General features: G+C 57.0%; 7 protein-coding genes across 7 annotated transcripts in view; all 7 read left to right on the top strand.

The window, feature by feature from the left end:
* The window catches only part of HOXA13 (homeobox A13), a 2041-nt gene extending 821 nt beyond the window's left edge, over positions 1-1220 (top strand). The window contains exons 1-2 of the mRNA XM_040965005.1: positions 1-221; positions 930-1220. The exon at positions 1-221 is cut by the window's left edge and continues 821 nt beyond it. Of these exons, the coding sequence (XP_040820939.1) occupies positions 1-221; positions 930-1174 (466 nt within the window). The 3' untranslated portion in view covers positions 1175-1220. The remainder of the gene's footprint in view (positions 222-929) is intronic.
* Positions 1221-13719: 12499 nt separating this feature from the next.
* Positions 13720-16073, top strand: HOXA11 (homeobox A11). The gene is made up of 2 exons (XM_040964992.1): positions 13720-14490; positions 15841-16073. The coding sequence occupies exons 1-2, from the start codon at positions 13779-13781 to the stop codon at positions 16071-16073; spliced, it is 945 nt and encodes a 314-aa protein (XP_040820926.1). The 5' UTR covers positions 13720-13778.
* Positions 16074-24378: 8305 nt separating this feature from the next.
* HOXA10 (homeobox A10) lies at positions 24379-26886 on the top strand. Its single transcript, XM_040964821.1, has 2 exons — positions 24379-25342; positions 26612-26886. The coding sequence occupies exons 1-2, from the start codon at positions 24379-24381 to the stop codon at positions 26884-26886; spliced, it is 1239 nt and encodes a 412-aa protein (XP_040820755.1).
* Positions 26887-33254: 6368 nt separating this feature from the next.
* Positions 33255-35153, top strand: HOXA9 (homeobox A9). Its single transcript, XM_040964784.1, has 2 exons — positions 33255-33876; positions 34909-35153. Exons 1-2 carry the CDS (start codon positions 33282-33284, stop codon positions 35145-35147), a joined length of 834 nt encoding a protein of 277 aa, XP_040820718.1. The 5' UTR covers positions 33255-33281; the 3' UTR covers positions 35148-35153.
* A 6373-nt stretch (positions 35154-41526) lies between these two features.
* Positions 41527-43399, top strand: HOXA7 (homeobox A7). Its single transcript, XM_040964696.1, has 2 exons — positions 41527-42037; positions 42978-43399. Exons 1-2 carry the CDS (start codon positions 41659-41661, stop codon positions 43310-43312), a joined length of 714 nt encoding a protein of 237 aa, XP_040820630.1. The 5' UTR covers positions 41527-41658; the 3' UTR covers positions 43313-43399.
* Positions 43400-50071: 6672 nt separating this feature from the next.
* HOXA6 (homeobox A6) lies at positions 50072-52549 on the top strand. The gene is made up of 2 exons (XM_040964961.1): positions 50072-50620; positions 51990-52549. Exons 1-2 carry the CDS (start codon positions 50170-50172, stop codon positions 52247-52249), a joined length of 711 nt encoding a protein of 236 aa, XP_040820895.1. The 5' UTR covers positions 50072-50169; the 3' UTR covers positions 52250-52549.
* Positions 52550-54128: 1579 nt separating this feature from the next.
* On the top strand, positions 54129-56528 carry HOXA5 (homeobox A5). Its single transcript, XM_040964960.1, has 2 exons — positions 54129-54927; positions 55986-56528. The coding sequence occupies exons 1-2, from the start codon at positions 54366-54368 to the stop codon at positions 56234-56236; spliced, it is 813 nt and encodes a 270-aa protein (XP_040820894.1). The 5' UTR covers positions 54129-54365; the 3' UTR covers positions 56237-56528.
* The last annotated feature ends 10089 nt before the right edge of the window (positions 56529-66617 follow it).

Consider the following 66617-nt stretch of genomic DNA (forward strand, 5'->3'; position numbering starts at 1 on the left):
CTACGCGGCCGGGCCTTACCACCACCACCAGCCCGTGCCTGGCTACCTGGATATGCCGGTGGTACCGGGCCTCGGGGGCCCCGGCGAGTCTCGCCACGAGCCCCTCGGGCTGCCCATGGAAAGCTACCAGCCCTGGGCGCTGCCCAACGGCTGGAACGGCCAAATGTACTGCCCCAAAGAGCAGGCGCAGCCACCCCACCTCTGGAAGTCCACTCTGCCCGGTAAATGGCGCCCCCCCTTCCCAACCCGGGGCTTCCGGCTCCATTCCAGCTGCTTCACTCGCGCCCCCCCGGCTCACCCGGTGGCCCTCTCTGCGCTCTCCCTAGCCACCCTCCCCCACCCCAGCATCTCGGCTCCCCGGGGAGCCTGACTCCCACCCTACCCCACCCCCTGGGCTGGCTGGTGTCTGGCCTTTCTCTAGGTTGAGAGGTGGCTGGGTGGGAATTCGTGTGGGGACCTCTCTCATCAGAGCCTCACCGCGTCTTCCCCTGCGCCCTACCCTGCGCAGCACTTGACAGTGACCTGACGGTGAAGAACGGACCTGAAAGCCAGCTTGCCAAATTGTCCCTGTCCTTTCTGTCCAAAGAACGGCTCCAGCGTAGGGCCAGCGAGTGTTGGGGCTCGGGGCGTCCAAGGACGAGACCGTGTCGTACCCTGAAGTCTGGCGCCGAGGTGTGGGCCGCTGGGCCGCGTGGAGTGGCAAGCGCGCTGCGTACGCAGGCTGAGGCCGCTGCAGACCCCGGGCGCCCGCAGATCTAACCACCCTCCTCACCGACCCTCCACGCTTTGGCAGAAGGCCGGGCTGCCCGTGCTGCGCGTGGCATGGAGCAAACGGGTGCTGCGAGGCGGGCGGCTCAGGCAGAGCGGTGGCCTGCGCTCCGGCGGGGTGCTGACCCCCTGTGTAACTTGCCTTCTCCCGTGTCTTGCAGACGTCGTGTCCCATCCCACGGATGCCAGCTCCTACAGGAGGGGGAGAAAGAAGCGTGTTCCTTACACCAAGGTGCAACTCAAAGAACTGGAACGGGAATATGCCACGAACAAATTCATTACCAAGGACAAACGGAGGCGGATATCAGCCACGACGAACCTCTCCGAACGGCAGGTCACGATCTGGTTCCAGAACAGGAGGGTCAAAGAGAAAAAAGTCATCAACAAACTCAAGACCACTAGTTAATGGATCCAAAGTGGAGTCGTGGGGGGTGGGGGAAGCTTGGAGAAACTTCCGAAGCGGAGGCTTGACCCAGGTGAGGGTCGCGGGGACGCCAGACCATAACTGAAGGATGGAAAAGGGAGACCGCCATGCTGCGCTCACCCAGGGCGACCCCTGGCTCTTCAGTGGAACCTACAGCTCCTTCTGCTGCACCTACTGCTACTTTTTAACAACTTTAAGAGACGGTCAAGAACAAGACCGCCACTTCTTCCGCCAACCCCAACAAGATGCTTAAATGACAAACTCTAAAGGCAGACGCCTGCTCCCCTCCTCCCCAAATATGCAATTTCACCAGAGTTACGTATTTACTGAGATCTTGTAAGTATTTGTGTGGCCGCTATCTTTTAGGGCACTGTCTTAGAGGGTTAGTCATTGGAACGCTGGTTACAAAAAAGCAAGGAAGAAGCTGTTGTGAGCATCTGCGTGTCTGTCTGAGCTGTCATCCCCTTTGCATGTTAAGTGCCTGCTCAGGTAAATCTGTAAAGAACTTCCTATCATGCTATATTCTGCACAGAAAAAAAAAATCCACCTCAAAGCTGTTTCCATGTGCAGATTTAGGGGAGAGGGGAGAACGTACTGAGTAAGTTTGGACTGTTTATTGCAAAAGGAGGAAGGAGAGAGTCTGCTCTTCCAAGGACTGCTTGTCCTGGAATAGACGCTTCGAGCCCCTAAGGCTGAGAGGGAACCCCAAGTTGGCCTGATTCTTCGCAAGTAAGTTCTCATTGCTTCTAACAAGCTGTGTGTGTGTGAAAGGAAAGAGAAAGACTTGGATTCTGTATTCACTGCTGCAACAGCAGCCATTCCTCCCAAGAACTGGGTATTTTAAATATTTCAGTTTTCAGAGAATCCACTGGATCTCTTGATGGCAGTTCTCACGGAGCCATGATGGGCATTGGTTCAGAACACAATTTTTTTTCTCCTTCACTCAAGTTGACATTCTCCAATATTTGCTACACATTTTGCTGGGGGGAAAAAAAAAACATTTTTTCTCTCTTTTAGAAAATTCATCATGAAAACTATTACCCCGAAGTGTCTGCATGTGTAAATGCTCCGTTTAGACCCACAAAGGAATTTGTGGGTTTTTTTTCCCTCTCTCTCCATTTATCATGTCGTGGAGACCACCTTAGAAAGTACAGGGATCCCACTTCATAGCACATTTTCAATCCAACAGTTGTTTTCAACCAGCACATTGGTTTTTGTTCAATATTCACAATTATTGCTATCTTGTAAATACAGATCCTGGGCACACTGTGAACAAGTACCTTTGCACCTGCGTTTAAGTACTTCTAGTAAACATGGAAAAAAAGTTGCCTCTATAGGTAATGATAGAGCGGTATTCCCTATTGCACGGTAGTCACTGCAGTAGAGTCTAAAAGACACACTCGTGACTTTGCTGTGCCGAGTGTGCACCACACGGAAAGAAAAGGAACAGGTTTGTCTTAAACAAACCGTGGACCATTCTTCTCGATTCTTATTTTTTTTAATGCTACCACTTTGTTAAGGAAAGGGAAAAACCCCTCCCAACTAAGGTCCTGAACACTGTAAGTGCATTAAGGTGATTGTAGTGGCATGCATCCTTAAAGGGAGAACGCAGAGATAGGGTGAATTTCCAGGCTCCCTGTGGAAAATGAAAAACAGTTGTTTAGCCTCAGCAACACCCCGGCTGCCGTATTTTAAAAATCTGCCATTGGGTCTGCCTGTGTTTTAGAGGGCAGGTTGTGATATTTGTTGAAATGACAGGACTAAGAAAGGCCTTAAACCTTGACCTTGAGGGGGGAAAAAAAAGACAATTTGTGACCTTGACTTTTGACAGCTCATGAATTGGTCTCGGCTGGATTAGTAGATCAAGGGCGCCACCTGGTGTTGACAAGCCTCCTTGTAATTCTTCAGCTTCAAGGGACTTGAGAGGGAGCGAACTCTTAGCCCCTGGACTTGTTTTTGGAGATTTTAGTACTTATTTCTCTAGCTTCACATGAAGCACATTTGAATATATGTAAATTATACCTGTGCCTGTATATATGTGAATGTATCATCTGTGTGTATACATGTATACATTTGCATCCCAGTGCTTGTGTGTGCTTGTATATAAGTTTGTAGAGTCTGTACAGATATGGTATCATTCATTCATGGCTGATGACATGTTTGTAATTTAACGTGATTTCTAGAGTGGAGGTACAAAATGTACTTGACTGTGAAATCTTGCCCTTTTCTTTCACGTCCACATTTGACGTCTCGCGCCTTGCACAGCATTGTGTTTCTGCAGGTCTGCTTTGAAAGCTGTAGCTTTTCTTGCCACAGCCCAGGAGGGCTCCCTAAGTCACCAGGCTTCCTTGGCGCACCCCCCCAAGGTGGTCCTGCTATCCTAATTAGAGCGATCAGGGAGTCTTTACGGCAAATAAAAGTTGTGGACGTCTCGCTGACTCTAGGGGTTCTAGGGTTACATTTTCAGAAATTGAAAGAGACCCACCCCTCAAGAGGTCAGTAGAAATTTCAGGAGCTCCTGTCCACCGAATGACCTGCAGAGTATGGAGGCGTGGGGAGACTTCCCCTGGAGATGTGAGCGCTGAGTACCGCCTCAGGCAGTATGCCATCTTCTCTGGCTATTTGATTTGTGGCAGGAGTAAATGTGTTTAATATTAACAACCACCATCAAATATAGATTGCTAAGTATTACATCTACCGTTCATTGACAACCCCTCCCTCCGACAACACATCGAGTGCTGTGTTCAGAGCCATAAATAACCTATGTACTTTTTTATACCGAAAATGCCGGGAGCCAGCGTGTTTTCGTCAAACGCTGGTGGAGCCTGTGGCCTTGGGGATGTACAGAATTTCGAGTTGCAGATTCCTCCTTGTGTCTCTCCGGGAGGAGCGTCATCATGAATGCTCATTTTCTTGGAACATAACATCACTTGGTGACAAATGCTGCTGATGGAAAAAGCTGTCTGGCCTTGCCCGAACAGCGACTTGTGGAAAGGAGAGAAGCTCTAACTGCCTCCAAGGAGGATGGTCTCAGGACGCACACACGGAGCCAGCGGCCTGCTAGGAGACAGCCTGCGGAGGCTGCCCCCAAGGACTCCCAGCCCTGAGATGGACACAGAGCTGCAGACTCAACTCCCGGAGTGGAGTCTTCCCCACCTCTCGCACTACACCACAGCACAGGGGCTCTCAAAATGTCTGCAGCCTTGGCACAACCCTCCTCCAAGCACACTGTGTGTTAAAGCAGCTCAGAGCAGCCAGCGGGACGCTCTTCCTCCGAAGAGAAATATTTTGCTTTAGATGTGAGAAAGATTGTGAGCCTCAAGCCCAGGCCCAAGGCAGCAACAGCTCCGCAGCCACCGGACTCGGTTCTCGCCAAGGCGCCACCCTGCACCGCAACCCTGGGTAAAGTAGCAGCCTCTAAATGCACCCCCCCCCATGCTTTCCCTCCTGTTTTTGAACCTTTTATAACAGAAGAAAGAGCTTTCAACCACCCTCCCTCCCACCACAGTCCTAAAATGATGGTGATGGTGATAATCGCGTCTAACTCCACTCTTATTTAAAATGTTCATCCGTCTACCAGATAATGCAAGGCGGTTGTGGGTAGACTCCTTCACGTCCCGGTAGAATCAGTGACAAAACTTTGGGGCGGGGGAGGACCACAAGGTATCCGGGAGGGTGCCACCCTCATCTTGGAAAAATAGGGAGAGTCAGACACAACGCTGACCCGTCACGAACAGTGTTCTGAGAAACCTGCTTGAAAGGTTATTTTTTTTTTCTAAAAAGGAAACTCTGCTTGAATTTTTAAAATTATAAATATGAGACTTTTTAAAAAACTTGCTTTTTCCATCTGCTCTTACTACTGTCAAATTTATGACGTTATTCTAAATGGATGATTGTAAAATGCCATTGTGCATTTCACTACTATTTATACCTGATGCAGACCCGAAACTATCTGTTCAAAAAAAATGTTTGAACAGAAAGGGAAAGGATAAAAAAAAAAAAATGTAAGGGGCGGGGAGGAAATTATTTATTTTTTGAAAAAAAAAATGCAATCTTATTGAAATGGTTTCTTAAGATTCAGCACAAGGGAGCACAGTCTAGCTGGGGGGTGAGACATTCGTGGGAGGGCGGCTCTCAGCATGAACCCGGACCACACTGCCCAATAATGCGGGCATATTGCGCTCTGCTGCCCGCCTTGGTTCACGGGAGTTTGGTGAAGACGCGGCTGTCTCGCTCCCCACCGCACCCTTGTCCTCTCTCTGCGAATCCCGGGTGTAAGAGCTCTGGCTGAGGTCGCCGAGTCAGTGGGTTAGAGGCGCCCTGGTGGACTTGGCGGTCCTCTGGTGGACTTGGCGGTCCTCTGCTGGGGAGACACTGCGAGGGGCTTGTTGATTTACGCACATTCCTCTAAACTTGATCAAATGCGTGTCAGCAGCCCGAGACCTGGAGAATTCAGACAAATGTGCAGCGAGTTGCCCACGTCCCATTTTTCATAAGCAAAGATGGAGCCTTATCCCATAGGCCCCGAGGAGATTTATGCGCAAGTTTTAAGACAGGCATGCTAATTAAGCTTTCCTCCGCTCGGCCGCCGCCGGGTCAGTAACAGCCAGCTTCAGGCTCGGCCAAAATGTCCGCTCAGGCCTCGCGTCCATCAGCGCCGACCCACGCCGGACACCGGCTTGCTTTCTATTTTATTTTATGTTCAAGGGAAGGGCAAAAAGGACGCTGGCGCAGAGTAAGTCCCTCGGTTGAGGCAACCTAGGCCCTTGCCACCCTGAATTTTTTCTGTGCTCAGTTCGCAGCGGCACCCACCGCATCGCGGAAATCGCCCAGCCGCGGTGGGATCGCCGCTCGGTGCCGCGCCCAGGGGCGCGGGGCAAGACACATGCGAGAAGCGCTGCCGGGGAACCCGAAGAGCGCTGGGGGTCGCCACGGAGGCGCGATTCTCCGGTCGGGACTAGGCTTGTGGACCGGTTAGGGGCATGCGGCAGCAAGAACGCTAGCAGAGGCCGAAGCCGGGACCCCGGATGGCGCGCCCGGCGCACGCTGCAGGGCCGGGGCTGCTGCGGGAGGGTCGCCCGCAGCTAAGGCTGACGTCACCGCAGACCGAGCGGGCTTCGTGGCAGCTCTCCCCTGGAGCGCCGGTGATGGAGACTGAGGGTTTTGTGCGGGTGCCCCCTTTTCCGCCCCGCCCCGCCCTCCCCAGGAGAATAATCGGGTATTTAATCTCTCCCGGTCTTAATTCTTGGCAGCGTGGAAGGTGGTTTGCAACGGGAAATAAAACTTGACAGGAGCATTTTCTCTAAAAGGGGTTTTCAGACGGGCTGAAAAGAAACCGTGTTTTTCTCTAGCAAACACTTCCGCCTTCAGCGCCCGGAGCTGAGGGGTGGGATGGGGGCTCCCTGAGCGCCCCAAGCGAATAGGGCACTTAGGGCCTGAGTTGTAGACGCCCGTGGCCGGGGCTGCGCGCCGAGCCTACAACTGCGTTCCGCACTTGGGCTGGGAGCGGCCTTGGAGCTTGCTGCACCCTCGGGCTAGGCTATAGGCCCCAGCGCCGCCGCACCAGCACCCACCGGGCGCAAGGGGAACTTGGCACCGACGAGCACTTGGATGGCACCCGAAGAAAGAACTCAGGCGCTGGCGGGAGGGCAGCGGGGGACGGGCAGGCGAAAGATGGGGGCTTGGGAGAGGGCCTTGCACCGCTGGACCCTGCCTCTGGGCCTGGTCGCTTGGAGCGGGGACTAGAGCTTTCCAGGGAGGCGGCGGGATCAGAACAAGGGGTGGGGGTGGCGGCGGGGGTGCTTTGTTTGCCAGCCGCAGGCCTGCGGCGGGCCGTGCACAAGATGGAGGGGGCATGGGGTGAGCCGCGCAGTGTGCGTGGGTTCTCCGAGCTGCCACTGGGTGGACGAGACAGCCGGAGACAGACGCGTCCCCCTCCGGGCCGCTCAGAGGGCGCTCTCCTCCTGGGTCGGTAGAGGTCAAGTCCTCGGCGCCGCCACCGCCGCCGCCATGGTCAGGGCCGGCCCTGCCGGCCGCAGGAAAGAAAACGCAAACCGCACGACTGTCAGGGACTCGCTCCCGCCGCCCATGGGTTCTGATAGCCTGGACACCCACCGACCCCGGAGGCTGGGATCTTTGCATGACCTCCTCCGATCTTCTTCGCGGTGGCCCTTACTGGACTAGAGGCCCCGCAGCTAGCAACGGCCCAGGCCTTGTCTCCGTCCCGGTAGTGTGGGCTCTGCCCCAGTCTTGGAGATGGAGCCGCCAGAGGCCTATTCGGAGAGAATGGGCTCGCCTGTACATCCTGGACCACGATCCAACCCAGACCGGGTAGGAACCAGGGACCGGGCGGGGCCGGGGGCGGGGAATGGGATAGGATAGGGGTGCAGAGACCCCGCTGGGGCGCATCAGGCCTTCAGAAAGACCGCGGTGTCTGGATTCTATTTGCCTGTCTGAAATCTGCGCTGAGGTGTGAGGTGGACCCCTCAAGGAAACCCTGGATTCACAGGCCTCAGGAATGGCCCACTTCGCTCCCCGAGGAGGGAGTCGCTGGCCTATGGCAAATCTGCGCGCCTCGCCTTGACGAGTCTCTGAGCCTGCGACTGCAGGTGAACCCAAGAGAGGCTCTCTTCCCTCCCCCACTTTCCCCGAGAGAGAGGCTGGACTTTACCCCAGGGGCTGCATAGAGGCTGTGGAGCAGCCGTGGAGGACTTGGCTGGAATGGGTAAGGTCGCAGCAGGGTCTAGCAGGCGGAGCAGCAGGCTGCGGGGGCAGGGCTGGGTGAGGGTGGGCGCTCTTCCTGAGCCGTGGATGTGAGCCACCAAGGGCCCTGAGCGAACCTGAAGCTGCCCTAGTTTGGCCCTTGGTGCAGGGGTCGGGTACCCTGTCAACTCCAGGGCCAGGAAACGGCCATGGTCCACTACTGTCCGTTTCTGTCCCCCCACCCTTCTGTCCGCTACTGTAGACACCGTCTGCCCTCCAGGAAACCCGTTTGCTCCGAAGCTAGGAGGGGATGGGAGGCAGATGGTGGGAAACAACTTCAGCCTTCCGTGTCCCTCCATGCCTCCTCCCTCCCCCGTTTGTTCCCACTCTGTAGGGAAAAAAAAAATGAAATCTTCCCTAATAAGCCCACGAGAATAAAAATAAATAAAAAAGGAAGAGCCTTCACTTCTCCCATCAGTTGGAGACCCACTAAAAACTAAATGATAACCATATTGGCCAGGCACTTAAGCCCTGTGCCCCAGCCTTCCATGGCCAGCAGGATCTAAAAGCATTAGGGGGCCACTGAACTTGCTAGTCTGACCAAGAATCCACCCTGAGGTCAAGTTCAAGGCATTACCTGTCCCCCAGCTTTGAGGAGGAGGTAGGGGAGCTGCCAGGGGAGGATGTCCCCTCCTGGTGCTGCCAAGAGTGGCTCTCCTCTGATGCATCAGTGTTTGGGCAGCACTGAAAATGTGCTGGCTCGGTCATGATTTGCTAATAAACCATTCCCTAAGAACAGATACAATGGAGTCATCTCCTGGGCCATCGCAGGCAACCCATCTCCCTAGATGTACCACAGGACACCCCTCCTACTCGGAAAGGGTTGCCAGCACACCCCTCCCCCCAGCAAAGGCTCTCTGTTGCTACTCCAGGTCCTCCTTCCCCTTGCACCTGTGTGTAATATGGTCGCTAGGGTTGAAATGGTCTTTGGAGTGCCTTTGTCATGAGAATGTCATGTTGGATGACAGAGGTAAGGCAGAGGCAGAATACTGGCTGGGTTTGAAGCAAGCCATGGGGAACAACAACTGCAGACGGGGAGATGAGGTTGGTCATGTGGGCCCAAATCTGCCCAAGCTAGCTCCCGCCTGGGAATACCCAGCCCGAAAATGCACCACCGATGGGTCCCATAGAAGAACAGGAAGACAAGTAGTTGGGTGTGGGATTCCAGGAAACCTCACATATCTACCAGTCCCTTTCCTGGGCCCCCAGTAGGGGCTCTCACTACCTAGGAGACACTAGGAATGGTGAGAGGCCCCAGAGCCCAGAAGGGGGGCCTAGGAGGCCAGCAGCAGGTCAGCAGAGGAGCTGCAGGGGCCTAAGAGTGGTGTGACCTAGCGGGGTGTAGGGGACAGCAGCCTTGGCTGCAGGGACCGGGCGCCAGGCATTCGGAGGACTCCAAGTGCAAGCCCTGAGGTCTTAGGACAAAGAGCACCCATTGCCTCCCAAGGAGAGGAGATGGCGGCCTGGCAGCTTCACCAGCTGAGGCCTGGGAACTAGGAGACCGGCCATGCCCCTCAGCCAGCCGGAGCCACGTCCTTCCTTGGAACGAGGAGCTGTTTAGCTTGAGTGGCTCCATAGACTTCCCTGGAAACGTACCTCCCCACCCCATTCCCCTTGCACAACTGCGCTAGCTAAAGGTATAGCTTGGCGGGGTGGTGGGAGGGATGTGGAGGGGTACACCCAGACTATGCGGAGGTCACCTCCTCCTGGACACAAGGCCGCCTGCCCGCAAGCCCACTGCTGCCGGCATCCCTGGGGCTACAAGAAGAAGCAGAGGCGGCAGACGCGCCTAGACACACTTTATTCCTTGATTCCTCCTGCAACGGCGGCTGAAAGGCCGGTGCACCGATCCTTGCCCTCGCCAGGATGCACACAATCCTGCCCAACCCTTAGGACCAAACCAAACCGAGAAGGTCTGTTGTGCTAACCCAATTTCCTCGTTCGCCGTTTCCGCCTGACAACCGCGGGGGCGCCGGCCGGCCTCTCTCCTTGTGGGCCACCTCCAAAGGCTGCGCGGGGGAGCGACCCGGCCTCGGCGGCCTCGCCGAGGGCGGCCTAGACCTTGAAGTTTGGAAAAACAAGAAGACTGGAACCATCTCCCTCCCTTCTGCGGAGATACACGCGCGCGCACCGTCAGGCCGCCGCCACTTCCTGCCTTTGTTTTTCTTCCTCCAAACATTTTTGGCGTCTTGTATGAGCTGCCGTGGGGTTCCGGGGTGACGGTGGAAGGAAATATGAGCCAGATACTGTTTCGTCTCCTGAGAAAAAACAGCGCATGGGAAAGCAGTCCCCTGGGGGCCAATGTCACAGCCTTGCCAGCCGCGGTCTCTTCAAGAATTGGAACTCGGACTTGGCCTTCTGCGGCGGCTTCAGCCCCAGCCGGGTCTTTCCCAGGAGCCCGGTGAGCTCAGCTTGGCTTCCTGGGCCTCCTGCAAAGCCAAGGAATTAGATTAGGGTCAAAAGCTAGGGAGGAGACGTCTCTGGCGCCCCTTCTTGTCCCAGACTTGATCCGACTCTCAGGGCTGCGCACGCCCTCGCCAGCCCCGGTAGTCCGCCGTGGGGACATTTTCACCTCGCCAGGATCTTAAACGCTAGTGGCGCAGGAGGACCGAATGTTGTGCAGCCTTGAGCATCTAAGCACCCCCCTCCCCTTACGGTTCCTGCTGGGGAACTTGAAGCATCCGGCCTTCTGCTGGCACCGAAAGCCCTTCTCCTTCTGCACTGTCCCCGCAGCGCCCCCACACGTCCTCCGGGCACCCCGTGCTCCCATGCAGCCGGGGCGGCATCACCCTGCCAGCCGCTCCCGGAATGCCTTCCTTCGCGCCAGCGTCTCCTCGGAAATTCGCCTTGTCTTCCACGCACACCCGGTGAAAACTGACCGACCGGCACCCTCTCGCCGGGCCCTACAGGGAAAGGTGGCGGAGAGGGGAGAACACGGGGAGCAACGTTAGGTGAGGATGGCTCACACCCCTTACCAGTCTTTTCCTGCGGGGACCCCCTCTGTCTGGTGCACCGATCTAATTAAGAGAGGGGCTGGGGGAGGCGGCCGGCATCCCCCGCTGGCGGGCCACCGCGGCCAGTCTGCTCAGGCACAAGCTGAAGTTGACTGCCAAAACTGCTATAAAACCGCAGGTCTGTCTAGAGCTGTTTTCGGTTCTCCTAGACGCCCCCGGGCTCAATTATAGTCTTAAAAGCCCTAATACAAGTGCAAGAATTTGTTTGCCTTCATCCAGGGGCGGGGCGAGCCCTGCAGTGGTGGCGCCTTTGTTATGGCAAACTCCTGGAAACCCCTCACGCATTCCTTTTGTTCCTGGGTCGGGGCGGCGGGGACTGGGTGGGCTGCTGAAGGAGAGTTGGGGTGCCCCAAACCCAGCCAGGGGGGCAGCTCAAATACCTCTCTTTGTAACTTCTCCTTGCCCCCTTTCATCATCCCTTCTGCAAAAGATACTGTAGAGAAGCAAATATTTTGCCTCCTTGGCCACCGCTGGGAAGAGAAGTTTTTTTTTCCCCCCTCTGTTTGGCAGTCCTGTAATTGTAATTTCCCAATTTCAAGTGGTCTTTAGCCTACCCTTCCCTAGCCTCCTCCCCACCCACCCACCCACACACACACACACCCAGCTTCTCACTCACTCTGGACAAGTTACGGCGGACAAACACTCAAGCCGAAGATGCACAAATAATTTCAAGTTTAGCTCTGAGGGATTCAAGGGGCCTGGAAGTTCTTGCAGCAAATCCTGAATAAAGAGTTCATTAAACCGATGTATCCGAGTGGCTTGATTTGTAATAAGCTCCCCCTGTTAAGAGCAGAGGGGGAGTGGGGTGAAGAGTAGAGAGAACCGCATAAACATTCACGCTAATAAATTAGTTTACTCCACTGCAGAGTAATTACTCGATATGATGGATATTTATAGCAGGCATTCAAATGCAATGGCGAGCCATTCTTTGGAGAAAATACATAAGAATATTTCCAGGGCAATACATGATTAGATTTGTTATTGAGTCCGTTACAGTCAGCTCAGCAATAAATAAATAAATCGATGCTGACACTTAAATACCCAAGATCTTGGAGTTTATGCTCTAAATCTCCCCAAGATATGTAAATACCTTTGGCTATTTCCTGCACGGGGAAAGGGAAAAGGTTACCCGTGTTCATTTCTGTGACTTTACTAAGCCGACCCGTCTCCCCTCAGCCCCCTCCCCCAACCCCAGCCCTAGATCCTGCCTCGCTGCTCCTCGCCCTCTCCCTGCTTTTTGCTTCCCCCAAAATATGTCTCCTTCCAGCCTACAGCCTTCTTTTCTCTCCTCTGCAAGACAGCTAGACTCCCGCCAGCGCTCTGGTTCAATCTTTAGCGCAGATCTTCCCAAGACACCTTATCATCCAAGGTAGGAGACAGAGAGCACCTCTCTCTCCATCTCTCTCTCTCTCTCTCTCTCTCTCTCTCTCTCTCTCTCTCTCTCTCTCTCGTCGTGTCCCCTCCGTGGAATAAGTGGCGGGAAAGGGAAGGCGCACATCCCTCGCTTTCACTCTCGCGCTTCGCACGGAAGAAGAGGAAGGCGGATTTACGCCCCCCCCCATCAGACTCCTTGGTTATCACAACCCCCTTTTTTTCTCGCCGCCCCCACTTGCCCCTGCAGCTCTGGAGCTGGCGAGCAGCCTGGCGGGCTCCCTCCTCCCTCCCCCAGAAGGTGCAGCATACCCAGGGGAAGCCAACTCGGTTGTCAGCGCCTCGAAAGCCGCGCAGCGCGCGCCTAAAATGCTGGGTTTCCGACGCCTCCGCTCCCCGAAGACCAGGCACGGCGAGTGCCGCGGTGAGCGGCGGCGCGGCCCCGCGCCTCGGCTCTGCCCAGCCGGTCCCCCGAACCCCGGCAGGCGAGGCGGCGAAGGGAAGGGGGTCTTCTCTTTCCGAGGGCAAGGAGGTGGCGTGGGGAGGCAGGCAGGGAGGAGGCAGGCAAAGGTGGATCCCGGATGAGACGAAGGCCCTTTCGGACCCCGCGAGATCCTCCCCAAACCCCGGGGGGAAAGCCGCCCGGCTGTCGGCGGTTTAGGGACGGAAGGTATTAAAGCGCTTCGGAAGTGACCCTGAATGCGAGCGTGTAATCAAGCCACCGTGCAAATCGGACAAGCCACGAGGCGAGCACATCCACGCCAGCAAACCCTGGCCCAGAGCGGGGTCGGCCGCTCTGGGGCCTCCCCAAGCGAGCCTGTGCAGGGGTGAAGGGGGGTTGCGAAGAAGGGGGTGCGAGTGCAAACCTCCCCAGGACCCCAGGCCTCCAGGCTCCCACCTGGGCCACCCCGTCCCAGTCCTCCCGGGGGTGTGGGGAGGTGGGGGGCGGGAGTTGAGGTCTCACCGCCCAAGGCGCGCTGGAGGCCCCGCGCCCCTTGAGGCTGAGCACTGGCTGGCTGCACTGGGGGCTGCACCCCGGCCCCGCTGCGCGCCGGGAGCCCCCCCTCCCTCGCCCCCAGCTAACATGAGTTACACCGGCGATTACGCGCTTTCGGTGAGAACGCGGAGTGACGAGCTGTTGCTTCCCTTGAGGTGGCTACAAAGAAAGGAAGGCGGGGAGGGAGGGGAGGGAAAAGGAAAAAAAAAAAAAAGGAAAGAGGGAGAGTTTAAAAAAAAAAAAAAGGCCGGGACTCGCTAGCTCGCAGCTTGTCAATTTCAACATCGGGTCACATGACCAGCACCTCCCTGCTAAGGATGGGGATAGATTTCCACGTCAGCTTACGTCTCCAAATTTCTACTTCACGGATCCGCTTCAAAGAGGCAGCTGCAGTGGAGAATCATGTTAAGCTCGGCTACTGCGGAGAGCCCGAGGTAGCCCAATGATGGATTTTGATGAGCGTGGTCCCTGCTCCTCTAACATGTATTTGCCAAGTTGTACGTACTACGTCTCGGGTCCAGACTTCTCCAGCCTCCCTTCTTTCTTGCCCCAGACCCCGTCTTCGCGCCCAATGACATATTCCTACTCCTCCAACCTGCCCCAGGTCCAACCCGTGCGCGAGGTGACCTTCCGCGAGTACGCCATTGAGCCGGCCGCTAAGTGGCACCCCCGCGGCAATCTGGCCCACTGCTACTCGGCCGAGGAACTGGTGCACAGGGACTGCTTGCAGGCGCCCAGCGCGCCCGGCGCGCCCGCCGACGTGCTGGCCAAAGGCTCGGCCGGCGTCTACCACCACCCCACCCCCGCCGTCTCCTCCAATTTCTATAGCACCGTGGGCAGGAACGGAGTCCTGCCGCAGGCGTTCGACCAGTTTTTCGACACCGCCTACGGTACCCCGGAAAACCTCGCTTCCTCCGACTACCCCGCGGACAAGAGCGCCGCCGAGAAGGGGCCACCGGCGGCCACGGCGACCTCGGCGGCGGCGGCGGCAGCGGCCACGGGCGCGCCCGCAACTTCAAGTTCGGAGAGCGGCGGCGGTGGCGGCGGCTGCCGGGAGGCGGCGGCGGCGGAGAAGGAGCGGCGGCGGCGCCCCGAGAGCAGCAGCAGCCCGGAGTCTTCTTCCGGCCACACTGAGGACAAGGCCGGCGGCTCCAGTATGTATAACAGGCAGCGCCCTGCGCTTTATGGAAGGGGAGTTGGAGACCGAGCGAGGCACCGCTGTTAAATTTTTATATGCTGTTTTATAAGCATATAAGGTTTATGAAGGGCCTTTAGGTTTCCCCCAACAAAACTTTGTTATAAAAGGCGGGATCACGTGGCGAGTGCTGAAATTGGCCGTGAAATACCCACCGGCCAAAGGCTGCCTTACAAAAAAAAAAAAACCCTCCCCCCTTTTCCCCCTTTTTTTCTTTCCCCCCCCCCCTTTCTCAGCAGCTCCCAAGCCCGGCGGCAGTTCCAGGCCGCCCGGGACCGGCTCCGGGCTGGGGGGAGCCGGAGGTGGGCGACCGTAAACTCCCCCTCGCCAGAGCTCTGGGGCCTTGAAGAGCCAGGTAATCCGAAGGTTTTTATAAAAGCCATGTGTTGCGCCGTCCGGGCCTGCAGCCTGCTGAACGCGCGTTTCACAGCTAAAGTAGCCCGCCATCCTCCAGCAATGCATGAAAAGACACAAAATTAGTGCAAAGTTAACCCCCTCTTTTTTTCTCTCTCTCTAAAGGAAGCCACCTTCCGCTGGCGCGGGGGGCTATTGCGCTCAGCCCGTGGTTCGCTGCGTGGTATTTAAATTTTTCTTGTTCTGTCAGAAGCGAGATTTTTTTTTTTTCCTCATGGAGGGTGGTGGTTGTGCTTTTTAAGAGTGGGGAAGTTAAGCCTACTCGCGGCTTCGGACGTTCCCCTCCCTCCCCATGCGCCCACCCTTCTTAAGCCAGCGCCCCTGCCCTGCGCCAGAGTCAGGGGCGCCGAGCAAGGAGCCCGGGAAGGGGTGGAGGGGTCCCTGCTGGCGGCGGCCAGGATTCAGGCTCCACAAAGACCCGCCGGCCGGCCAGCCTCCCGGGTTGTTAACGAGGGCCCAGTCCCGGTTGCCATCGGGAAATACCGGGGCTGGCGGCCGCCTTTACTGCCTGGGGCGCAGGCGGTCCAGGTGCTGGGAGGTGAAATGTCCCTCGGGCGGCTGTTTGTTTAGTCTGGCGGGGCGGGAGACGCAGCGGCAACCCCCCACTCGGCCGCTTTCAAAGCAGCCTCGGCGGCGCAGACTCGCCTGTTGCTGCGCGGAGCCCTCCTGGGCTGTGCTGGGGCCAGCGCAAGCGACTTTCCCCCCGGGAACCCTCTCTCTGCCTCCAAGCCTCTTCCAGCTCGTCCTAGGTTCTACAGGCGAACAGGGGCCTTGTGGGGGCTCTCCTGGCCCGGGCTTGGGCTGGGGACGTCGATGCCAGATGGCTGGGCTCCCTCCATCTCCCCCTACTCCGGGGCCTGGCTCCTCACGCGCGCCTGTTTTTCTGCTGTCCTAGGTGGTCAACGCACCCGCAAGAAGCGCTGCCCCTACACCAAGTACCAAATTCGGGAGCTGGAGCGCGAGTTCTTCTTTAGCGTCTATATCAACAAAGAGAAGCGCCTGCAGCTGTCTCGCATGCTCAACCTCACCGACCGGCAGGTCAAAATCTGGTTTCAGAATAGAAGGATGAAGGAAAAAAAAATCAACAGGGACCGCTTACAGTACTATTCGGCCAACCCGCTGCTCTAAAGCTGCCGCTGGCTGCGACGAGCTGGGTGGGGGGATTCAGACACAGGAAGTGTGAGATGCGCAGATTTTGCCCTTGACAAGGTCAAGCCACGTGGTGACTTTGGAGGAGAAAAGAAAAAGTGTATCAGAGGGGGAGACCAGCCCAACCAGAGGAGCCTTGAACTGTCCTGGTGAGGCTCTCGGTGGTTTAAGATTTCTGAGTTGGATTCTGAGTTGAGTTGTGCATCAGCTAAGAATGAATGGTTTGGGACCCCCTGGTAGCTATCTGAGCCTGTAGAGCTGGGAGCAGGTGGGGTGTGGTCTCCCTAGGGGACTGGGCCCCCTTGCCAGGGTCCCCTAGAGAGGGACCTCATCCCTTGAGAGCCCCCCCCCCCCCCGGGAAGCCTCCCCATCACCTCCTTCTCTGGACCCATGAGTCAATAAGCTGTGTACTCTGCTAGCCCAGTTGAGCTTGGGGAGAGAGCAGAAGGAAGGCAGGGGTGGGGGGTCCTAGGGACTTGGATTAGCGCTGCTTTCCAAACCCCATGTGAAAGGCAGCTGGACCCAGAGGTGGACCAGGAGAACGAAGGCCACGGAGTCTCCCATTCCAAGTGGCCTCACCAGGGCCTCTCCACCCTCCCAACTGCCCATGGGCGGCTATGTCCTGGGTCTGACCTACTGCCGCCTCCTGCAGCCCACTTGGCTTTGTCTTTCTACCAAACGGGGTCTCTCCATCCCAGCCTCCCTCCAGACCCAGAACCTAGTGGTGGCGGGAACTGGCGGTTCCCAGTGGTGGAAGGCGAAGAAGAGCCGGGAGGCTGCATGCTGGCCCCGCCATTTCTGCAGGAAATGCCTGTGGGCTTCGCCGGTGTGTGGCCAGAGCCTCACCACACTTCAGGAAACCTGGATCGTCTTGGTGGCGGGCAGAAGAGCCCAGGGCCCTGTCCAGCAGGTCCTAGGCCAAGGCTGGGAGGGGTGCGAGTCCCTCCCAGGCACCCAGTTCCGGCAGCGCCATCCTCTGCCCTTGTGGGCTCCTGAACTGAGCTTGGAGGTTTCCTAGCAATCTTCCAAGAGCCTGAGAATGATTTGGAATTATTTTAAAACAGATAAATAGTATATTATATTATATATATTTCCCGGAAGGAACCAAAGCGAATTTTAAAAGATGCAATGCAGAGGGGTGGGGGAAGAGGATGAAAATATTTAAAGGCTCTGTTTACAGTGTTCCATGATTAAACGCGCTCACTGCTAAGAATGTTTTGAATGTACGCTTCATACAGGGATGGTGTTCGAAAGACTTGTAAATAAAGGAACCCTAACCTAGCTGTCTTGTTGGAATATGGCCTTTTGTCAATCAATCCCGCGTCAATTTCCTTTCAGGGTAGGAAGCATCCTGATGTCCCTGGCGAAGTTCCAGGCAGTGCCTGAGAGCTTTGGCTCCACCAGGGCCTGCCTGGGGACCTGACGGGGAAGCTGGCACCCTGGCATGGAGTCCTCTCTATTGAGAAATGCCCGGGGGGCTCTGCTGGTGCTAGGAGGGTTGGCTGGTCCCCAGGTCTTACCCAGGCGATGGGGCACAGGGAAAATAAAACCAGTAGACACTTGGGTGTCATGGAGTTCTGGTGTGACATTCTTTGTCTCCTTGCTGGCCTGCTATATATTGCCAAATGTCTGCCTTCTCCCTCCTGTCCGTATTGCCCATTCCTCACACAGGAGCAGGTTGTCAGGGAATCCGGAAGTGCTGGCTGAGCCAGGCTTTAGCTGCCACGTGGCGCAGGTGTAGGCGACATGGTGGTTGGCTGTGTCCTTTCTGGCAGTGGGATCCAGGTGGGTTCTCCCAGGGCCTAGAATGCAGAATTCCATTGGTCAGTCTGACCTCATCCCTGGAAGAGGCCTTGGGGCCTGTAGTGGTGGCCAAGGGGCACTGACCAGGAGTGGGGAGCATTCTTGTACACCTGCAGAGTGGGAAGCATTCTAGGGTGCCTGGGAGGAGGGGCAGACGGACCTGGGGCTGCCACTTCCCTTGGGGGAGAGAAGGATGTCTTTTTGCTCTTTGTTTTCTGCCTTTGAACTTCTGCCTTAAATTTGGACATCACCCATAACCTTGAGGGGCAGGGCTGAGGGGGCTGGCAGCGCCTTTTGTTGCCCACCCTTATTCTGTCTGCCGCCACCCAGGCGGGGCCAGATCGACAGAGAGGGTCTCATTTGGAGAGACCCCACCCCACCCCAGGCCCTAGACTCTGTTTGTTTGTGTGTTTGCCTAACTGGCGGGACTGAGGAAGCTGAGCTGAAAGGGCAGTGCGACAAGCGCTAAGATGAATGTCTGGATTGATGGACACCCAGCAAGGACCAAGGGCCCCCGCTGAGGGGCAGGGAGGGGGCGGTGGAGGGTAGGAGAGCCTGAGCTTGGGTGGGGGCGGGAGGAAGACTTCCTTTGGGGTGGTTGAAGATTAACCAAAGTCTCTCAAGTTGCTGGAAAGCGTCTAGCCAGGAGGACTGCTCGCTGGCGGACGGCGGGCGAGCGCGGGTTTGATTTCTGAGCCCTATAAAAGCCCATCCCTCCGATGGCTGTGACAATGTGGTCGTAAACCCGTCTGGGGCCGGCCAATTTGCATATTTGGAATGCGCTGCTATAAACCCGGCTGGGGTTTTGGAGCAATTTCTTAGATGTAAAAATGAGATCTCAATAGCAGCCGGCTGGGCACATTCTCTCACTCTCCTCTCTCTCCTCTCTTTCCTCTCTCTCTCCCTCTCTCTCTCTCTCTCTCTCTCTGCCGGGCTGGCTATGGTGCGCTCCAGGATGGAGTCCCCGCCGCACCTAGGCGCGCAACCACCACGAGATGGCGCACTTCCGATCAATGTCAAAGCCGCCGGGGAGCCCGGAACCCCAGCGCGATTCTTGGCCTTTGTTCGCTTCTGATACCCAGAGCGGCGCGGGACGCGAGTTGACTTGTCCCGCTCCCCTTGGTGGCAGGCACAGAAGGGTCCGCACTCTGGAAGGGCTGCGTGGCGCGAGCTCGAGCCGTGCGCCCTAGCCAGGCCTCTCGAGGGTCGCGGCGGTGGCTGCGGTGGCGCCGAAAGCCCTCTGTCTCCCCGGCGGCGATTTCGGAAATGCGTCCAGGTAAGAGGCCCCGGGCTTTGGGCAATGGCAGGCTGGCCCGGGGTGGCCGCGGGGAGGCGGCCCCGGGGTCCTAGCGGAGCTGGGCGGCGGGTATGGCTCTGGGCGTGCGGGGTGCGAGGCGGTCAGCGTCCGCGACCCACCCCCTCCCGTTCGCCCTCCTGGCTCGCTCGCGGCGTGAGGGCCGCGGGGCAGACTCGGGCCTGGTGGAAAAGTTGACTGATTTAGCTCGGGGCGCCGAGGGCTCCAGCTGTGCGAGGATGGGGCGCGCGCGCGCGCGCATGTGTGTGTGTGTGTGTGTGTGTGTGTGTGTGTGAGAGAGAGAGAGAGAGAGAGAGAGAGAGAGAGAGACTGGACGAAACAGAAAGTTTTGCACTCCAGACAATGGTAGAGGGCCCGTGGCCGCTGGAGCGGGCACACTGCCCAGTATGGAGATCCTGCTAATAGGTGAGGTCTCCTGGTCGGCTCGAAGGCCTAGAGGAAACTTTCGTTGTTTTCCCCGAAATGGCCACTTCCCGAAAAGTCGCATTTGGTTTCCGCAGCGGCGGCTGGAGGAGTCTCGGAATTAAGGCTTATTTGAAAAGCGTAGCTATAAACTCGCCAGCGGGTTGCAGCACTTTTTTTTTAATGGAAAAAAAATTGAGATCTTTTGCATAAGTTTGCAAACCTGCCAAAACGCGGTGTGATGACCTCGCCGCCGCTTTCAGCTATCTGGCGCCAAGGATAAAGTCCAGTGGAGTAATCACTCCGTCGGGGTTGTCGCCGATCAGGGCTTACATGATTATAATTCACTCACCTTTCAAATAAGTCATTGCATTTCCCTTTCGTATTTAAGTGCTGAATCCCATATTTTTTATTCGCTTCTTCAGATTTTTTTTTCTCTTCCTGAATATACAGTGCGGAGGAAATTTCAGAGAATTTACGGGTCCTCTCTAAATATGTATGTTTGCGTGTCTGTAGATTTTGCCTATCAAGTCGCTTGTCTTTGTTGAATCCTCTGCAGTCCCAGATCCACCTCAGGGCCAGAGGTTGTTGACTAGGAATAAAATAAGAATATTGCAATTCGAGGGCTGTGAAAAAAAAAGGGGGGGGCTGCAAACCTCTTTACCTCTCTCCACGAGAGTAGGGACCAGGGGAAGGACTTGGGGAAAAAAAATAATAAGTCAAGCATGCTATTAAGAGGTGTACTGCACCTGATCACCCCAAAGCAGATCTAGCAAACGCCCCTGGCAAGGTAGGAGTCCTCGCAGGTGAGCAGAGCTTTGCTGTAATGATGTTTCAGCCATGCATGCTTGGATGCCGGAGTCTGGAAGCCCTAAGCTTTTGTTGCAACCAGATAGGCGGATACAGCGCTTGTTTTTTCTCCTTTGGGGTGGGTGGGGGAACCCGAGTTCCTGATGGTTAATTCAGAGCCCCGAAAAACATCCAAGTTGAGGTCCAGATACAAATTGTTTACTGATTCTCTCAGTCATGAGACGTTTTCCCTCCCCCCTAAAGAACTTGGTTTGGGCGAGATGTTTATTTCTCGTCCCATGCAAGGGCCTACTGGGGAACAGGAATCCGCCTTTTAGTGAAGGGCAGCTTAATCCTTGCTCAAGGGCTTAATCCGCCGGACTGGACCTCTACTTCCGCCCCGGGCAGCCCGTGGAGGTTGTCACCCAGGTAGAAACGGGCAATATTTACTCCAAAATCAAACACAGACTCCGAGGGTGGCCGGCGCAGCTGCTGCTTGCCCAGGCCTGCTGGCTTGAGGCTTCGGGTCAAAGGCATCGTGAGAGAGAGACAGGGAGATCTAGCCGCGGGAAAGAAGGGGACCGAGAGAAGGAGGGCCGCCGGCGGCAGGGAGCGAGAGCGCGCGGCCAAGCGCAGGCCCGCACCGCGATGGCAGCACTCGGGGAATGGATGAGGAGCTCAGGCGATGGATACAGGAGATATTTTATGGAGGAGCCATTGCCATTGTGCTGCAGTGAAGGCGAAGTGAAGTGCTGTGAAGTGCAGTTTGGGGGCCAGCGGGGATGCTGGGACCAAGAGAGAACAGGGCCGAGGCACAAAGCGCATTGGGCTTCAGTTTCCGCGGCGGCTTGAATCTAGCAGGCAGTCGGGGTTGGCGCTCCCCGCTGCCATCCGGATCCAGCAAGTCCTGGTCGGAACTGAGCTTCCCGACCGGAGCCGCGGAGCTCTCTTGTGCACGCACACGCCCCGCTGTTTTTGTTGTTTTGTTTTGTTTTTCCTTAAGAAAAAAAAAAAAGCTCAAATCTAATATCCCATTTGGTCTATGGCCAGGGGGAGAAAGTGGCGCTTGAATGTACTCCTGCTGTCCACAGGGGTCGGTGAAGCCCCAGCGGCCAATGCCACGGTCTGGGGAGGCTCGTGGCCCGCCCTTCCAGCTCCTGTAGCCCTTAACCGGCCTGGCCCTGCGGTGGCAGACGCGGCACCAGGCAGACTTAAGTAACCTTGCCTGGCACGTGCAGGCGCCTGGATTCCTTCCAGCCTACAACCCCATTTGGCCACCCTAATAGGGTCCTGTCTGGGACTTGCCTGAGCTGCCTGCAGCAGGGGAACGGGCCTGTCTCAGCCGCCAAATTGGCAGGGTCCTGAATCCCAGGAGAGTCCTTGAGGACTCAAAAGGACTCCAAGGAGAAGGTTCCAAGGGGCCTGGGAACTCCTCAACAGCGAGGCTTCAAGCTGGGGGGAGGCACAGATGTGCTTTTCACTCGGGAAAATGTTCCTGAGTGCCCAGGTTCCCAGCCCCAACTCTGACTGCTTAGTAAGGGAGAGCAGGTTCAACACCAGGGATCTTCCACGTTATTTCTGTAGCTTCCACCATCACCCCCACACTGTGGATGTCCCTCCCAGACCTCCTCCCGTGTGGAAGAAGGTGGAAAGCCCTAGTCCTGCTCTCCTCCATGGAGCTCTCCTTCAGGGAGCTATAGGACCACCAGCAGCCAGGAGCAGTGGCACCGGGAGCAAAGCCTCCGTTGGCTAGCTGTCTGTCGCAGTCCTCACTGTTCCAGGGGGCACTGCTGAATGCAACAGCCCTAGCTAGTTCCCTACATCTGGGGAGCGGGGTGATGACCTGGCAGATCGGCCGGGGGAAAGCCAGGGCCCGCTGGCCGTACTTGGAAGCTTTCCTGCACTCAGACTCGGTCTTCCAGGCCTGGCAGGATGTAACATCTGCCTTGGCCTTAGGACCGCAGTGATGAGAAAGGGGAAGCTGAGGTGACCAGCTCTGCGCACGGACCTCAATGTTGAGCTTGCTAAGCGGGCAGTGAGGCTCAGCGAACCTTCTCCCGGTGTTCTCCAGCGCCCCCCCCCTTGTAGCTCCCTGGGTCTTTCTTTCTTTTTTTTTCCGGGGATCCCTTCTTTCTCCATCTCCCTTTTCTGCATCCTGAGGCTCAGGCTGGGAAGCCCATTGTAGGGGAGAAGTAGGTGAAGCTGGCTGGAGCGACTGTGCAAGCTGTGCTGTGACCCGGCATGGCTGCAGCTGCCTGGAGTCCCAAAGCCAGCGCCTGGCGCTACACAGCTCTCTCCGGGGCGGCTGTGGTGCCTCCCAGCTAATCTTCCTGCGGTTAGGTTCCCACTCGGGCGGTGGGGTGGAGGAGGAGGTGGCAGTACCTGGCGGATCACCGGGATGCGAGTTTTGCTTTCCCCACCCCTAGAATCCTGGGATTCAGACGTCCAGCTACTCCAGCTACAGCCGCTATACCGCCGCGGCAGCCAGGCCTAGGGCATCCTGGAGCTGTGTAGCTCACCGGCCCAGGGGCGGCAGCAGGGGGTGGGTACCGCTAGGCAGCAACCTCCAGGCTCACTGAATCCTAAAAAGCTTGCATTTCCGGCCGCTTGCCTGAGGCTCAGACTTGGGGGTGGGGAGGGAGCGAGCGCCCCCCAGGGCAGGCCACTTGGAGTTGGCTAAGAGAGTGAACCCCTAGTAAGCGCCCTTGGTCTGCTGAGCAAAGGGCCTGGCTGCGGAACCCTCTTATAGCAGGGCCGCTGCTGAGCGGAGCCTGTCAGGGAACAGATTTCCTCACTGGGGCCTCGTTAAAATGCTCGCGCGGCGGGAGCCAGGGCTGCCCCAGCCCGGGGCATGTGAGGGAGGGGGCAGGAGGGAGGGGACAGAGAGGCAGAAGTACAGGGATTCTGGTTCTTGTCGGAGCCTCCAGGAACGCACAAATGCCAGGGCTAAAGTCAGGGTGGCAGATGGGATGGGAGGGCAGACGGGTTTGGCGGGGATACCAGACCCCTCCAGGTCTCCTCCTCCAAGCAGGCCAAAGACTCCAGGGTTTCCCCCTAACGATTATGGGTGAGCTTGGAGTCTCCTCAGGGTGACAGGGTAGAGTGTGCAGGGCCGCCTCTGGTGGGCGTCTTGCGGCCAAGGCTTCCCGCCCCCATGCTACCCTCCTCACACACACACACACACACACACCCCTGCTGGAGCAGGCCCATCAGCTCCAAGGTAGGAGGTGGCTAGAAGGCAAGCCAGGTGGGCCCCTGTGGGGGAAAAGGCCGTAACCAGACAAGCCGGGAGCAGGGAACTTGGGAGGAGATTGTTGGGGCGCAAAAAAGCCAGGGCCAGTCAAGGTCTTTTGGGGTGTGGGGAAATCTTGTGTGGGATGCTTCCATTTGCCGGCTGGCACACTCAGGGGGTCCAGCAGATCTCTAGGGCTAGAATTCAAGACGTGGGACCAAGTCCAGTTCCAAAGCCAAACACATTGAGTGTGAGGTTCCCTAAGTGTCCCCTTCGGCCGTCACGACGTGCTAGTTACTGGCGACTGCTTGGGCACCGGGACTCGGGAGCACCCAAGGCAGATCTGGGCACGCACCGTAAACACCCCTCACTTGTTAACTGCAAGACGCCCTAGGGTTTCTCCAACAGCCCCTCGCTGCCGCCAGGGGCTCCGGGTCCGTGGAGGGGCGGGGCGAGCCCAGGGGCCAGCCCTCTCCCCCCACCCACGCACAAGTCACTTTGGGGCGGCCCCCATGGCTCCCAGCCTTTGGGCCAAGGTGTCGGGCGTGCCTCTCCTGGTGCGTCGATACAGATTACATATTTATATCAATCGCGGGCTCCGAGGGCGCCCTCGGAGAGCGGCCCCGCGCCTACGAAACCAAACTGGGAGTGGTCGCGCGGCAACTCTGGCTCAGGATTGGCTGCGGGCGCCCGCCGCGGTGCGGGGGGATTGCTAATCGTATTCAGCATGTTTTGCACAAGAAATGTCAGCCAGAAAGGGCTATCTACTCCCTTCGCCAAATTATCCCACAACAATGTCATGCTCGGAGAGCCCCGCCGCGAACTCTTTTTTGGTGGACTCGCTCATCAGCTCGGGCAGAGGCGAGGCGGGCGGCGGCGGCGGGGGCGCGGGAGGCGGCAGCGGCGGCTACTACGCCCATGGCGGGGTCTACCTGCCGCCCGCTACCGACCTGCCCTACGGGCTGCAGAGCTGCGGGCTCTTCCCCGCGCTGGGCGGCAAGCGCAATGAGGCGACGTCGCCTGGCGGCGGCGGTGGAAGCGGGAGCCTGGGTCCCACGGCTCACGGCACCTACGCTCCCGCGCCCCTAGACCTGTGGCTGGACGCGCCGCGCTCCTGCCGGATGGAGCCGCCCGAAGGGCCTCCGCCGCCGCCACCCCAGCCGCAGCAGCAACAGCAGCCGCCGCCCCCGCCGCCGCCGCAACCACCCCAGCCCCCGCCACAGGCCACTTCGTGCTCTTTCGCGCAGAACATCAAAGAAGAGAGCTCCTACTGCCTGTACGACTCGGCGGACAAATGCCCCAAGGGCTCAGCCGCCACCGCCGACCTGGCCCCTTTCCCGCGGGGCCCGCCACCCGACGGCTGCGCCCTGGGCGCTTCCAGCGGAGTGCCAGTGCCTGGCTACTTCCGCCTCTCGCAGGCCTACGGCACGGCCAAGGGCTACGGCGGCGGCGCGCAGCAACTCGGCGCCGGCCCGTTCCCCGCGCAGCCCCCGGGGCGCGGCTTCGACCCGCCGCCCGCACTCGCCTCCGGCTCGGCTGAGGCGACCCGGAAGGAGCGCGCCCTCGAGTCCTCACCGCCGCCGCCCACGCTGGCTTGCGGTGGCTCGCAGGGCGACGAGGAGGCGCACGCGTCGTCCTCGGCAGCGGAGGAGCTCTCCCCGGCCCCTTCCGAAAGCAGCAAAGCTTCGCCGGAGAAGGACTCCCTGGGTAAGCCGGGCGCAGCCTAGGTGGGCACAGATAGGCAGATCCAGCAAAGGGAAGGAGCGGAGAAGCAAGCGCCCGAGCGGCAGCCGGCCGGCCTTGGCCCAAGCTGCAGCCAGTGCTGACCCTGTGAACTTGCTTTTTTAATATTTGGGCGTGGGGACGCAGTAAAAAAATTCATGTCCGGCTTAGCGCCCCGCGCCGAGACGTCCTCAGCTGCCGCGACGGCGCTGGCCTCAGCTTCACCCCCGCCTCGGGGTGACGCCGCCTGGGCCAACCAGACAGGAGCCCCCCTCTCCTGCGCTCGCTGCCCCGCGTGGCCCGGGGCACCCCTGGTCCTGGTCCCGGCCCCTGTTCTGCGCGACGCGGCCCACGCGCTGGAGAGGGGGTGGGGTGAGGGGGAGGGAGGGAGCGTGGCTCGCCCGCAGATAGCGTGGATGTTTGTAAGGCATCCAAAATAAGCAGCCGCCAGCGCCAATAAATAAGCCCATTAACTGGCGAAGTTCGAGTTTACGATCCCGGTACCTTTTTCAAACTTGCTGGAGGGGCGGGCATCCTCTCTCGGCGCCGAGGAGGAAAGACGAAATGCCGCCCGGGATGGCCGGAGGCCGCCACAGGCCCTGGGCTCAGCGCACTGAGCAAGCGGGGCTGCTCCCGCACTTCCCTCTGGAATTCGGATTGCCCAGCCGCACCCTGCTAGCTCCTCCTTGGAATCTTTGGGAGAGAGGGCCCTTGACCCCCGGGATCGCTTTTGCCTGCCTGCCTGTCTGCCTCGTGGCTGCCACTGTGCCCTTCCTTCTCTCCCCTCTTCTCAACAATCAGAGGACTGGGGCGAGATGGCCACGCCACCAGGCCCTCTTACAAGGCGGCAGCCCCGAGCCCCGAGCTTAGGGGTTGCGGGGAAAACGCTGGTTTGCCACAGGGCCACATGGAAAAAAAAAAAGGCGTTAAGTTCAAGATGGACAGCCTGTCCCGGTACTAGGCCTCTGCAAGTGGCCGCCGCTTTGGGCTAAAACAGGTGTCTGGGGGGGGGGGGGCGTTTGGGATTGAAAGAAAATGTAAGGGGGGGGGGAGAGGTGTGGAGTGAGGGGAGCGCTAGATGTGGCCAGGCCTGCTTTGGGGAAGAACTTGCTGTTCTGCGACAGCCAGAGGGGGCAAAGAATGCCCCCTCCTCTCTGAGACCCAGGGCATCCTGCATCCGCAGGCGCCAGACGGACCTTGCACGCGCGTGGCCTCCACCTAACCTTCCCCGCTTCTCCTTCTGTCCTACGCCAGGCAACTCCAAAGGCGAAAACGCAGCCAACTGGCTCACGGCGAAGAGCGGCAGGAAGAAGCGGTGTCCTTACACCAAGCACCAGACGCTGGAGCTGGAGAAGGAGTTCCTGTTCAACATGTACCTGACGCGGGAGCGGCGCCTGGAGATCAGCCGCAGCGTCCACCTCACGGACAGACAAGTGAAAATCTGGTTTCAGAACCGCAGGATGAAACTGAAGAAAATGAACCGAGAGAACCGGATCCGGGAGCTCACCGCCAACTTTAATTTTTCCTGATAAAGCTCCAAGGCCGCGCTGGGTTCCCTCCGCGCCGACCCCACCCCCCGTTGTCTTCAGCGTCTGCCCCAGGAACTCGCACCTGCGCTGGAGCCGCTGCCTCCCTCCCACACTCGCCATCTCCCGGGCCGCGGCATCCTCGCGCGGGGCTGGTTTGTGCTGACTTCTTGTTTCTCTGTCCGCTTCGTGCCGGTTTACTTGTCTTTTCTGGGGGAAAAAGCCATATCGCGCTACGATTCTGCAGAGGTGATCTTGAGGGTCAAGTCCTGGCTGGGCAGGCTTTGCGGGCTTGGGGAGGGGGTGGTGCAACAGCTCAGTGGGCCCTGTCCCCTCCACTGAGCTGGTTTCCTGCCCAGCGTGGGCAGGCCGAGATTCCATCGTGGCACCAGTGGGCACCCTTGCCTGCAGTGCTGGGCTGAGTCCGATCAGGACAAGCAGGCCTCTGGGTTTCCTTATTTTATTTTGATTTTTTTTTTCTTTTCCTTCTTGCATTCTTCCTTGGGCAAGAGAGAAGGCTTGGACCTGTAGGTTGGCAAAGGGGCTTCATTTTGGTTGATTGAAAAAGCAAGGGAGACATCTATTTTCCCTTCCTCTGTCACGTATCCCAGCTTTAAAACAAAAGAGAAAGAATGACCAAGAAAAGCAACCTGCTCCCTCAGCCCACGGAGGGCCTGCTAACTTGCTTCATTTACCTCTGAATTTCCACATCCTCGTTTTGTTTATACTTTGGAATTTATGGATTTTTTTTTTTTTGGTCATTGAAATCGTTACCATTGGTAACATGACAAGCACACCACAATTCTCCCTATCTTGTGTTTTTTTTTTTAAATTCACCTCTTTTTTTTTTTTTATTATTTTGGCTTTCTGAAATTTCTGGAAGCCTAGAAGGGCTGGAGCAAGTGGAATACACGAGAGAAGGGAGATATTGTTTGGATTTCCTTTATACTGTGAAGTTACATGCATAAAAGGGTCGAACCTGAGGTGCAGAAGAAGAAAAAAAAACTATAAATACAAATCTGTATAAATGTCTATTATTGAGAAAAATTGCCAATCTTGTTTTAAGCAAATGCATTCTATTATTATAAATGTTAGTTCTAGCTCTATTTACTTCTAATCTTAAATCAGAATAAATTAATATTGTGTTGCTGCTGTGCGTGGAAAAAAAGACGATGTTTATGTTCTTATAGAATAAAGCTGTGGAATGAAGTTTTATAATTTTACCTCTTTTTTTTTTTACTTCTTATCTTCACCTTCCACTTTATCCTGTCCACCCCTTTTACAACAGGAGGGCTAGCTCGAGTGTCCTGCAATTACTTTCGGCATCTATTTAAATATTACCTAGACGGTCGTAATTTGTCTGGGCCCTATAGCCCTGGTGCCGTAAGGTTTGTCGGCTTTTGTTCAGTTTTATGACTTGCTAGTATATCTGGATTGTGGCTGTCTTGGACCAGTGGTTTCAGTTGAGAGGGGCGCTGCGTAGACACAGGAAGCCAAACAGGATTTCTTTCCGGAGCTCAGGGAGGGCTCCTAGAGCCTGGGGGATTTTTCGGGTGTTGGGGTCCCAGAGGACCTCTTTGCCTAATTCCGGGGAGCAGCCTGGGCCCAGGGCGCATCACCGGAGCCCGTGGCCACGAGTGGTTAGGTGAACCCAGGACCCGCCGCCTGGGGCCGCCCCCTCCCCCAGTACAGCCTCCCCCCCACCTGGCAGCCCTTGGCGGGGACACGCGTTTCCTGTTCGCCAGAAAGGGGGGGGGGGATGGTTTGGACGCGGAGGGGAGGGGAGGGGGCGCGGGAGCGCGCGTCCCGGCTGCGAGGGAGGGGGGAGAGCGAGCGCTGGAGGCCGCGACCAGACGAGGAGCAGGGCTCCGTGCTTCCCCCCGTCGCTTCGGAGTAGCCCCCCACCCCCACCCCGGGACCGCCCGCCACTCGGCGCCCGCTCGCTGAGCTGCGGGGATTTGGGCAAGATTTGGGGAAGCAGCGCGCGCGCCCTGCTCCTGCTCTGCGACTCGGGCCTACTTGGGCTTCTGCCTTCCCCTCCTCTGCTTTCCTTGGCTTTCTCTCTCCCTTCTTTTCTCCCTGGGTCCCAAGGCTTACCTTGGTGGGTGGAGGTGGGGGCGGTGACTTCTCCCTCCCGGGGCACTCGGTGGCAGTGGCGGGCGCAGGTTGCCAAGGGGCTGGGCTGGACGCGATCCGCTGGGTTCTCTCCTTGGCGGCGGTGGCGGCGGCGGCGGCAGCAGCAGCAGTGGCGGCGGCGGGCGAGGCGGCCCCGCGCGAGGGAAGCACCAGAACTGGTCGGTGATTTAGGTAGTTTCCTGTTGTTGGGATCCACCTTTCTCTCGACAGCACGACACTGCCTTCATTACTTCAGTTGAAATCGTCTCCAGGTACCTGTGCGCGTGCTGGGGGCCCGGGCCGGGCGGGGTATCAAGGCCCCCCGGATCGGTAGTGCCAGGCCTGCCTGCGGTGGTAAACCTCGGCTTCCCAGGCACGGGAGCTTCTCCTTAGCGCGGTGCCAGCTGGCCTCGTCCCCTCCTCCCCTGGCCCCCCGACCTGGCCCGGAGCAGGTACGGTCAGGTTAGTTGCGGCTTCGCGGACGCCAGGGGCGTGGTAAGAATTCTGGGCCCGGGGCCATTCAAGGTCAGGGGCGCACGCTTGCATCCTGAGCTTCCCCTGGCCTATGCCTGCGCCTGGCTGGGAACCCCGCCATTTCTACCCCATCCAGGTCTCCTGTGAAGGAGTTTAGGAGGATTGCTTTGCCAGTCAGTGGACACGGAGGCCGAACTGGTTGGGCGGGGGACGGGGAAGCAGGGGCACCGAGGCGCATCGAGCTGGCAACGAGCTGGCAACGTGGCCTTGTCCCTTAGCCTTTCTGCAGACGCCCCCTGTGCTCTCTGCCTCTTGTTCTTCCCGCCGAGCTTCCTCGTTTATCTCCCCCACCCCCTTTTTTGGCCCCTTCCCTTTTCATTTTTTTTTCTTTCAGCTTCCATGTGTCTGTTGGATTCTGCCCCCCTCCCTCGTCCTTTGGAAATCCTTCTTTGGGGAGGGGGCCAGGGCTGGCTAGGGGGAGAGCGAGGAGTTCTCGTGTTGCTCTCCTCGGGGGTCCGGCGGGGTCTGCTGAGGGCGTGCTGGCCCGCGTGGGGCGGCCATGGAGGGTCGTGGGGATGCATGGGCCTGGCTGCTGCGGGGCGGACAAGGCCTCGGTTACGATCACGACCGACCGGTTGGCGGCGGCCTTGCGTTTCCGCTCGCGCTTTTGTGTGCCCACACCTAAGAGGGCAGGGGAGCCCCTCCTCAGCTTCTCTGGAGGTCCGAGCTGAGGCCCAGGCGGGCTCCGGGGAACCGGGCGGCTCCGCGACGGAGGCTGCTTACCCGCTCTGGCCGGCTTTCCTGCACCAGCTCCGGCTGTGGCGAGGGAGAGCCAGGCTGGGGAGCCGTGCTTGTCTGCTGGCCTGCCCGGGGCTTCCTCGGGGCTCAGCCTGCTGCCTGTTGGGGAGGACCCCCCTCCAGGGGCTGATCTGTTTGGAATAGCTGAAAGGACTTTAAAATTCCAGGGCGCTGGAGTCCCGTGGTCCTAGCTGCTGTGTGCAGACGAGAGCCGGCCTGACCACTGTTCTTAGGGCCTCCCCGTCTCCCGCACAAAGGCGGGCAGCACGCACGCACACCCACGCACGCCTTCTTTTGTCCTCTTGCCTGCCTCGGTTCCCCAAGAGCTCCAGCACCGTAGATTTGGGAGGCAAGGCGGTGTACCCATTTCGCTTCAACCGCTAGTTATCATTTTCTAGGTCCCGTTACTGGATGCATTGGGGGATAGCACGGCTTTAGAAAGAACCGTTCGTAATTAGGTCCTCTTAGCTTATTATTATGCACACACAGCCCTTTCACTTGTAAAATAAGAAGCAGACAGCGAGTCTAAAGATTCTGGCCCCAAACCTCTAGTCTGGGTAGGGACAGTATTTGATTTTGTAATTTTTCTTTTCTTTCGCCTTCTAGGCAACAGTAACAGCTGCTTAACACACACACACACCCCGCCTGGTTAATTGTTGGGTAATCGCCCTAGTTGGGAGCTAAGGCTATTAAACAAAAAAGCCTTCGTGTTCGATTTTTAAAAATAATTACTAATAACCCGTGTGGTCTGTGGGCCCACAAAGTGGGGATGAAGCAGGCAGGCGTGTCCATTCCCAGTGAGTCTTGGTAACGAAGGTGGTTTATTTTGTAACAAAAATCTCTGAGGGTTGTGAACATTGCTGGGTATTTTGGATACCTTAGGCTGCTGCCAGGGTCGGGGTGCAGCAGAGAAATTTACCGGGAAATAAAAAGATTAGAGGCAAGAGGGTTGAGGCGACCGGATGGCCCACGTCGGAGTTCATTGTGTCGGCCACTTTCCTGTTCCCCAGGGCGCAGGCAGAGGGCGAGGGCGGGGAGGGAAGGAGTGCGCCTTGGTGTCTCCGTTGCTTTGCAGCGTCGCTCCCGGAGAACCTGGCATGGGGGGGGGGTCTATTTCCTGGGACAGGGCTAGTTCAGGATTGGGGGGGGGGCGATTAATGAAATAGTTGGAGAGGATGAAGGCAAAGAAAGAAAAGAGACGGAGCCGAAGCAACCGGAGGCAGCCGGCCTGGCCGCCAGGGAAGTGGGCTAATGAGAAACACACGCTTGCAGGCACAGGATTCACACGTGAATTTAATTACCCGGGTTTTAGGAGTTGAGGCTTGCCGCTCCAAGTGCGGTGGGATTTTTCCTTCCAATTAACAGTCCCTTCGGCCTTTTAATGCACCCCCGCCCCCAGCCCTGGAGCGTGCAAGGGGTGAGAAATAGCTTCTCCAATTTGGCCAGGCAGAAGCATGGCCTTCAAGTCAATGGCCTGTGCCCCTCCGGCCCTGGACTTGAGCTGCTGTGGCCATCTCGCTTCGGGCCTGGTGAGCATGGACAGAGACTCCGGTTCCCGTGGAGGACCCAAGAGGGGAGCCCAGGGCGGTGCCCAAAAAGGACGCCACAAATTCCCCGGCCCGCAGGTCACACCACTCGGTGCGAGTCTTCCCACCGTGGGAGCTGCGGGTGGCCCAAGGGAAGTGGAAGTGCCTTTTATTTCTTTTCTTTTTTACTGGCCTTCCACCAAATCTGCCTGGTGTTTTCTTCCCAGATTTTTCGGGGCATGCGGTGAGGCTTGGAGTCCAACCCTAGGGCCCTAAGGATAGAGCCGGGTCGCCGGCGGCCTCTGCTGGGGGACCGGGAGTGACCCACCGTCGCCGCCGCGGCTGCAGCGCAGGAAGGCACGCGTGTGCGCGGCGCAGCGGCGGCGGGTCGCGGGCGGGTTCAGGGCACAACTCGGCCTTCAAAACCATTTTTTTTTTTCCTGGAGGGCCTACCGCCAGCGCCTCGGTGGGGCCCTTGCTGCTGAGGAACAACGGGGCGCATCTGGGGTCTGCCCACGCAGCGCCGAGCTCTCCAGTCTCTGCTGGCTTGGGGACCTCGGCACCGTCTGGCTGCCCGAGCGCACCCGGGCAGGCAGAGATGGTGGCGGCCCCCTTTGGGCGGGATCCTATGTTGAATTTGACGTTTCTAGACCGACAAGGGGGTGGTGGTGGTAGTGGGTGGGTGGGGGCTCAGCTCGCCTCCGTTGGGGACGGCCGCGATCATCGACAGGGAGTTCACCGAGCAAACACAACAGTCTTCATTTCACCTTTCCAAGTCCCCATAAATTTTTACAGCTAGGAGCCCACGGCGAGGCACACAAAATCTGTCGGTCATTCCCAACTTCCCAGAGGCCCGTGTGGCTTTGGAAACAATAACTCCTTATGAAATATCATAAATACAGATTTAAATACAGTAGAGCGAGAATACGATTTGGCTGCTTTTTTATGGCTTCAATTATTGTCTAATTTTATATGGGGGACTTTGCCGGCCGCATTCGTGCGCGGGACCCGCGCCTTCCTGATGGCGTGATTAATTGTGATATAAAATAGTCCGCTTAAGAAGCGTGCGTGTGCCTCTGTGTGTGTGTATGTGTGTGTGTGTGTGTGTGTGTCCGGTGGGGTGGAGGCAGCCAGAAACCACGAGAAGCAAGGACAGATTTGATCTTTTAATCTTCGTTGGCCACAATTAAAACAAACCCCATCGTGGGGCAGCGCGATCCCTTTGCATAAAAACATATGGCTTTTGCTATAAAAATTATGACTGCAAAACACCGGGCCATTAATAGCGTGCGGAGTGATTTACGCGTTATTGTTCTGCCGGGCTGGCACGTGACGCGCGCGGCCAATGGGGGCGCGGGCGCCGGCAACTTATTAGGTGACTGTACTTCTTCCCCCCCCCCCGGTGCCACCAAGTTGTTACATGAAATCTGCAGTTTCATAATTTCCGCGGGTCGGGCCGGGCCAGCCGGGGCGCGGGGCACAGCGATGGCCACCACCACCGGGGCCCTGGGCAACTACCACGTGGACTCGTTCCTGCTGGGCGCCGACGCCGCCGACGAGCTGAGCGCTGGCCTCTACGCGCCGCCGGGGGCCCTGGGCCAGCCCCCGCGGCAGGCGACCGCACTGGCCGAGCACCCCGACTTCAGTCCGTGCAGCTTCCAGCCCAAAGCGGCTGTGTTCGGTGCCTCCTGGAGCCCGGTGCACGCGGCGGCGGGCGCCAGCGCGGTGCCTGCGGCCGTGTACCACCATCACCATCACCACCACCACCACCCCTACGCGCACCCCCAGGCGCCCGTGGCGGCGGCGGCGCCGGACGGCAGGTACATGCGTTCCTGGCTGGAGCCCGCGCCAGGCGCGCTCTCCTTCGCGGGCTTGCCCTCCAGCCGGTCTTACGGCATTAAACCTGAACCGCTGTCGGCCAGAAGGGGTGACTGTCCCACGCTTGACACGCACACTCTGTCCCTGACTGACTATGCTTGTGGTTCTCCTCCAGTTGATAGAGAAAAACAACCCAGCGAAGGCGCCTTCTCCGAAAACAATGAGAATGAGAGCAGCGGAGACAAGCCCCCCATCGACCCCAGTAAGTGTCTCCTCCTGGCAAAGTCAGCTGCCGCCTCCACGCCGGCCACCCGGATCTGCCAGCCTGGCCAAGTTATTATTATTTTTTTTCAATCTTTTGGTTTTGCTGTTTTCTTCTTCTTTTTTTCCCCCCTCCTTTTCCTCGAACCTGCCTCCATCTACGCTGGGAGCCTCCAGGAGTTGGTGTTTTTCGGGACATCTCAGATGGGACCCCAAGTCCAGAGCGCAGGGGCGAGCCGGGCCGCCGAGCTTGGCGGGGGAGGGGAGGAGGCTGCAGCGGCGAGAGGGGGCGGGGCGGGCGCTGCGGGCCGAGCCCTGACCGGCTGCCCCTCTGCTTGGCTGCCTGGCCCGGGGACAGAGATACTCCGGGCGGTTCTTGGAAAGCAGCGCCGCCGAGTCTTTTGTGCGGCCGGAGGGTCCACGTGCGGCGGCGGGGCAGCCTAGGCGGCCCGACCCTGGGGCGCCGGCGGAGCGGCCGATTCCCTCCACCTCTGCCTCTCTCGCCTCCGGAGGCCGCGTAAATCCTGTCCGAGAGGCGGGCGCCTGGGCCACTTTGACTCCCGTGGCCAGATTACTCAACAGAAGCTGGGGACGGATCAAGGCCCCCAACCCACCCCAGCCGCACCCGCAGACAACGAGCCGACCTGCCCAGCTCCTAAAACCTAGGAGGGTCGAAAAACGCAGGGGGAAGCGAGGAGGAGAAAAAAAAAAAAAAAAGCAATGGAGAAAGACAGAGTGGGACAGAGGGAGAGAATCTATGAGTCTGGGGGAGCAGGGCGGCTTCGTTCTTGATTGCTGCGAAATGTGCTTCCAGTTCTTGGAAGGAAGGGAGAGTACTAGGCGGCCCGCGGGAAACAAGGGGAGCCGAGGGTTTGCGGTACTCAGCCACGGTGTGTGCTGGGTCGGCCAGGGTGCACCGTGGCTGCCGTGCCGAACGCCCTTCCCCGCAGCCCAGCCTCCAGCCGGCTCCCGGGATCCCAGCCCGCGGTGGGGATTCCTCCAGCTAACCCCAAGTCTTTGTCCTCCTCGCCAGATAACCCCGCGGCCAACTGGCTGCACGCGCGCTCCACGCGGAAGAAGCGGTGTCCGTACACCAAGCACCAGACGCTGGAGCTGGAGAAAGAGTTCCTCTTCAACATGTACCTGACCAGGGACCGCAGGTACGAGGTGGCCCGGCTGCTCAACCTCACCGAGAGACAGGTCAAGATTTGGTTCCAAAACCGCAGGATGAAGATGAAGAAGATCAACAAGGACCGAGCGAAAGATGAGTGAGGCCTTGCCCGGCGGAATCTGCTGGAAGAGCGCCCTGGAGAGAAAAAGGGACCCCGGACCCCTTGGCCCTTCTTCCCTTAGCTCTACCCCCCACCCCTCACAGAGCGTCTCTAACCCCCACCCCGGCTGACCCCCTTCGCTCCGTCCGGCTGGTTCCTAGGCCGGTGGCCTTGACTGGGGAGGTGGTGTAAGCTTTCCCTTTTACCTATAAAAAAAAAAAAAAAAAAAAAAAAAAAAAGAAAAGAAAAAAAGAAAAAAGAGTGAGAGAAAGCAAGGAAAATTGAGGTTGAGGGCATTAGTGCTTATGGCTGTGTGTGCTAGCTTGTATATATTTAAAGAAAAAAAATCTACCTGTTCTTTGTTCTTAAAACAAAAAGGGGGGAAAACTGCCTTTTTATCCATGCACAAGTGCGGACGGCGGGCTGTTTTTTAGTCTGTAGCTAATTTAGCTAATTTAACTCGCTTGGTGCGGCAGAGCGCTCTGCCGGAATACTTGAATACTGTGCTTTTTTGTTGTTTGTTTTTGGTGGTGATTCTGTTTCGTGATTCAAACTCCCGTGCCGGGTGGCGTGCCCCGTGATGACTGTGCGAAGTAGCAATGTGTCGGAACTCAGGTTGTCTTGGGGGGGGGGGGAGGGAGCCTTGCGTGGCGGGTAGCTTTGTAGTGGGGTTCGTTTTCTGTATATCTTAGGCTGGTCGCCTCCCGACTGTATAGTGAGCTGTAAGGACTTGCCAGTGAAATAAAAATCTGGAAAAAGAAAGAAAGAAAGAAAAACATTAGCTTCGTGGTTTCCTCCGGTTTGGAGGTGTGTGCGCCTTTGGAGATGACCTCGTGGGACAAGCTGGAACAGAACTGTTTGCAACCCAGCTTTCCCGTGGGGAGCAAGCCAGCGGAGGCCGAGCTGCACCTGCGGGCCCACGGCTACTACCTATGGTTTACGCTTCGTCTGGATGGGGTGGGGGGGGAGGGATCGCTTCCTGCAATGGGGTTAATTTTATTGTTAATAAATTATACAGCTGAAACCGCCGCGGGTACGTTTGTATCCTTGGAGGACGCTTGGGTCCCCGCTCGGCTGAACCTACACTGTTATATTTTGCAATAGTGACCTCAAAACCTACTGACCAAACCGTTGTGTTGAAATGATATTTAACTTTTGCCAAAATAAAATATATTGATTCTTTTCGATGTTTTGTCTGTGTGTGTGTGTGTGTGTGTGTGCAAGCTAGCATGCTCTCATGACTATCTGCATCTTTTTTTTTCCTGGAGTGGGGGGGGGAGCATGGATGGAAGGCTGGCCGGAGGGCGTAAGAACCCCCCAGGCACCGTCGCAAGCCAGAGCCGGCCTAGGCCAGGCCCTGCGCAGGCCCAGGCCTTGTCTGGTCAGGCGAGGCCCTGTCCATCTGCCCGGGCGGCGGGGAGGCCTCTGAGCCCGGCCTGGGCCTGCCCAGGGAAGGCCGCCCTTTCAGGGACGGGTGCGCGCCTACGGGGATGCCCGTGCGGATAAGGGAGACAGAACCGGGCCACAGCCGGGAAAAGAAGGCAGCGAGAGACCCCGCGTCCAACCGGACGGCGCGCACTGGTTTTGGCTGGGCAAGGGCCGGCGGCGGCACCCACGGCGCCCCGGAGCCCCATAAAAGAAAATGAGGGTTGTTAGGGTTTATGGGGTGTAAAGGGCTGCTGGGAGTGGGGGTGGGGGCAAGAGAGTGGCCAGCGCCTTCCAGATGTGGCTTGAGGGGTCAGGTCCCACCATCCCGACGCTTCCTCCTCCGTCCGCCCTTCTTTCCCCTTGCGACTTGGGGACAAAGCCGGCCGCGTCTCCCGAAGCTTGGAGGGGCCACCGGGGCGTGGGTGGACCGCGTGTCGCCTCGCCCCCGGCGTGGGCCGCCCGCCGGCGTGGGATGCCCCCTGTTGCTGCAGACACAGGGGACTTCAAAGAATGGGCAGTAAGGGTGCGCCATAAAGGCCCCCGGTCTGCGAACCGTCTGGAATTCGGCCCTTAATGAGTTTACGACTGTCCAGCCCCAATTAAGGATATTCCACCAAAGCCCTTTCATTTGTTGGATCTGTCTGTCGACGATAAAGCGACTGCGGAAACAGCTCTGTTTTATGGGCACTGCCCCCCTCTGCAGCGCAGATTCCGGGCTCCACGCACGGACACCCCCCTGTCCGCCATCCCCGCCACCCCCGTGCGCAGGGCCCGGTCCATTGAGCTCCGGTGCCGGCGGCCGCGTCGCCGAAGGTCAGGGAGACCGGCGCGTGCAGTGCCCAGCACTGGCCAGCAGATGGCAGTGTGACTCCACGCAAGAGGCGTCCTCGCCGCCATCTCCAGCCGCCGCCACCCCAGGAAGTTCCTAAGATGTCGACAGGACGCGAGCCTTTCTGGAACGGGAGCCCCAGATCCGATCGCAGAACAATTGCTATAGGGTCCGCGCTGCCCAAGCCGCGCCCGGAAGCTTGCAGTAGGGGGTGGCGACGTGACCGTTCCCCCCTGTAACTCAGTACCGCTCGCGTCCCCCGAAAGCGCCACCCGAGGACTCCCCCTCCCCCGCCACGGTCCCCGCATGGTGGCTGGCTGCGGGACTGTGGCTCCTGGCGCGGGCAGAACCTCACGGTCACTGTCCACGGCCGGTGCGGCTCAGGCCTGAGGGCAGCGAGGTGCCCGGGGACCCCCGGAGGACGGACGGACGCGGGGACAGAGGACTGACGGCAAGCCTTCGCTGCCGGCACCGAGGACCCGCCGAGAGCGCGCGGGCCTGCGGGACCCACGCCGGGTCGGGGTCGAGTGCGGGGGCCCGGCGAACCAGCACCAGCGCCAGAGCCGGGACGCCGGGATGCAGAAGGCTTGAATGCCTGAGCAGGAAGGCATTAGGAGGGTGAAAAAACGGGGCGAGAAGCTACACTTGCTTCTAGATTGTGCGGTGTGGATCTGCCGCCAGGGCTGGCTCCGGAGAGGGCAAGCCCGCTCGGTGGGGACAGACAGCTAATTCTCTGCTTCTGGTTATTGTACAATAAACGTGGTTTTTAAAAATAATATTCAAAGGAATCGTTGCTTCAGAAAGTGGCTTTCTCGCCTTGGAACCCATCCTTCCCTCGTTTTTCTTCAGGCTTTTAGAGGTACACGGGCTGCTTTCGGAGGCCGCAAGGGAGGAAACCCCTTCCAGCTGCAGGCCCTGCCTGTCCACCCCCGACCCCAGGGGTCTGGAGCCCATGCGGACGTGGCCCCAGGCCCGAGGGTCAGGGTCAGCCACGGGTGGATCTCGGTTTCGGGAGGAAACGCGAAGTAACGCACAGAGCGAGGAGGCTGCGCGCAGGTACCCCGAGCCCCGGGAATGCGCCGCGCGGCGCGTTTATTTGGGTCGTAACCGTCTCTGCCAAGCCCACAAAACATTTACGACCCGCATCTCCGTGCTGCTCGCGCAGTAAAACTGGGGGTCGGCTTCTGGCCGACCCCGCTCCTCTCTCTCTTTTCTGGGTGTTTATGTACACATGCTAGGATAGTCACAGCTTGGTTTGACTTCTCTTGGCAATTCTGCCACACTGACTGTTGGGAGGTAACTGGTAGGGGCATTTTATAGTTTGTCCTTGAATCCCCCTTCGGCGACATAGGAGCCGCGGAGGGAGAAGCTCCACGGATGTAAAACCGCAGGCCTGGAAGCGCTGGTGTGAACAACACACACAAAGGCGGGGCCGCAGGTCGGGGAAGCGCTCCCCTCCATGGACTAAAGCCTAAAGCCCAGGGTTTCCCGGGCGGCCTTGTGCGCCACCCAGCACCGGGCCTTGCTTGCCCTTTGCCGGCTGGCGGCAGCGAGACTGCCTCTCCACCTCACCTCCCAGCCGCGTGGGCCTTCTTCCACGCGAAACCCCACGCCGGCCGGAGTCCCAGTGCACGCGTGGGGAAGCGTGTGTGCCTGCGCTCAGACAGCGTCAGCTGCTCTAGAATGGAGCAGCCGGTGGGGAACGCGGGTCACCGGTTGCTGCACACCGGAGAGCTGGGTTTGCGTTCTTAGCTGGATTTTAAATGTTGGGGACAAATGGGTGACAGGAAGCTAGGAAGAGAGAGACACACTGGCCCTGGGAGAACAGTGGGGAAAAACCTGTACCAAGTGTATTCTGCCAATTGGAAAAGCCGGCCGCCTGTGCCCTCTGCGGGCTGCACGTCCCCGTACCCCGCAGCACCGGGCACCTTCTTGTCTTCATTCAGGCAAGCAAACGAGGAACCTGTAACCCAAGAACCCGCAATTAAACGGGGATCCCCGAAAGCTTGATCTTATCGGGTCTTTTCGTTTTCACAGTCGGACCGCGGAAAACGGCAGGGCAAAGCAGAAGCCGAGAAACGAAAGGGAAGCTTTTGCGTCCTGGGGACTCGCTGCCTGCGGGGGGCCCAGCCCCAGGGGAGGGTCAAGCGCGTCCCGCCGCTGGAGCTTGGGACACAAGAGCTCCCGGGCCAAATCCGGGCTGGGCCGGGCCCGTGGCGGGGAAGAGCCGGCCTTCCCGCAAGCGACGAAGTCACAGCCCACTGGGGCGCAGGGCCTCGTGCGGGGCGGCTTCTCCCAGGAATGCGATCGGGGCTGGCCGCCACGTCTGCCGCCCGGAGTCTAGACAGACGCCGGCGGCGGGCCCAGGCCTTTCTTTTTGCGCCTTGCAGAGTGTCACCCGAGGAACAATTTATTGGTCTAAAGCCGTCGAATTCCGCCTCTTTGATCTGCTGGACTTCGTTTGCTTCGTCTTCCTTTAACTTGATCATGTTCTCCTTTCCTCTAGGAAGGTGACCACTATTTGTGACAAATATTGGGGGCGTTTTCTTTTTTCCCCCTTCCTATCTGACCCACTCCTTTCTCGGACTGGTGTCATCCGGATCACCGCTCACAGGCTCCCTAGGGTCCCTAAGCTCCTGGGAGGGAGACAGCCCATCGCCTAGCAGTCCCCTGCCTTGGCAGCCACCACCTCCTCACTCAAGCCCCCAGGGCTCACCCGCTGTGTTGGAGTCCCAGCACCCAGATCGCAGCACTGCCCCGCTACCGCCCTTTGCGCTCTGGGGGACCCCCAGAGAGGGTGCTGGGGGGCAGCTGGGACCCTCAGGAGGTGCTGGGTCGGGCTTTGTACACAAGCAAGGAAACTCCAGAATTCAGAGGAGAATTTCCGGGGCAAGCCCATTGTGAGGTCGGGTTTATGGTGTGCAATCGAGCACCATAAAAAGGTGGCCGGGCTTGCAGAGCAGCCTGGCCAGTTTATGAGGCGTTTAGGGGAAGGGTTTGCCCCACCAGCCATCCTCAGCTTGCTGGGCGCCGGGAGGGGGGCTTCCTCTGGGGCAACGGTGGGCAGGGGTTGGTAGCCTGGGCCTGCCGATGCCAGGAGCTGACAGGAAGGAGGGAGACCCTCCCTGGACGAGCTGCTGCTGGAGAGGGTAAATCACGAAAGGAATCGGTGGGTCCCCAGCCTCCCCTTCTTCTCTCCGAACTGCTTCCAGGCCTACAAAGGTGAGCAAGGGGGTGAAGGCTGCCAGAAACACGCCCCCCCCGCCCCCGCAATGGGGGTATCTGGAGAGGTGTAGGGCTGGAGTTCATCCAAAACGTGGCTCTCCGCGAGGCAGGAAGGAAATCAGAGATTTGGACGGTGGAGACAAAGAAAGGCTCAGACACTTGCTGAGGGGCCACGGAAGGCCAGCCAGGTGCCCAAGAGCGAATATGCACGCAGCCTACAGGGCCTCGGTTGCCCCGGGAGGAAGCAGCGGAGCCCTTATTTAATAAATCTGTTGGCAAATGAGGCTCATTAATAGATAAATATTTCACTGCTTCCTTTAGGGCGGATAAACAGAGCGCGGCCGATTAAGGGAAGGAAGCTGGGGGACGTTGACTTTATGCGAACCACATGGTTCCAGTTTGTGGAGGCTTCCTCGCTGCCGCTGAAAACGACGCTGCGGCAGCCGCGCGTCCGGATCCGAGTCTCCAAGGTCCTGCCGGCAGCCATCCGTGGACCCGGATTAAGGGGATGCAGCGGGCCAGGAGACCTGTCCCCAAGGTCACGACAGGGCAGCCCGCGGCCGCGCCGGGCGCAGGATGGGAAGAGGAGGGGACTCGGGCATCCACCAGGGGCTGATCCTCAGACCCGAGAGAGGGACGAGGCAGGATTTCGGGGTTCCTTAACAGTCCCTGCCCCCCGCTCGGGGTGCCCAGCAGCTGGGAGACCGCGCGCCGAGCCGCGGCGTCCGGGTGCGCGGGGCGCGCGGGGCGCGCGGGGCCTGCGGCGCGCGCGGGCCGGTTTCGTCGGCCGCACATTTGAGCCTCTTCCCCTTCCATTCTAGGCAGCCGCGGGCTCGGCCGAGCCAGACCACCTGTGAGGGCGGCGGAGATTGGCGGAGGCGGTCATGTGGCCGGTCACGTGCCGAGGCGAGCTCCGTCCAAAAGAAAATGGGGTTTGGTGTAAATCTGGGGGTGTAATGTTATCATATATCACGCTACCTCGTAAAACCGACACTGAAAGCTGCCGGACAACAAATCACAGGTCAAAATTATGAGTTCTTCGTATTATGTGAACGCGCTTTTTAGCAAATATACGGCGGGGGCTTCTCTCTTCCAAAATGCCGAGCCGACTTCTTGTTCCTTTGCGCCCAACTCGCAGAGAGGCGGCTACGGGGCGGGCGCCGGCGCCTTTGCCTCGACCGTGCCGGGCTTGTACAATGTCAACAGCCCCCTGTATCAGAGTCCCTTCGCGTCCGGCTACGGCCTGGGCGCCGATGCCTACAGCAACCTGCCCTGCTCCTCCTACGACCAGAACATCCCCGGACTCTGCAGCGACCTCGCCAAAGGCGCCTGCGACAAGGCGGACGAGGGCGCGCTGCACGGCTCGGCCGAGGCCAATTTCCGCATCTACCCTTGGATGCGATCTTCAGGTAGGCGCAGCGGCGAGGCGGGCGGGCTGCCGGAACGGGAGCCGGGAGCCAGGAGCCGGGAGCCAGGGCGCGCCGGGGCTGGGGTCGGGAATGCCGAGCCGGGCAGGCGGCTGCAAGCCGGCGGCCCCGTGATTCTCGGCGGCGTTGCTTTTTCTGGTTTTAATTAGAGCTGAGGCGCCATTGCGTGGAGAGCCCGTGGCATTGTATGTAAATGAGACTCATAAAACTTTTTATGGCTCAATTAATGGGTTGGATCCTCGTAAATTTATTTAACTCCATTTGCCTTGGAATTTTAACATTGCTTTTTTCCCCCTGCTATTCTGGCTTTCCTTCCCTTCATCCTGCTCCCTCCCTCCTTTCTTTCTCACTTTCCCTGACTAGTTTTCTTCTATTCTGCCTGGCTTTTCCTTCTCTGAAAAGCTTGATTCTCCAGCCCTCCCTCCCCCCATCCATCTCTGGACCTGGTGGTTTCGAGCCTGGTTGGCCCAGGAGGGACTGGGGACGGAGGGCTGACTTGCCCTTGAGAGGGTCTGGGGATGGAGATGCAGACTGCTGAGGAGATTCTCCCAGTTGCCTAGCGAAGGCGGGAGAGCAGCCGGGCCTGCCTAGGAATGACCAAAGTGCTACGGAGTCTCCTACTTGGCCCGGATTTCCACGTTCCCTTTGTCAGGGGAAGCGGGACATTGTTGAAACGTAGCGGGCTGGAAAGGTTGGGATGGGGCGTCTGGACTCCGCACGGGGCTGGCGTTGCAGTCTGGGGGTTTATCGCCCTAACACTGGCCCTGCTCCCGCAGCCCAGCTTGTAGGGAGCGCGAGCAGAGCCGGGTGCGGTCCTGACTTTGTGCGGTCCTGCTAAGGAGAAAACTGCAGGCCTGGCTAATGTCCTGTCTTCTTATCTTCTGTGTCGCCTGTCTGTCGTGTATCCACGCGTCTGTCTCAGGACCCGACAGGAAGCGTGGCCGCCAGACCTACACGCGCTACCAGACGCTGGAGCTGGAGAAGGAGTTCCACTTCAACCGCTACCTGACGCGCCGCCGCCGCATCGAGATCGCCCACGCGCTCTGCCTCACCGAGCGCCAGATCAAGATCTGGTTCCAGAACCGGAGAATGAAGTGGAAGAAAGAGCATAAAGACGAGGGACCGGTGGCCGCCGCGGCCCCCGAGGGCGCCGGGCCTGCAGCCGCCGCCACCACCTCCACCGCAGCTGTCGCAGACAAGGCTGAAGATGAGGAAGAGGACGATGAAGAAGAGGAAGAGCAGGAGGAGGAGGAATGAGCGGCTTGGCCCAGTCCAGGGACAGTCGGAAAAAAGCGTCTTTAAGTGACTCACTGATTTTATTTACGAAATGGGGAGGGAAATAAAAATGATTTTTAAGAAACCAGCCCTGTCCCCAAACCGTATGCACCCAACCCATCACTCACTCAAGTTCTCTCAACTGTTCTGAACTGAGGGGTGGCGTCCCTCCCCCCAGGCTGGGGTCCACTTGGAGGACTGCCTCCAAGGGCCCCAACACTTCTCCCTACCCCAGGCCAGCCACTCAGTGCTGGCACAGCCAAAATACTACCTAGCACAGGCCTCCTTGGGGGGCCTCCCCAAACTACCTATGGGCCCAGCCCCAGTGGGCCTCCATGCCAGGAAAGCCCAGACGTGTTCCAAGGCTGGCAGATACCAGCACCCACACCCACAAGAACACGACACACTCTTTCTGTACTACCTACTACAGCCCAAACTACCTATGTCACGCTGGCTGGCTGGCTTTGCCTGCTGCCTAGTACCGGCCCCTCCCAGGCCAAAGCCCCCCCTCCCAACCCTGGGGCTGCTTCCAATAGGCAGATTTTGGGGTCTCCGAGACCTCACTGAGAAAGCACTGGGACCCAGGGACCAGGGCATTGGCTTCTATTTAAATTGAAAATAATAATAATAATATATTTATTCCAAAGCATTCTAAGTGCTACAACCTGGAACCCCCATGTTTGGGGCTTGTCAACCCTACCCACCCCTTCTGGAGGGGCCATTCCGGAGCTGGCTGCAGGCCTAGCGCTGGCCTCTGCTACTGTGGAAGTGCTCTCAGCCTGGCCTTGGGTCCTGTTCAGCCATGTCAATTATGTACACCTTGACTTTTCCTATCCTGGAAAATACTGTGTATTTGAGCTTTCTCTCTCTCTCTCGTTTTCCTGTCATTTTTATAGTCTTGGAGCTCACGTGTAAGGCAGCGTCCTGACCCTAGCTGGAGGTGTTCCTGGGTAACTTTGTAGCATGGTGTGTTGTGAGCTAGCTCTGTACTGCTGGGGGGGGGTCTGCGCCCTCCCCAGGGAGCTTCATCTCTTGTGTTCTGTGTCCCACTCCAGTCCCAGCCTGGGCTGCACCCAGCCCGGCTGACCATGTTTTATGTCACAGGAAAATAAAGATGCTTGGTGACAAACAAACCCGGTCTGCTTTATCTGGTGGGTCCTGGGGTAGGGGTAGGTGGGTTTCAGGGGAGGGCAGTGGCTGTGTGTGCCCCCAAGGGAGTGGGAGAAACAAATGTGGTCAGGAGGATCCATGCCTCCTGGGTTCCGGGGCGTATGTGCCACTTCCTTGGGTGCCTTTTGCAGGTTCACACAGCCTCAGAATGGTGTGGACCTCTGCATCCACTCCCTGTGCCCACAGTCAAGAACACGCGGGTGCCTGCCTTCATAATGTACATGTGCCCCCTGGCAGAATTTATCAGATTTTTGTGTATGCTCAGACATTTTCTAGAATCCTTGAAAACAGTTATCAATTGACATTCTATGAACTTCCCTCACAAAACAAAACAAAACAAAACAAAACAAAACAAAACAAAACAAAACAAAAACCCTCTGTAAATTCCATGAGCTAATTTCAAATCTGGTCTTTTTTCTAACGCTGGTGGAGTGGGCTTGTAAAGCGGCAGTAGCCAGCGGGCGGTCACAGCGTCCGCACACACCCTGAAACTGGCCCTAGGCCGGGGGAAGAAGGGTTGGGGGTCTCCGCTGCAGCTCCTACCCCGCCTTTAAGCGAGGCGAGGGCGCCCCTGGGACCCGCACTGCGGCAGAGGTGTGCAGGGAGGGGCAGGGGCCGCAGACCCCGGCTGCGCAGCCTCTGCAGGGCAAATGGGTGCGGGGAAGGGGCGAGGGAGACAGTCAGAGCATCCTGACCTGGTCCCGCGAGGGCCTCCATTCCGGCTTCGGGAGTGGGCAGGGCTCCCCGTCTGGGGGGCTCTTTTCCCGAAAACCGCGCCCCACCGGGTCCCTCAAACCTGAGGCCCGAGCCCGGGCTGCCTCGGCGGTAAGATGGCGCCGGTGTAAGAGCTGCCTCCTCGTAGTGATGGGGAAAGGGTCATAAATCCGTTGTTGTTTATGAAAATTTACAACTTTGCAATACAACTTTATGAGTTGTTCGGCCCTTCCATTGGCCGCTGTCGGTCATGTGGATGGGAACCGTGAACATGAACTTTTTTATAATTTCCCTTGCGAGAATAGAGCCGCATTCTTTTGCTCCGCTCCGTCCTGCCTGCTTCGGAGGAGAGCTCAGCCTTTGCCAGCCCGGCTCGGGTGCGCTTTGTCCGGCGATGGCGAGCCAGGGGAAGCCCCGGCCAGGCCAGGCCCGGCTGCTTCTGCTGGAGGAGGTGGAGCGCTCCCGCTTCCCGGCGCCGCCGCGGCCGCTTCCCAACTCGCAACCTGGCTAATTTCCTGCGTCCTCTGGCACCAGGAAAGGAGGATGATTCGTCTCCCGGGCGGCTCGAGCGACAGCTGTCAGAGGGGCCAGGAACTCTTGGCAGCCACCATCTGAAGGTGAGACCTGCGGGGAGGAGACACGAGCAAAGGTGGTTAGGTGGCAGCCGCGCCCGCAGCAGAGGGCACCCCGGGCGGCTTCCGCAAGGGACACATTCTCCTTTAACCAACCCGGTCTCACCCACCGCCCACCACAGCGGCGGCAGCGCGCACCCCCATTCCTTCGCTCTGGCTTCCCTAGCTCGCCCTGGCAGTGGGCGCCTGCCTTGCCTCCCTGGCACAGCGCCCTGGCGCGGGATGGCAGCCTTTGGGGGCTTCTCTCTCCTCCCTTCCCCAGCGACCCCCGGGAAGCCCTAAAGGAAATTGGCCCCTCGTCTGCGTTCCTCGCCAGGCGCTCTCGGTTTGGGTTTTTATTATTGTTGTTATTCACGGTCAGCCGGATTCGATCGAACAGGCCAACAGCAGAAAGTGGGTGTGCGTCCTGGAAAAGGCGGCGAGAGGCGAGGGCTGAAAGCACGGACGGCTGGGCGTTTTAACACCGGCTGGGCTGCTGTTGTTCATGGGCTTTGGTTTCGGGAAGGTGGAATGGGAGGGAGGACAAATAGAAACTTACGGAGTTTTCGGCCGATCACTAGCACTTCCTTGGGGGCAGCGGGGGAGGGCAGTTTTCCGAGGAGGAGACGCGTCTGGCACGCCCGGAGGAGAGGGAATAGGTTGGACGGGATTCTGTGTTGGAGGAGAGGAGGGGGTTAATCAAGTGCTACTTGGTGGGAAGTTTCGGCGGCGGCGCGTAGGGCAAGGTCGCGTTAACGCGGCTGGCAGCGGCCCACAGCTGGGGCTGAAGGCAGGAAGCGGGCCGAGTCTGGACCATCGAGGGAAGCCCCCTCCCCACCTGGGCACAAGGGGTTGGCACCCGCGTCCCAGCTTTCACGAGGTCAATTTGAAGAGCCGCCAGGAAGAGAGTGCGGCTGGTGGCAGTGGCGTTGCGTAGTGCAATGGCAAGCACCATGGCTCGACCTGGGTATGCAGTGGGCCCGATATGGCCCGGGAGCGCCCGCAACCTCAGCAAGGGAAAAAAAAAAAAAAAAGCACATATATCCCTTGGTTCTGGGCTCGCGTTCTTTGCTTTTGTGTTGTGTTGTGTTGTGTTGTGGTTGTTCCCTCCATCGTGAGGTCTTTGCCTGAGCTGTATCAATAAGAGGCGGCTGCGGGTGTTTGGGACCTGCGGCCGCGCCGGGGGTGCGCTCGGAGAGGAGAAAGCGGCGCGTTTGCACGGCAGGGCCGCCGGGCAGCCTGCGGCTGCCGCTGGCAGGTTATTTATGGCGAGCGGGCCGGACGCTCGCTGCTGCCACGCTGTGGTCGTCGTCGGGACCGGCGCCAGCCGCAGCCAGCCTCTGGCAGCCTGGCGCGTCTGCTGCACGGGGGCCCCTCAGAGATTTCCCCAGAAGGCAGGGGAGAGGGGGAGACGGAAGGGGACCCGAGGGGCGGTCTCCCAGGGCCTATTTGGTCGGGAGAGCTCCGTTCCTCGGCCACTCCGGACAAGAGCTGGCTGCGGAATGGACTCGGGTCTGCCCCCTCCACCCCCATCTCAGCACCGTGGAGACTGGTTGCACAGGCCGCTTGGCACGTCATGGCTGCTGCTGTCTAAACAGCGTCCCAAAGCCGCCCTGGGGACGCACGCCGATTCGGGGATCGCGCCGGCTTTGGAATTTTGGAATCTGAGAGGTCACTTGTGGTCCTGAGGCCTGCGGGCCTGGGTGACCCGGAGGAGGATTGGCTATGACAAGGAAGGCGGGTTCTGGCTGCAGGCGAAGGCCTGTGACAGGCAGAGGCCGCACCTATGGGTTTGGGGCTCTGGCCTGGCCTAGCGATGTGGCTCGACTGAGGTGGCCTTCTAGGTCGCCCCCATACACACCTGCGGGCCGCCCCCAGACTGGCTGAGGTCGAGGAGTTCAGTGGGCAGCCCAGGACCAGGGCGGTCCCGAGGGCCCCAGCTCGCCATCCTGCTCCCCTTGGAGACACGCCGAAAGGTAAGTGGCATTTCTCTGTGTGGCTTTAACAGACACAGGGTCCCGCGGTGACTGCTCTCTGCTCGCATCTCACCGGGCTGGAGTGGCTGGCTGCAGGGTGTAGGGCTCCCCTCGGCGCCTGGTGGAGGAGGGCGGCTTTTTCCTGGCTGTCACATAGATATGGCTGGAGAAATAAGTCGGTCAGCTGCCAACGTGACATGCATCAAGCCATGGCCAACATGTAAAGATTTCAATGTCATCTATTTTTCCCCCATTCGTGCCTACAGAAGCCAGAAATAGAATTTTCTGGCGCCTGGCTGGGAGATCAAATTCTCTCATTGGTTGGCGCGATGATTAGATGGAGGATCGAGGTCAAAGCATAACAAATAATAGCAGTAAACAGAACTGGCCACACCTCTGTGGAGGACACAAAGAATGAGAGAGTAAGGGGAGAACTAAAAATGTAAGCATTGATCGACATTTCCAAAAACGGTTATTTCATTTTAAATGGTAACTCACTCGCAATGCTTGTGCGCCCGCGGTTGTTTAGGAACCAGGTCAAATATGATTTTCTTCAAACATAGCTTTTGGAGAAAAATTCCCCTTTTGTTTATTTTTGACTCTTTCTGAGTTTTCATTTCCCTGTATTTGGTTCCTTTCGCTGAAGGCAGTACCAAATTCTCTCCTCTGCTGGGGGATCGGTCTTCTATTGGCAGAAAAACAACTTCGGCCTCAAGGCTGGCTGACCAAGAGAGTGGGACTCAAGACTCCCCATGGGCCAGCCCCCACCAGGCCAGCCAGCAGGTCCAGCCACCTGCATGGATGCCCTGCGTGTATTGGGGACCCATCTTAGCCCAGTCCTTTCCCAATTTCCCCCTCTTTGGGGGGGGGGGGAGGAGAAGCAGGTCAGGAAAGAAAAAAAAATCAAAAGGCAAGGAAGAAATTAAGGAAGTCATAACCAGTCCTATGAGCAGCGCTGTCAATGGGCTCCTCCTCCCCCGGGAGAGGACGCCGGGCCTGCTCGGGCAGAGGCTGTCATAAAACAGTCCCCAGAACCCAAGCAAATCCAGCCACCTCTGCATCCGCCACCGAGTTCAGGCTCTTAAAGCTAACTCAGGGGGTTTTACAAGCCCAGCAAGCAGCCATAAAAATGCCATTGGATCCATATCACATTTTACCAAACGCGAGATGGATCCTGGCTCCAGAAAAGCCCTCTCTTCTGGCGGGGGGCAGCCCGGGGATGGGTTTGCATGTCCCGTCTGGGGGTGACAGGGCCTGGGTCTCCTGGGGAGGGCACTTCTGCAGTGATTTCTAGCAGCAGCCCCCATTGGCGAAGACTCAGAGAGGGCAGGGAAGAGGGGGCACCCCAGGACAGGGCAGGCTCCTCTGCGTTGGGCCCCATCAAGCTGAACTACTCTGCGTGTCAGTGTCCAGAGCCTGCTGTGCAGTGAGGACCACGCAGTTCCCACATCTGGGTGGTTCTGGCAGCAGAGGCTGGGCAAGGGGGGGCGAAGATCCCACTGCCGGCTTTGGAGCTGGGGCTCAGAGCCGCTCTCACAGAGTGTTCTTTCTCGGCCTCCTCCCGGGGCTTAAAGACCCACCCGCAGGGGGCTGCCCTGAGGCTAGGCTGGCAGCGGCCACAGCCAGGGAGCCCTGGGGATGAGTACCGTGTAGGAGGGGGAGTCTTAGGTTTGTCCTGGGGGCTGGATGTAGGGGAAGAGCAGAACAAGGGGGCACACGAACCCAGTGCGCGGCATGAAGGCCTGCGTTCCCAGATCCCCCGCTCCCACGCAAGCACCGGCACCTACGAATAGGGCAGCGCAGGGCAGAAGCAAGCCAAACCAGGGGATCTGGCCTGGAGGGCAGACCGGCAGGGATCCCCACCGCCCTCGGACCCGGTCGGATCACCACCCCTCCTGGCGCGGGGCTGGCAGGTTTCCCGTTTGGTGGCCAAGAGCTGTAGGGGGAACCGGTAATATACAAGCAGACACAAAGAGGAGCAGGCCCGATGGGGCCTTCTCGGCGGGGCCTGGGCGCCGGTGCCCCCTGCCAGGGGCTGTCCTGCGGGGGCCCTGCCGGGGTGTGTGCCCGCCGCCGGCGTCCGGGAGGGGAGCCGGGCCGGCTGGCTGTGCGCGCCCATCAATCTGCCGGGCGGGCGCGCGGGCGGGCTGGGGGCTGTTTGTAACTTTGCTGCCTCGGTCGCCGCGGTCCCGGGGGAGCGGGCTCCGGCGCTCGCTCCCATTGGCCGCCGCCGCGTCAGCTGGTGCGATTTGCTGCTGTCGCTTTTGGCGTTCGGCCATCCAGAAACAAACCAGTTCGATGACTACTAATAGTTATAGCCAGATGTACTAATACACAACAAATCACAGTCCTGCAGAGGGGCGCGCAAATGAGTTCCTATTTTGTGAATCCCACTTTTCCCGGGAGCCTGCCCAGCGGCCAGGAGTCCTTCTTGGGCCAGCTGCCCCTCTACCCGGCCAGCTATGACGCGCTGAGGCCCTTCCCGGCCTCGTATGGGGCGTCTAGCCTTCCGGACAAGACATACACCTCACCTTGTTTCTACCAACAGTCCAATTCGGTCCTGGCCTGCAACCGGGCATCCTACGAGTACGGGGCCTCGTGCTTCTATTCTGATAAGGACCTCGGTGGTGCCTCGCCCTCGGGCAGTGGCAAACAGAGGGGCCCTGGGGACTACCTGCACTTTTCTCCCGACCAGCAGTACAAACCCGACAGCAGCGGCGGCGGCGGCGTGCAGGGCAAGGCCCTCCACGACCCGGGCGCAGACCGGAAGTACTCGAGCCCCGTGTACCCCTGGATGCAGCGGATGAACTCCTGCGCGGGTAAGGCGTTTTTCTGCAGCCCCCTCCCAAGATGGGGGCGGGGAAGCCAGGGGGAAGGCAGAAAAGCAAAACAGGCACAGGGACGGGGGGGGGGGGGAGGAGGAGGAGGAGGAGGAAGAGGAGGAAGGAAAGAAAGAGCCAAGTTTCTTTGGCTTTTAGAGAAGATGTTTTTTTAAGGTCCCATTCCCAGGGGGTCCATGAGGCCCGGGTGGAGGTAAGGGGCCACGTCCATGTAAGGTGACACCTTATGGGCAGGTGGGAGGAGGTCCCTGTCAGGGTGTAGGTGGAACCCACTCGTGACAGGGGCAACCTGGAGAGCCAGGAAGAGCTGGCGGGTGCTGCACTTCAGTAGCACACTGCTTAGTGCCCATAGTGGGCTGGACCCCTGGCCCTTTGCAAAGTCTTAGGGAGAGAGAGGGCACCCCTCCTTTAGCCTCTTCCAGGGTCTTCCCCGCGCCTGGCAGGGCCATGCCCCCATCTTCAGGTTATTCCGCACTCCCCACATCCCCTCCTCTGCCTCCTTCAGCTCAGCTGCCCACTCTGGGTCAGCCTGTGTCTCCTTCTGAGCCCCTGCCTGAAGAGAGACACTCCTGGCTTGGGGAGTGGGGGTGGGGACCCTGCTAACCACAGCCAGGTTGGCACCAGGACCACCAGTGCCACACAGCGCTGCGCTAGCAGAAGCCCCCACCCACGGCCCTGCGCCAGCCCTGCACCCCTCGCAGACTCCATTGGGAACCCCTTTGCCCTGAGCTGGAGGGGAAGGCGTGAGCCCTCATTTTACAGCTTTTGCCTTGAAAACCGACACCCCTGTCCCCACCCCCCACCCAAGGGAGATCTATCTCTTTCAGAAGGGTCAAATAATTTGGGGAGAATTTGAGAAGATTGGGGAGAGCTACCCCAAGTTAACTCTCAGGGGGAAAAAAAAGTGTGTGGAGCCCTTGTGAGCCTGGCTGCAGCAGCATAATCACACACAGAGCCTGTGTGGGTTACGCGTGCACTTCTGGGACTGACACTCACCTACCCCACCCCCACATGCTCACACCCCACACTCCCACCAAAACACCACTTAACTGTCCCAAGTTAAGACTTCCCGTTTTGTTATTTCGTTCACAATGGTTTTCTTAGGGAGCAGATTTTTTTTTTTTAATCAGTAATCTCCCACTCCAAGTCCTTTCAGATGGAAAATTACTCTTAATGTGAAAGAAGTTCTTCCCCATGCCGTCTGCTTTGGACTCCAGAGAGAGGGAGAGGTTGTAGTGGTGGAGGGGTGGTCTGCAACTTGAGGGCCTGGGATGGAGGTGGGGACTCGAGGTATGGCCTCTCTCGGACTCTCTCTCGCTTACCCGTGCCCGCCCATTGCTGCCTGCAGGTGCGGTGTACGGGAGCCACGGGCGCAGAGGCCGCCAGACCTACACGCGCTACCAGACGCTGGAGCTGGAGAAGGAGTTCCACTTCAACCGCTACCTGACGCGCCGCCGCCGCATCGAGATCGCCAATGCGCTCTGCCTCACCGAGCGCCAGATCAAGATCTGGTTCCAGAACCGGAGAATGAAGTGGAAGAAAGAAAATAAACTCATCAATTCCACACAGCCCAACGGGGAGGACTCGGAAGCCAAGGCGGGCGAGTAGATGCCCAAGCTTGGACCAGGCCAGCGCTGCAACCTCTGTGGGTTTGCCCTTTCTTTGCCCTTGCCCGCCTGGTCCCCAACTTCCCTCCCTGCCTGCTCCCACCCGAGAGGTTTCGGCAGCTTTAAGGCAACCCGAGATTCGCAAGCGTCTAATCATTTTACAAATTTCAAAAAAAAAAAAAAAGAAAGAAAAGATAAAAGAAAAAAAGAAAAGAAAGCAAAACACACAAACAAGCAAACAAACAAAAACCCCCACACAGCCAGTGTCAGCGCTGGAGCGAAGCGCATCGATGCACAAACCGTCTCGCTCCGCCAAGGCTGCCTAAGCCTGCTCCGGGACCCCGGGCAACGCCTCGAGTTCGTCTACGAGCCCTGGGCCGGCGCTCGTGCGCTCCCGTTGCTCGGTACACCAGGTTGCTGGCGGGCAGAGAGCCCCGGGCCCAGTCGGGTTTGGTGTCTGGGCGTCGGCGCCTCAATCGATTCCCGGCCATTAACTTGGGAAGGGCACCACTAAATCCTCCGCAGCCACAGCAAAAGGAGGGGAGGGGACTCAGGACTGGGGGTCCCATCCCTGTCACGACCTCTCAGATCGCCCCCCGAGATAGGCACAAGCTCCAGGAACAAAGGGGGCCCCGGAGAGAGCTGAGCCTGCCAGCCCGCGAGCAACCGTCAGGGGAAGGAACAGAAGCGGCCGAGGCCGGCAGACACAGGCGCGGGTGGAACGACCGGGATCCCGCCTCCCGATTCCCGCTCCGCGCCTCCGACAGCGTCGGCGCCGCCGCCCCGGTAGCTCTCGGGACCCAAGCAGCGGGGTCCAGGGCCATGGGAACGGCGAGAGTCCCGGCTTCCAAGCGTGCCAGGGGCGCCCGAGGCGCCGGGCCTCCGGCGGGGACACGCCCCTGGCCTCCAGGCTACATCTGCGGTTCCCCCGCGTCTTTCGGAGTCGGGGGAAGGAGCTACGGAGATGCTAGGCGCTGCCACGAAATGCGCCGGTTAGCTGCCTCCTTTTGCAGCCCGAGGTCTGATCCAGACCCCGGGGTCTTAGCCCGGAGCTCCCCAAGCCCTCAGCAGCGCCCGTGGCCGCAAGGAGCTTGGGTTCGCCCAGAACCCTTGGATTTGGGGCCCGGCTGTCCCGCGAACCGAAACCCGCTGGTGGAGATTCTGCAAGCTGGCTACGTGAGCAAATCAAACAGCAAATGAATGGCACGAAAACCATTTTTACGTGAAGGGAAAAATCGAGTTCGGTTATAAAAGTGTATGCATGGGAGTTGACCTCGCCTCGGAGAAACACTGCACAAAAGCTATCTTTAATAGACGCCTGTCACTTAAGAGCGGCAGGGGCACTGTCCTCATGCGCTCTCACAAAACAGAACCGTAATTGTGCCGGCCGCTGCGGGCAGGATTTATCTCTCCAATGGGCTCGATGGCCTCCTCCACCTCCCTGCCCAGAAGGTGAGAGCCTGTATTTTCCAAATTCAGAGCTGCTGGCCAACCGGACGGGCCTAGCCGACCCCGGCTTCAACACACACATATACACGCACGCAAAGTAAGAAGGGGGCTGCAAAGCGGGCGAAATAAAGTTGTAAATAAAATCCAAGTCGCCACCTCCCTACCATCCACCCCCCAAGCTTCTGCATCCTCGCTGGGCGCGCGATCGGCAGCTGACGGCCTCACAATTGGTACATCCTAATGGAACTGCGAGGGAAATGCAATAATTTTGCCATAATGGGCTGTAACCTCAATTCGACCCCGGCCCTTGCAGCCCGGGGTCGGAAGCGGAGCAACGCGCCCTGCCTCCAGCGGGTGGCGCTCGAGTCCGGCTCAACAGCGGCAGCGGGCGGCGGGCACGCGCCCCGGGGCGCGCGCGCCACCCCTCTCGCCTCCACCCAACTCCCCCATTAGTGCACGAGTTTACCTCTAGAGGTCATCAGGCAGGATTTACGACTGGACAACAAAAGCACGTGATTCGAAGTCGTACCCCATATTTGGGTGCCTACGTAGGAGGGAACCAAGTACATGTCCCAGTCATTTCCATAATTCATCATAAATTGTGCAAGGGTGCTATAGACGCACAAACGACCGCGAGCCACAAATCAAGCACACATATCAAAAAACAAATGAGCTCTTATTTTGTAAACTCATTTTGCGGTCGCTATCCAAATGGCCCGGACTACCAGTTGCATAATTATGGAGATCATAGTTCCGTGAGCGAGCAATTCAGGGACTCGGCGAGCATGCACTCCGGCAGGTACGGCTACGGCTACAATGGCATGGATCTCAGCGTCGGCCGCTCGGGCTCAGGCCACTTTGGCTCCGGGGAGCGCGCCCGCAGCTACGCGGCCGGCGCCGGCGCGGCGCCCGCCGAGCCCAGGTACAGCCAGCCGGCCACGTCCACGCACTCGCCTCCGCCCGACCCGCTGCCCTGCTCCGCAGTGGCCCCCTCGCCCGGCAGCGACAGCCACCACGGCGGGAAAAACTCCCTGGGCAACTCGAGCGGCGCCTCGGCCAACGCGGGCAGCACCCACATCAGCAACCGAGAGGGGGTTGGCACGGCGTCCGGAGCCGAGGAGGACGCCCCTGCCAGCAGCGAGCAGGCGAGCGCGCAGAGCGAGCCGAGCCCGGCGCCGCCCGCCCAGCCCCAGATCTACCCGTGGATGCGCAAGCTGCACATAAGTCATGGTAAAGCCAGCCTCTCCCCGCAGCCCCCCGCGCGGCCGCCGGGCCCCCCGCGCTCTCCTCCGGGCGCCCTCTCTCCCCGTCTCTCTCCCGCTCTCGCCTGCCTCGGCCCCGCCGCCGAGCCTGCCTCCCTGCCATTCTCCTTCCCCTGCCTCCTCCTCCACCTCTTTTGCAGCTCTCTTCGCGCTCCCATAGTGGAGGGGGAAAACGGGCAAGTTCAGGCGGGGAAAGAAGGAGGACGAGGATTGGGGGGTGGCAGGGGGAGGAAGGAAGCGAAGCCAACCCCAGTGCAGCCGCCTGGGCTGGCACCCCAGCGCCGCCTCGGAGCGCGCTCCCGGGTCAGGCCGGCCGAGCCGGGCGCACCGAGGTGGAGGATGCAGTAGGGGCCGTGAATCGGGCTTGTCAGGGCGGATAATTTATGAAGAGGGCGACCACGCCGGGCAAGCCGCGTTCCTAGGGAGAGGGCCCCGGAAAAGAGGGCTGGGGGCGGGGGGAGACGGACTAGAAGCTAGGCGGGCGAAAGCCCCAAGTTTGGGGTCAGGAGGGAGAGAGAGAAGGGAAGGGGCAGAAAGAAAAAGAACCGGCGGCTCCTGGGGTTGCAACTTCTAGGGACTGTGACCCGCAGGCAACGGGGGCGCTTCCCGGGGCTGGATATGCCAGGGAGGGCTGTGTCGCCGGCTTGGGGGGCGTCCCGGGCCCTGCCAGAGGGCGAGAAGGGGGCGCGGGGAAGCTGGACGATCCTGCGGGACGGGGGGCGCGGCTCCAGCCTCGCTCCCGGGTGGGCTGATTGTTCCCAGAGTGCAAACCGTATTGTTTTCTCCCGAGAAAGGAAGAGGGGAGGAAATTCGGAGCCGGGAGGCAGAACTTGTTGAGCCTTGCGCTGGGGTTCCCCCCTCTCCAACCCCACCCCCCCACCTCCTCCTCCTCCTGCTTCTGGGCTCCCGGGCTCTCTGGCTCGCTCCTCCTGGGGGGGTACCCCCGGATCGTCCGGCCGGCCCGCGGGCGGGCTCGGCGGGGCCAAGGCGAGGGGCTAACGGCGCTGACTGACTTGTGTGTTGCAGACAACATAGGCGGCCCCGAAGGCAAGCGGGCCCGGACGGCTTACACGCGCTACCAGACCCTGGAGCTGGAGAAGGAGTTCCACTTCAACCGCTACCTGACGCGCCGGAGGCGGATTGAGATAGCACATGCTCTTTGCCTCTCCGAGAGACAGATTAAAATCTGGTTCCAGAACCGGAGAATGAAGTGGAAAAAAGATAATAAGCTCAAAAGCATGAGTATGGCGGCGGCGGGAGGGGCCTTCCGCCCCTAAGTGTCTGTGGGCGTTCGTTGGGGGACTGAGCAGTGGGAGCGGAGCCCGCCTAGTTTCAGTCCTAAGGTGACTTTCCGGAAAAAAAAAAGCCCCCCCCCCTTGTGTTCCTTCCGTGGAGTAGCCCTCTGCTCCCTGCCCGTCATCCTAAGCCTGTTTATTGCCATGTACAGCGCCTGTATCCGTAGCTTTCTGTTCACCCCTCTGTCCTGAATGGCTTTGTCTTGAAAAAAGAAAAATAGATGTTTTAACTTATTTATATGAAGCAAGCTGTGTTACTTGAAGTAACTATAACCAGAAAAGAGAAAAAAAAAAACCACACAAAAATGTCCCCCCTCCGACCTCGTGTAGTGCCAATGTTGTGTGTTGCACTCGAGTTGTTGAACTGTGCATGTGCGTGCAAATGTTTGTCTCAATAGCTCCAAGCTGTTTAAAGATATTTTTTATTCAAGCTACCTATAGCCCCTGTGTAACTAAATGGTGTTGTAGAGGTGACTTGCTGAGACGCCAACTTAACTTGTCCGACGTGTAGTGGCTAGTGACTGTGCGGGAAAACTGTGACTTCAGAAGGTGTGTCGGTGTGTCCCTGCGTGCCTTGGTAGGACCCCTTGCACGAATTCTGGGGAGTGGCTCTTCTAAGCCCAGCTTCAGTGATGTATGTCTTTGTGAACAAAATTACAAATATTGTGCAAGTCTGGCTGTTTAAAGCAAACTGTGATCAGCCTTTTTTTTTTTTTTTTGGTATTTGTTTTTAAGGGAAAAAAAAAATTACTGACTGGAAACTACCACCACTACCACCACAAAAACAAAAATAAACTTTCTATTGTAAGTTCTCTTGGTCTGATTTGTACCCAAATAGCGAGCGACTTTTTCTGTTTCTCTCTCTCTCTTGCCCAGTGCTGGAAGCTAATGGGTATGAGGCCACCTGAACGGCCTGTGTGGGTGCAAAAGGGGTCCTCACCCTCACCCTCACAGTTCCCTGTGGGCCGCCTCCCTGCCTCTCACCCCACCAGCAGACACGCACCAAGCCAAGCCAGAGCCCACTCAGCCCCTTCTCAGAGGCGGCACAGGGAACTTGCTTAGGGTGGGAGAAGCAACATAAAGGAGGCAAAATGAAGAGTAGCCTGAGGCTTTGTTAGCGGCGCTGGGGCCCAGTCCAGAGCCTGCCTGGTCCCAGGCTTGTGTGCCAGGCCTAGGCTTGCTTGCTGAAGAAGCCCACTCCCCCCAACCTCTGCCAGCTGCTGCCCCCTCAGCCCCAGCCCTGGGTCCTGCACCCACCCCTCGCCCCTGGAGCCCAGTGGGGTCTCTCCGGCTATCATTTCATTCGCTAGGAATGGAAGGTACTTACCCCATCCTAGCTGGAGTGGGAACTCGTCAGAGCGGCAACTTAGAGAGATTTGCACATTTACCCACTGCTTACACTGAGGCCCCCTTTCCTTTTAAAAGTTATAAAACAGTAAACTTTATAAGCCCCAGTTCCGGCTATATGACATTTGGGTGCCAAATGAATAGGGTTTTGTCTATGAATTAGATCGTAAAATCATCCATAGCGCAGACAGGTCGGCTCACTGGCTATAAACCGTCACGTGGGGCCATTAAAGTAAGTTTTATGGTTTTGGGGAGTTGACATCCAACATTATATACCACATAACATATAATCTCACTGACGCTGGACTCCATCTGACTCTTTTGCAGGCTACGTGTGCCCGCCTGGCCATTCACATTGTCAATTTTAGGTCCAGAAGTGTCCAAACTACAAGTGCTCAAAAAAAACAAAAAACAAAAAACAAAAAAAAACCCTCTGAAAGATGGCTCCCTTCGAGTTAAGGTAAGCTGCGGGCCTCCAGAGCGGGTGCAAGTTTATTTGTACTCTAAACTTTCTCTCTCTTTCTCTTTATCCCTCTCTCTCTCCCTTCCTTCTCCCTCTCTCTGGCTCTGTAATTCTGAACTGCCTCTGCATTTGGAGAGGGAGTGCCCACTTTGCCTCTGCTCAGGCCGCGCGGAATACCGTGCCCACCCGTGGCCTCGCCGCTACCCGGACCCAACTTAAATTGCTGCGCCACCGCGGATGTTAACGACTTCCGCTCTCCCTCCGGCATGCAAAAAAGCTGATTTTTGTGTGTGTATGTGGGTATGTGTGTGTGGGTGTGTGTGCGCGCGCGCGAAGGGGCCTGTGTATACAGACTTGGCAACTCTGCTCTCTCTACTCCCAAACTCCAGGCCTGGAGGGTTCCTGCTCTTCGGGGGTCGCGGAGCCCTGGAATGAGGGGTGCTGGGAGACTGGGGGACGCCGGTTGCGGGACGCCCAGGGTTGCGCTGCGCTCGCGAACTAGAAAGGCTTTCGGGCAGGGCCGCGGCGGCTCCGTCCCGGCGGCGGGATTCTTCGCGAGCGGTGGCAGTACGCCTTCGCGGGCCGGGGTCATTTGGCAGGGCTGACTTGAGGCAGGGGCCTTCGAGGCCTGGTTTCAGGCCGGCTGGGCTGGCGAGAGCCGGAGGATGGCAGAGGCGCGGGGCGAGCATCCTTAGGCCAGGGTCCACCAAACCGACTTGGCTGGTATCCTGGGACTCTGGGGACCCGGGTCCCCACCTGGGGGCGGGGTGCTCAGAATGCACACTCCCCCCTCCCCCTCTTCCGCTCCAGGGACCAAGCCCTGAACCTTGCTGGCCTGCACGGTTCTTTTTATTCCGCCTAAACTGTTCTCACCCGCCTGTGATTCTAAAGCAATAAACTTTATGGCCGGATTTAACTTTAGTCTTTGAATCCCCAGGCTAATTGAACGGAGGGTTAAAGCGCTTTCTTTTCTTCCGCCTTGCCTTTCTTCTCCCTCCCTCCTTTTCCATGATTCAAACATCTATGCACAGAACCCTCAAAAGGCAACTTAGGCGTCCCCCTCCTCCCCCGAGGTGACACTAAAGATGAGAGAAATTGACTCCGCCCGAACCTACAGACACATTCTCTCTCCCAAACTGTGCCCTAAAGTTTGGGGTGGGGGAAAATCGAGGTGTCTTCAGTGCTTGACTTAAAAGTTCCCAGAGAACATTAGGTTGTTTTTCCTGACACATCATAAAGGGTAGTTTGGGGAAGAAATGGGTCGTTTGTCCATAGGAGATTTCCGCCTTTCTTTTGTTAGTTGTTTGATCCCGGGGAATTTACATAATCTGTGGTTTCTAAAGATTGCACCAGTGGGCAAAGTAAGGAGAAGTAAAATTTTTCCTGGGTGCAATTCCATTCTGGTCCCAATTCTTGGTGATCTTGAATGGCATAGCTAAGGATCTGGGGGTGCTGTGGCCTGTCCTGGGGTCTTTTTCTGAATGGGATTTTCCACCCCCACCTCCTACCCCCAGGACCTAGCAGGTTAAACCAAATTCTCCAACTGCACTGGGAAATGAAACAAAAAGAAAAAAGGCAGGCCCTGCTTTGCTCCTTGGGAACTGGATGGTTTTCAGCAAAGTGCTGATTGTTCAAGGGCTTAGAGCAAGAACACATTGAGAGTACAGATTTAGAATTTCCACTAGCTATTGATGATGGCTGCTTACCCGCAACAGAAGGCCAACAGATGTCCCCTAAATCAGTGGCCCAAACATCAAAACTGGGGAAGTGGTTGAGAAATAATCAAAACTCTTGCATCAAGTGCCACTTCTGAGTGGTGGTAAGGTGAAGAAGTTCCCCCCACACACATCCTTTGTGTAACTTCCGAAGTGAATGCTACAATTTGACACTGCAGTTTGACACTCAGGTGGCTGCTATGTGGGAATGGGGGTCCGCTGTGCTATCTGTGTGTCTGGAGTTTTGGGGTTTTTTGCTGGAAACACTGGGGTGTAGTTGTTTTGTTGTAGTGACTCCTTTGGTGACTAGAGCTAGAGAAGCCCAAAGAAAGAGGGAGAAAGGGGTGCTGGTGGGTTCGTGTGTGGAGAAACTTGTATTGGAAGAGGGCCCACGTGCCACCTGCCACCTTGGGGTGTTGAGGTGCAGGAGTGGACAGATAAGCTGTTGGAGTCACATCCAGGCAGCACCCAAGTCTCTCCACCAGGCGACCACTACGCTTGGCTTGCTGATTCTGTTTTAGTCTTCAGAAAGCTGAGGTGGAATGTTAGAGCGTCAAGCCACAAAAAGGGTAGTGACTTTTGAAGCATCCAACATCCCATCAGACCATCATGGGCCTCATGGGAGGAGTTTTTGTCTTTCTTCCTATGTAGGAAGCAGAATAAGGAGGGAGGCTGCTTAGCCACTCCTATGATAGATAAGTTCATTCTTCTTCATGCATTCTTTTGGATTGTTTTTGCAGAGGAACTTGCCAACTCTGTGTGTGTGTGTGTGTGTGTGTGTGTGTGTTTGCATGCTGTCCTCCTGGTCCTGTAAGAGGAGAAGGCGGCGGAAATGTACAGGGTCCCGTTTGTTTCCACAAGCTGAAGAGACAATATTTCCTGAACTATAAATATAATAGGAAGCTTCTGGTCACACTTACTTAGGAGTTTGTTAGGGTTTGCATGGTCTAATTTCACAACATTCGGCCAAGATGCCTTTTCTCCTGCTCTCTCCCTGGCTGCCTCATGGGCAGCTGGGAAAGAGCAAGGCAGATTTTTTTTTTTTCTACCAAAAACATGGCCCTGTGCATTAAGATTCTCAGAGGGCTCTATCCTATCAGCCAGCGGGAGCCCCCGTCGCCCAGAAGGTGCCTTGGGGGGAAGACTGTCCTTGCAGGCTCTTGCAGCCTTCACTGGGTGCCTATCCTTGGCTTGCCCACTGTGGAGGGTGCTAAGCATTTGGGGCTCCATTCTAACAAGGGAAGGAGGAAGGGAGGGTGAGGAATTCCCTTCCAGGCAGGGCCAAGGGGGTCAGCCTAGGCACCCCCACTCACTTAGCCAAGCCTCCATCCTAGCCCTCCAGAGCCCCAGAACTGGAGCCTGTGCCTAGACTTGTTGTTTAGGTGTTGTTCACAAAGCGACATGTCCTTCTCCCACCAAGCCTCCTCCCTACAGGCCAGACTTTTCAATAATAATATTTGTAATGAAGGTTATTGGGTAATTATTGCGATTTTGTGAAGCAGCTCCTGCTGGAGGTGAGGTCTGTCATCGCCTAACAAATGACGCCCGCGCAGTTCACTGCCGGGTTAAGTAAATGCAGGCAAGATAAATCTGCACACCCTAGGACTCGCCAGCAGAGCACGCTTTAGTACAAGTTCACAGTCAACTCGCCCGCCCCGGCCAGCTCTCGCAACAATTAGGGCTGCATCTTCATTTTTAAATAAAGGGAATAAAAGAAGTCTCCACCTCCCATCGCCTGCCTGTTTCCCCATCTTCTCTCTTTTCTTTGGCTTTTTCCCCCAAGGAATTCCCCCCCTTTTCTCCAAAATTTCCTTGTAAAGGGATTTGAGAGTAATTTCAAGTTAATTTAGTCCCTATCTCTGTGCTGACGGAGATGCGGGAGCTGATCTGACAGGAAATGGGATCACAAACACACAAAAATGGCACTTGGCTCTCTAATTCCACAAGGCAGTGGCAGGAACAGGGTGTCCAGGGCCTAGGGGGCCCCCTTTACCCTTGGGGAAAGAAGAAGAAGAAAAAGAGGCTCAGCTTTGTGTATCTTTGTGGTTGGTGCGTTGCAACTGCAGGTCAAAAAGTTGAGGGTCAAAAGTTTACATTGTGCAGCACTCTCAGTCATCTGCCCAGACAGAGTTTGATGTCAATGTTAGAACTGCGATCTTGACTATCAGCACAAAAGATAAAATGGCTCGGAGTGACGTGTGCATCACGGTATGGACTCCAGGTGAACCCTAGTGGTTGAATGACCTCAATTACGGAGGAAAGGATAGAAAATTCCTCTTTTCAGGAGTAATACGTGCTGTATTTCATCTTGAATTATTGCTCCCATCCTGCAGCACTAGCAGCAGGTAAATAGGCATAGATGACTGCAACAAATACCAATGTCTTAGATGGTGAAGAACCAAGGGGTCTGTTTGTGGATTTGCCACAGAAAAAGCAAACACCACACTTAGACCTCATCAGTGGACCTTTAAGAATAACATAGGGCGTTTCCAATGTCCCATGAAACCTGCCAAGGCAAGAGAAAGGTGCAAAAGACTGTCTGTGCTTTTAAAAGGTGATTTTGATCAGTCAGGGTTCTTTTTTTTTTTTTTTTAATTTTTTCCCTTTTAGTGTATGTTTGTGAGAACAAGGGCAAACAGAAATTTCTTGCAAAAATGTACTCTTCGCAGTGTCCAGACATAGGAAATGCATTTTTCTAAGACTGCAGCTCACTGAATGCAAAGTGCTCCCAGGGCTGGGGACACAGGAAAAAGACACTCCCCTCTGCCACCATGCCACCCCAGGGGAAATGCTGAAGGTGGACTGTTCTGTTCCTTGTTACAGCACAGCTCAAGGTCTGAGAAATCCTCCAACCAGAAGCAAATGACGGGGCTGTAGAGGAGGATTTGTTGTCCACACGTGCCAGGCCACTTTGTAAGACTTCTGTTCTACAGAAAGCACTTTGTAAAAGTGCTTGTGGAATTAGAAAGAGAAGGCTAAGGAGAGGGGAAGGGAAGCTAAGGAGGAAGGGTGGGCGTGTAGATGAGAAAGGGGACAGTTTGGGAGGAAAGGGACTGGGCACATGCCTCCTGGGTGAATAGCAAAGCTAAACAACATTTGGTTTTGTGGGGTTTTATGTGTGTGTGTGTGTGTACACCTAGATCAGCTTCAGTGTTGGGCCATTAGAATCTATTTTCCAGGGGACTTATTTTCCTTAAAAATGTATTGACTTTCAAAAGTGATCAGTGCAGGAAGAACACAAAAGAGACTGATGAACACTTTTTTTTTTTTAAACTTGGTTTTTCTTTTTACCCTTTTGAGATAAGCTAATTCCACCATTCAAAATGCAGTGTTTTGTAGGGCTGTTTAAATCCATCCCAATATATCCTGGCTGATTGGATTTAACAGTGTCAGGTATGTTCAGTGGTTAAGTAAATATTTCCCAAACACTGCCTTCATGGAAGTAAGCAGCGTGCTTCTACTGTGCAACGTGTAAAGTTTTCACTTTGGCCAAGAGAGCTCAGAGCCAAATGGGCTTCTGCCAGATGAAACAGAAAAGAAGCAACTATGGTGATGGCAGTTAGTGCAATGAACACTTGACCACATCTGGACTGGTGGAAACAAGAAGGCTGCATGCCTTAGGTTACTCACCATGATAATTATGTGGCTTTGAGAAAACCTCTTTATTGTCTTTTTGGGGGAGCGGGGGAGGAGTTAAAAACATAAGACACATTTTTGGAGCCTATCAGCTTTAATGATCATAGATGCATAGATGGATCTGTTACCCTTTAAAAGAAAAATTGCACTTGTTGAAGGTACTGCTTCTGCATTGCTTGCTTTATCCGGATGATTTTTTTTTTTTTAAATCTTTAGGCCTCTCATATGATGCTGGTTGCAACTCATGTACAACCCTAATGTGAATTTCAGCTCTCTGTCTGGGTGGTGTTGATTATTTTAAACTGGGACAAGGAAATCAGCTCCCAAACAATGGTCAAATGGTCGTTGTTCTAAAATCAAGTGCCTCCTGGACCTGTGTGTTTGTGTATGTGTTGGAGGCATGCTGGGGGAAAGCCCTCCAATGCCATCACGAGGCATTTTGAAATTCTGCCATTCCCCTTTTGGCTGCAGAGTTGGGCTTAAGATAGGGAAGACAGTCTGGGGAATGTGGCTTTGTGGAACAAAGGACAAATACAGTCAATACATTCCATATCCTTCCCATTTCCTTTGCTTCCCCCACCCCTCTTGGTTTTTCCTGAGAGGGAGTGACCTGGGCAAAGCACCCCGCTCTCGAAAAAGACACTGTATAGACCTTTTAGAAGCGCAAAGTCCAAGGCCGAGGTGAACTTCAGGTCAGCGCGTCTAACAAATATGAAAATGTCGGCTGGTGAAGGGCGCGCCTTGTGATTTAACAAAGACTGTCAATGTGTAAGATTAATAAGAAACAAAATGCACACGGTGTCACTGTTCGGTCACTTTGAAACTTGGGACAGGGTTGCATTCAAGAGGGGAAGGCTGTTCCAAATATATTCAAAATGATTCAAATCAGATTCAAACCAGCCTGTCTCCCTCTCCGCCCTCCCTCTCCCTCCGACCGCTTTCACTCTCCTCCATCTGGGATGCGAGGACGTGATGAAAAGTTACTTCACTTAATGGGATTTTAAGAAAGCTTTTGTTGGGCATATGCGTTATTCCTGCTTGTGGAAATGAGCAAAGGTGCTTTCCAGTTTCCCAAGGAAAAGAGATGGCTTCACCAGCTTGGCACTGGAGCCAGTTGGTGCGGGAAGATTAGCAGACTCCCTCTCCGCTCCATCTCAGGGTGAGATGATGCTGGTCAACTTTAGTTTTTTTTTTTTTTTTTTTTTGGTTTTGTTTTGTTTTTAAATATTGAGTTAATTTCTTCCTGGTTTTACTTGGGTGTCTTAAATTTTTAGGTAAGGGCAAGGGGTAGGGGTGTGTGTGTGTGTGTGTGTGTGTGTGTTTTAAATAATTTTTTTTAAAGAGATGATTTGCTTCAGTGGAATGATGCTAGAGCTTGCAAAGGGAGATTGTGGAAGGTTCAGAAAAGGTACTGAGATTGTTTATTGCAGCCATAAATCTTGCAGTAAAATGTCAAAATGTCGGTGTGCGAGATAACACTTGGTGGTCCTGGCTCCGTTTGTGTTTATGATAGGAACCGCAAAGACAAGTTACAGGCCTTGGGGGGATTCTGTGTAAGCCCATCTTTCTAAAGTCATAGAACCACACGGAACACAGGCACAGTTCACTCGTTTGGGTTAACCATACACAAAACAGGGTCCGTGCGTCTCCTTCACACTTAAAAATAGAAACTCCCTAGAAGGTTCTGATGCTAAACAGCATGGATTTGGGTGTTTTAGTGTCCTCCAATAATATTACGCAGATCCTAGCACTCAAGGCTGCTGACACAGGGAGGAGGGCAAGATTTCCTTGTCAGAGTTCCCCCCTTCCCCGGCCCCAAGCTAACAGTTTAGATCTGTAATACACGGTACATATGTATGTGTTATTTATATCATATAGCACAATCTAAGCATCAATTATTTTTCTTGCTGGAGAGATTGTTTTAGACAGCCTTTTCACAGGGTAGATTTACACACGCACGCAGTCTGGAAAGGAGTACAGTCAGCGTTGATTTCTGTCTGTGGCTCAGATTTCATTGAAAACAAAAAAAAATTTTTTTCAGGATGCCTTATGTCAACGGCCAGCGCTCTTCACACACACATACACCCAGTGTGGAAAGCCTCTTTGAACCACTTCAGGGCGAGTCCAGTGGAAAGCTAACATGATCCCCCCCTCCTTTTCTAAACCTTCTTTTCCTAAATTAGTTTAAAGATTAGCCCCATATAATAGGCTTTATGTGGCTAAGCATTAAATGACTATCCATCAAATGGATATATCCCAGCATTTAGTAACTCATATGAGTAACTGATATAAATGAAGATAGAATTGACATGCTTTTTGAAGTGTCTCCAGATTTAGGCTATAACTTTCCTTGTCTGCCCTCCAGGCTCAGTTCTGAGAAGGCTGTTTATATACTGCTCTTTGAAGAAAATCAACCAAGGTGGACCCGCTGAAAAGTCCTTGCTTTTGTGTGCCAGTAGGAAAGTATTTTTAGAATGGCGACTATGCTGTTTCCAAATGCTTTCATCTAGGCTCACAACGAAAGGATGTGCCTGCGTCTGTTACTCAAGGGGGGGGGGGAGATATCAGAAGGTATCAGGATTTACTTCATAGATCAACATTAGATGAAATTAACAAGTCATTTATTTGTCAAAAAGTGGTGTTATTAGTTTCCCCATCCCATTTCAATTATCCAATGGTGGGCACCAGTCCCCTTTGCTCTTTCTTTTCCGGAGCTACTGAAATGCTTTATACGCTAATTTTCAGCAGGTTAGAAACTGCAGACTGGGATGTAAATATAACTGGTATCCATTCCAAAAGAAGGGGGCATAGGAAAGAGAAAACAAAATCCCTAGTTGGACGTGTCCTCTGCCCGCCGGCCCAGGGGCTGAGGGCTTGCCTGTGTTCGGAGCTTGTGCTGAAATAGGAAGCTAGGGTTCACAGTTTGGTCTTCCACCCTTCCCATGCTTGGAGCACCGGCTCTCTCACAGCCGCATCCATCAGATGAGGTGCTTCCAGATTTGTGTCTTCTGTCAAAACAGATTTTTCTTTCAAATCAGGAACAAACCCAAGCAGTGGCCATCCAGACACACGGGAAAGGACTGGCTGTACATCGGGCAGCGATTTCTCGCAGCTTCTTACTCGCCCGCCCATGCCACCCATCTGCCTCCCTCCCTTTTACGGTCTGCCAGGCTTCTTGGATATGGGAAAGGGATCAGCGGGT

Source organism: Ochotona curzoniae, unplaced genomic scaffold, assembly GCF_017591425.1.
Source record: "Ochotona curzoniae isolate NIBS_2020 unplaced genomic scaffold, NIBS_Ocur_1.0 scaffold_3835, whole genome shotgun sequence".
NCBI lineage: Eukaryota > Metazoa > Chordata > Mammalia > Lagomorpha > Ochotonidae > Ochotona > Ochotona curzoniae.

Bases quoted from the DNA above. Each gene is read 5' to 3' on its own strand.
- HOXA6 (XM_040964961.1), top strand. From the start codon at position 50,170: ATGAGTTCCTATTTTGTGAATCCCACTTTTCCCGGGAGCCTGCCCAGC. The intron at 50,621-51,989 runs GTAAGGCGTTTT...TGCTGCCTGCAG, and splicing joins GCGGATGAACTCCTGCGCGG to GTGCGGTGTACGGGAGCCAC.
- HOXA7 (XM_040964696.1), top strand. From the start codon at position 41,659: ATGAGTTCTTCGTATTATGTGAACGCGCTTTTTAGCAAATATACGGCG. The intron at 42,038-42,977 runs GTAGGCGCAGCG...CGTCTGTCTCAG, and splicing joins CCCTTGGATGCGATCTTCAG to GACCCGACAGGAAGCGTGGC.
- HOXA11 (XM_040964992.1), top strand. From the start codon at position 13,779: ATGATGGATTTTGATGAGCGTGGTCCCTGCTCCTCTAACATGTATTTG. The intron at 14,491-15,840 runs GTATGTATAACA...CTGCTGTCCTAG, and splicing joins GGACAAGGCCGGCGGCTCCA to GTGGTCAACGCACCCGCAAG.
- HOXA5 (XM_040964960.1), top strand. From the start codon at position 54,366: ATGAGCTCTTATTTTGTAAACTCATTTTGCGGTCGCTATCCAAATGGC. The intron at 54,928-55,985 runs GTAAAGCCAGCC...TGTGTGTTGCAG, and splicing joins CAAGCTGCACATAAGTCATG to ACAACATAGGCGGCCCCGAA.
- HOXA9 (XM_040964784.1), top strand. From the start codon at position 33,282: ATGGCCACCACCACCGGGGCCCTGGGCAACTACCACGTGGACTCGTTC. The intron at 33,877-34,908 runs GTAAGTGTCTCC...CCTCCTCGCCAG, and splicing joins CAAGCCCCCCATCGACCCCA to ATAACCCCGCGGCCAACTGG.
- HOXA10 (XM_040964821.1), top strand. From the start codon at position 24,379: ATGTCAGCCAGAAAGGGCTATCTACTCCCTTCGCCAAATTATCCCACA. The intron at 25,343-26,611 runs GTAAGCCGGGCG...GTCCTACGCCAG, and splicing joins GCCGGAGAAGGACTCCCTGG to GCAACTCCAAAGGCGAAAAC.